Source organism: Nicotiana tabacum, chromosome 15 (assembly GCF_000715075.1).
Source record: "Nicotiana tabacum cultivar K326 chromosome 15, ASM71507v2, whole genome shotgun sequence".
Lineage (NCBI taxonomy): Eukaryota > Viridiplantae > Streptophyta > Magnoliopsida > Solanales > Solanaceae > Nicotiana > Nicotiana tabacum.
The window spans coordinates 120,120,613-120,192,701 of NC_134094.1; the positions used below are offsets into that span (position 1 = coordinate 120,120,613).

A 72,089-nucleotide genomic window follows, 5' to 3' on the forward strand; every position below is an offset into this window, starting at 1 on the left:
GAATCAAAGAAAGTGAAACTTTTCCTAATAGTTCCATAGCCTCCCGAAGATAAATACAGACATCTCCGTATATATCTGTGAGACTCTACTAAACCTTCTTGTGACTCATAATATCTATGAACCTAGTGCTCTGATACCAACTAGTCATAACCTCATTTTTCCCTCCGTAGGATGTCGTGATGTCAGTTAGTCTCTAAGACTAGGTAAGCCTACAAATTTGCGGAATCAATGAATAATGAACTGAACTCCAATCTCAACTCATGATATATAAATATAAAATTGCCATTCAATTATTACAACTCCCAAAACCCGGTGGAAACAAGTCACAAGACTCTAATAGAAATATAAGTTTCTCTATACATCAAGTCTAAGGATAATGAGGGAAATAACATAATAAGGATAGAGAGGGACTCTGAGGTCTGCGGACGCTGGCAGATATACCTTGAAGTCTCCACGTGTGGTCCAGCTCACTGGTATCTAGTATTTTGGGAATAACTTAGATATGCACAAAAAGATGCACAGAGTGTAGTATGAGTACGCCACAACGGTACCCAGTAAGAGCCAAGCCTAACCTCGATAGAGTAGTGACGAGGTCAGGTCAGGGCCCTACTGGTTTAAAAGAAAAGTAAGGCAGAAAATATAATAATATTTTGAAATGACTGAGAAAATAAACAATAAGAAGTTTTAGAAAACATCAGCATAATAAATAGAGGTAGACAGCAGGGGCACTCTCGAGGTACCGCCCCGTAGTCCCAAATGTAAAGATGCAGTACATGGGGATCTCCCGAGGAACCGCCTCGTAGTCCCAAAGTAAATATGTAGTATAGAGGGATCTCCCGAGTAAATGCCTCGTAGTCCCAAAGTAAATATGCAGTACAGGAGAATCTCTCGAGGAACCACCTTGTAGTCCCAAAGTAAATATGCAGCAGGTAATCGAAGGAAAACACAAATTTTCAGCAAGAATCTTACAATTAAAGATTTAATTCAAATCAAGAAAAGCAAGTAATTAAACTAAGCATGTTGCACAAATTGCAAGTAAGAGTTAAGGCACGTAGACATGCGATGCTAGACTAAACATGATCACTACATATGCTAAGGCAACTCAGTTAATGTATTTTAAAAGAAGACAACTCAGTTAATGTATTTTAAAAGAAGACATCTCAGTTAATATATTTTAAAAGATGACACATCAGCAAGAACCAAATTTTCCATAATCAACCCGTGTACGCACTCGTCATCTAGCATACACGACGCTCACATATCACAAATTGTTACAACAGTACCAAATCCTAAGGGGATTTCCCCATAACAAGATTAGACAAGTCACTTACCTCAAATGTCGCTCAATCAATTGGTAAGAATGCATTTCCCTCAATTTTCCGACTCCGAATGGCCCAAATCTAGCCAAAATCAATTTCATAACATGAATACATTTACAAGAAACTAATTTAAATCATAAATCTATGACTTTATCAAGGAATCAAAAAATCGCCCCAAAAAGTCGACCCGGGCCCAAATCTCGAAAACAGGTAAAAGTCACAAAATACGAACACCCATTCAACCACGAGTTTACCCATACCAAAATTACCAAATCCCTAGCCTCAAACTCCCACATTTCACCTTAAACACACATAATCTAGGTGGGCAAGTCAACACGAAAACAAGATTATTGATAAAACATAAGCACAAGGGACTTACCTCAAGGAATCCCTCGAACATTCTCTCAAAAATCGCCAAACCCGAGCTCAAATGTCCAACAAATGATAAAAATCCCGATCCCTTGAATTTATAGAATCAACCCAGAATTTACGCTTTTGCGGACCAAATTCTGCTTCTGCGGTACCTCTTTTGATGTGAAGTCTCCGCATCTGCGGAGTTCACTTAAATCCCCAGGTTTTGCACTTGCACACAAATCTCCGCATCTACGGATGCGCTTCTGCGGCCCCTCGTCCGCTTCTTCAAAAGCCTCCCCAAGCACTCACCCGCTTCTGTTATCGATCCCCACAGAAGAGACTCCGCTTCTGCGGCCCTCACACTGCACATGCTACCACTGTCCAATTCCCCCAGCTCCACACATGCACCCCATTGCTCTCACTTGCGGGTTCGCATCTGCTGTCAACCTTGCGCAGGTGCGATTACACCAGAACCAGCCCAGTACTAGAAAATCTTCTAAGTCCAAAACTTATCCGTTAACCATCTGAAACTCACCCGAGACCCCCGGGATCTCAACCAAATATACTAACTAGTCCTAAAATATCACATGAACTTAGTAATTCCTTTAAATCACATCAAACAACGCTAAAAACACAAATTACACATCGATTCAAGCCTAATAAACTTCAAGGTTTCAAACTTCTACATCTGACGCTGAAACCTATCAAATCAAGTCCAATTGACCTCTAATTTTGCACACAAGTCATAATTTACATTACGGACCTAATCCAACATTCAGAATCTAAAACCGGCCTCGATATCAAAAAGTCCACTCCTGATCAAACTTCTCAAAAATCATCCTTTTTCCAACTTTTGCCAATTAGCGCTAAAATGACATGCGGACCTCAAATTCAACATCCGAACACACTCCTAAGAACAAAATCACCCTACAAAACTATGGGAATCATCAAAACTCCATTCCGGGGTTGTCTTCACACAGTTCGAACTACAGTCAATTCCTATGACTTAAGCCTCCATTTTAGGGACTGTGTCCCATTTCACTCTGAATCCATAACAAATCCTCCCGAAAATTCACAAAACCTAAAAATAAATTAGAGGGAACAGTAATTAGGGGTTTTGGGCTAATTTCCTCAAAATAACCGGCCGGGTCGTTACAGAAATGCAATGCTAATGACTTCAGTCATGTCTTAAGCAGTCGCATCCTTTCACTCGCTTCTGCATTTTGGATTCACTTCGTTTTCTTTGCTTTATTTTGGATTGAGACTTCTTATTTTGGAGACCCTATGTTGGAAAAGAAACTAGGGAGTGGAGACCTTATGTCTAACATAACTTCAACTAGGGAGTGAAAACCCTATGTTGGAAACAAAATTAGGGAGTGAAGACCCTATGTCTAAAAAATAAAAATCAACTAGGGAGTGGAGACCCTATGTTGGAAAAGAGACTAGGGAGTGGAGATCCTATGTCTAAAAAATAAAAATCAACTAGGGAGTGGAGACCCTATGTTGGAAAAGGAGACTAGGGAATGAAGACCCTATGTCTAAAATAAAATCAACTAGGGAGTGGAGACCCTATGTTGGAAAAGGAGACCAGGGAGTGGATACCCTATGTCTGAAATAAAATCAACTAGGGAGTGAAGACCCTATGTTGGAAAATGAGACTAGGGAGTGGAGACCCTATGTCTAAAATAACGTCAACTAGGGAGTGGCAACCCTATGTTGGAAAACTCAGCTAGGGATTGGTGTACCCTATACTACTATGATTTTGAACTCTTTTTTTATTTTATTTATTTTATTAAGAGAATGAGTAAAATGTGGGAAAGAATTTGTAGAAGACTTCCCTTTTGGGTGTTGTTGTTGCTACAAAGCTGTTTTTAGCCCCGACACAGTCTATTTTGGTTGCACCTACTTCTTGCAAGGTTTCTTTTGGATTGAACCTGTTTCCTGTTGTTCAAACAAAGAACAATTGTTAGTTTGAAGTGGTGGTTGGTTTTGTATCCTTGAGTGTTTCAGTCACTTAATCTTGGTCGGCTTCTTTGATGATAATTTCACCTGCAACAGGTTGTTTCTAGAATACCAATTGCACTCCTGGCCTCGAAAAACCCTTGGCTTTTCAAAACTTTGCCATGGAGATTGGTCGCGTGGGACTTAATCTTTTTCAACTTTAGTTTTACTTTAGAGCATTGGGAAACCTTTGGATTTTCAACTTCATTTTGACCTTGTAAGCACTTAGATTTTGATTTCTTTCTCTCTAGAGTTTTCGATCTCGAAACATCGGCCACAATGGCTAATCAGGGTCGACTTAATGCCCCTGCCGAGGCTAGGTGCCTTTTTTGCATATTATCTTGTATTAAACGAGAGCCCAGTAAATCAATCTTGCCCTCCCTTCTTTGCCTTAGTTTTTGGAACAAGGTTAGACCGAAAGAGATTCAAAGAAAAACAAACAATGGAATAGAGAATGAGTTTAAACAAGAGGTATCTCTTTCGGGGAAAGGAAAGAAGGACTTATCCGGATTACATGCAGACTTCAATGAACATGACATGCAGACTTCAATGAACATGACATGCCCTTTGGATTGGATGCCTGATCTGTGTAAACCGTCCGGCTCTCAGAAATTCATCATAACTTTTGCCTCGAAAATAAGAAACCTTGTCCGGGACTGTGTCAGTGCCAATGGTTGTGAGGATCCTCTTTTTCGACTAGTGGTGCCCTTTGCGGGTTTTCACCAACTGACCTCTCTCATTTCTCTTCTCACCATCACCTTATAGTGCTCTTTGCGAATTTTCACTATCAATACTCTCTCATTTTTAATTTCTCTACTTACCATCATCGTACGGTAGCTGTGAGGGTTTTCACCAACAAGACTCTCTCATTTGATTGTATCAGATCCAAGTGATTGTATCCTTCAATTCTTGAACATTCTCGTTGATTGATTGGAAGGACTTGAAAATGATTTAGGTAAAAAGAATTGATTGAATTACAACTTTGGAACCATTCAGGCGAAACCATCACTGAACTATTATAACATCTGCCCCAGTTTTAACTTTTGGGGGAATGTGGATTTTTGTTTTGGTGTGACTCAACCCCTGAGAGAGGCTTCCTACGTATCCTTTCGGAATCAAGTCAAACGTAGTTCAATTAACATGAACTTGTTTGGATTTTTGTTTTGTTTTCTTTTTCATCTTTTTTTTGTCTTCTTTGTTTTATTTTTCTTCTCTTTTTTCTTTCTTGTTTCTTTTTTTTAATAGCATCTTCAGGTTCCAAAGAGGGTAATCAAAGAAAGGTAACCGACTCAAAAGGGTTAGCAAAAAGGTTAATGATGTTTGGATATCGAGAATGAAAGCATTCGTCATCCCAATCAGAGAGCATTAGTGCTACATAGGGGGTCATGTGTGGACCTTTCCAATTTGGAGCCAATTCTCATTTAGCTTCTTCATGATGTGGGATGATACGTCTCAGAATTAGCTGCCCTATTTCAAATTTCCTGGGCCTCACTTTCTTGTTGTAGACACGGGCCATTCTTTGTTGGTACAACTGCGCGTGTCAAATTGCGACCAATTATTTTTCATCAATCAGTGTCAATTATTACAATCGGTTATGGACCCAATCTTTATCCTCAATCCCGACTTCAACAATGATCCGAAGAGAGGGAATCTCAACATCATTCCAATTTTTTATTTATTTTCATACAAGCCTTGTCTTCAAAATATTCTGTTTCTTGATTCATTATTTCGGGGTCTGACAGCGTCTTAGGATCTGGGTGTGAAGTCCGCAAGCATGTCATGTTATTAAAATCTATATTAACTTAACTGAAAAGAGAATAAATAAAGTGGCAAGATTAAGAAAGTAGACATTCCTGGACAATGAAATATTAATTTCATTTGATTTTGATGGGTTTTTAAAAATTTTAAAGATAAAAGGGTTTACATCAGAAAGTAAGACAATAAAAGTAAACATCTGGATTACACCCTGAAATAATCCGGATGTAGAAAGGATAGCAAAACCGGCTACCGAGACTCCCGTATGATAGGAAACTTTCAGGTTTGGCGACCATTTTTTGTTTGTCTTCTGCCGCGACAATGGATACTATGGATTTCAGTGCCGGATCAAATTCCCCATCATCACAGATCATTCCAACGAGTGGCCTAGTGTTGTGAGTAGGCACCGGATTGTTCATCACACTAGCAGCTTTTTCATCCCTGAGAATTATCGACTTGACCTTATTGAGGTCCTCCACTACTCTTTTGAGAGTCCAATAATCTTTAGTATCATGTCCCACTGCTCCCGAGTGGTATTCACAACTAACATCAGCTCGGTGCGTGAGGGACTCGGAGTTTGGCCGGTTCGGGGCCACTCGCTGCAGCAGACCTAGCCTGATTATCTTTTGGAACAAACTCGAGTATGATTCACCAATAGGGGTGAACTGGTTCCTTCCGGGAGGCTATCTTGGGTGAGGATTGTATTGGGGAACATATTGTTGGGGATTATATGGAGCTTGCTAAAAATGGGCATTTCTAGGAGGTGGAGCTCGGTTTAATGTATAATGTTATGGCCGTGTGTAAGGTTGCACGTTCATCACCGCATATGGAGGCGATTCCACGGCATATGCAACATCTTGATGGGAATAATAATGTTGTAGGATCATATGAAGCATATATGATTGGCTGAATGCCATGCGGGCCCCCTTCAAGCTCGAAGCCATCATGACTCCCTCTTATATCCAGTTCTGTTTACCAAACCCCCTGAACCATTTTGAACGGCATGTGATGTGGCCTTAAAGGCAACATGACTCAAAATTCGGCCCGTTTTCAAATATTTTCGACCATCTCCCCAATTTTGATAGCCTCAGGGGACGGTTTACCCAGAGCGGACATCATGTTATGGAAGTAGTCCGCCTCTTGGGCCTATAGAAAGACTGTAACCATTTCAGCTTCGTCTATTGGATGCTTTACCCTAGCGGATTGCACGCGCCATTTGACAGCATATTCATGGAAACTTTCCATAATTATTTTTTTCAAAATGGCAAAGAGTTTCTGTCGGGAGTGATGTCCATATTATACTGGAACCGACAGACAAAATCTCAGGCCAGATCGTCCCACACATGACAATGGGCAATTTCTTGATCCATGTACCATTCAGAAGCAATTTTGGTGAGACTTTCTCCAAAATAGGCCATTAACAGCTCATTTTTCCCACCAACGCCCCTTAATTGGTTACTGTATCTTTTTAGGTGAGCGATCGGGTCTCCGTGCCCATCGAAATATTCAAATTTCAGCATCTTGAAGCTAACTGTCAAGTGCGTATGAGGAAACATGCACAACTCTTTTGGCCGCTTGGGCCTTGTATGTTTTTCAAGCTTTGTTCCAGGCTCTTCATCTTTTGATCCATTTCCTCTTGCTCGAGATTCTTGACAACCTTTTCTTGTTCAACCGAGAAGTCATATTGCAGAGGTTGAGTAAATGGGTATGGGGTCATATATGTTATTTCTGGTTGAAACTGTGGACCCTGAAAGGTGAACGTTGGATGCTCAACATACGACCGTAGTATAGTTGGTTTTGTTGTGGTGCAGACTGATGTTGTAGAGAACATTGATGGCGGTGCCTTTGAAACCTTTTCTTTTTCATTTTTTTTTCGACATAGTTTCGGAGTTTTCAAATACCTAAATTTTTCAGAAACCGGGTAAATTTTCTCTCTTCGCCCTCACTCTTGCATTTTCTTGGTTTGCTTTCCCTATTCTAGAAGCCGGTCAATATGCAAGCCGAAACAAACATATACACAAGTAGCACGTAAAATGCATTATGATGGTCTTTTTATATTGGGTACACATGTCCTAGACGGACCCAACCCCTGTGTCACGACCCAAAATCTAACTAGTTGTAATGGCACCTAACCCAACCCGCTAGGTAAGCCAATTATCAACTATCCAATTCCAATAACAATTATTAAAGAAATTTAAGTAAGAAAAAATCTTAATCTTATACATTCCCCAAGAACCGGTAGTACAAATCATGAGCTTTTAAGAATAGAGTATACAAAGCTGGTATGAAGTAATACATCATATGTTTGAAAAGTACATAACAGAGTTTTATGAATCTAAGGCTACCATAAACAAGAGGCAGCTACAATCGGAAAGCAGGTACATCTTCAGATCCAGCTCCCAACGAACACAACAACATCAGCAGCCAACATCTGCACGCAAGGTGCAGAAGTATAGTATGAGTACAACCGGCCCCATGTACTCAATAAGTAACAAACCTATCCTGAGGTTAAAAGTAGTGACGAGCTTGTACCAAGGTCAGGTCCAACTCCCATAAGCAACAACAATTCATAACAATATAAAGCAAGTAATAAACGAGTAGCCCAGATATAAAACACTCAGCTAAATCATGATTTCTGAAAATAGCCCTGCCTTTCAAGTACACCAGTGAAAACCCCAAATCTTTTACCGAAGTTGCCAAAAATATGAGTAAGTTGAAAACAGAAATTTTCCCAAAATAAAAATCCTTTCCACAATAAATAAGATGTTTCATTTTCTTTCCAGATAGCTAGTGAAAATGCATCATTATGCCCATAGGCCAATATGTATGAGAAGTCATGAATAACGTGATGGCGTACAATATGAGAAAAATACATCTCTATGTATGTATGTCATGTGTGCATGTCAATGCGATGCAAATCAGTGATAAAGACCATATGCATCCTCTCAGAGTATCAATTCACTCAGTCCTCCCAATCATCAGTCCTCACAGTTACGCAGTCCTCCCAATCACTCGGCACTCACACTCAGTAGGTACTTGCGCTCACTAGGGGTGTGTACAAACTCCGAATGGGCTCCTTCAGCCCAAGCGCTATAATCTACACAGACAACTCACGTGCTATAGTATCAATATCTGTATCAGCACGGATAATTCACGTGTTGCACGGACAACCCACATGCTATAGTATCAATATCTGTATCCGTACGGACAACTCACGTGCTATAATAAAGCCTATAAGGCCTGTTGTAGGCGGGCAACCCTGATCCACATAATAATAAAGTATATAAAGCCAATATGGTCTGCTGTGGCATGCAACCCGATCCCATAATTATCCTCACAATCAGACCCTCGGCCTCACTCAGTCATCAATCTTTTCAGTCTTTCGGGCTCACAGTGTCGTGCAACTAGCCCAAAATGATGATACGATGAATCAATAAGTAGCAATAGAGACTGAGAAATGATATAAAATGAATGAACATGACTGAGTATAAAATTTCATTTAAAACAAATAATTCAACAACAATATGACCCTTGTGGGTCTCAATAATACTGGAACATAGCCTAGCATGATTTTTAATATGATTCTCAGCTCAATTTCTTTAACACATAAAACTACACAGAGAATGCCAAGTTTATTTGACTACAAAATTTCACGGAACCAATTACGTCGCAATTTTTATAGTGCACGCCCACACGCCCGTCACCTAGCATGTGTATCACCTCCAAACAATTCGCATAATACGTATATTCAGGGTTGATACTCTCAGCTCCAAGATTAGAAGAGTTACTTACCTCGAACACGATGAATCCAAAGTCGAGAAAGCTAAACAATGCTCCAGAAGTCCCATTCTGCGCATATCAACTTCCGAATGGCTCTAATCTAGCTATAATTAATTTGGTTCAGTCAACACAAATTATAGGAATTAATTCCATATCAAAATAATAAATTTTTCACAAAATCCGAAATTCCATATCTTATGCCGAAACACAACAAATCAACCCAGAATGACTTCAAATTTTGCACATTTCAAATTTTGCACATTTCCAGAATCGAATTTTGACCTCGATATCAAAAAGTCAACTCCCCGGTCAAACTTCCCAAAAATTCGACTTTCGCCATTTCAAGCCTAATTCCACTACGGACTTCTAAAAAATTTTCTGGGCACGTTCCTAAGTCCAAAATCACCATACAGAGCTATTGAAATTATCAGAATTCAAATCTGAGATGGTTTACACATAAGTCAACATCCGGTCGACTTTTCCAACTTAAGTTTAAAATTACGAGACTAAATATCTCATTTCACTTAAAAATCTCTCCGGACCCGAACTAGCTAATTTGATAGGTTATAATACCGCTATAAAGTACAAATAGAGCAGGAATGGGGGAACGGGGTTGTAATACTCAAAACGCCCGGCCGAGTCATTATACCTTGTGTTGAGTCCCCAAAGTCAAATGCACGTGATGCAAACAAGCGTACCTACTAGGGATCCGGCATAAGGCTTTGTTCTTCTAGGTTTAAATCTTAGGGTGTGTTGTTCTAGACCTGGCTTACCCGAGCCGAGGAAGGGGGGCAACGTATCGGGAATACAAAAGCTTCATCGGCTTTGCAACTTGTCTGATTCCTCTCGGGTAAGCCATCATCATCATCTTCTTCGTCAACTTTTCGTCATCATCATCATCTTCTTCTTCGTCATCAACATCTTCATCATTATCCGCCTCCTCACCATACTGATCATCGACATGCCTTGAATAAGACGTATCGCAAACAAGAAGCTTCTGGCGATTGGATGACCCATAACCCCGATTCATGCCATACGGGCTGGGAGGATATATCCCATTATCCTCATTGTCATCCATCTAAGCACAAGAAACCAAGTGACTACTAATACCGCATACTACTATCTACCCTCTTATTAGAGAGAGTCCAATATAAAATTCCAAATTCTAAGCACAATGTTTCCTTTATCAAAACCAACCCATTTTAACTCCAAATTAACATTTCATTCCTAACAACTAGATGATAAATTTCTCCCACATTACATCACAAAAACCTCATTCAAAAAACTAATCTCAAATACAAGCAAAACAAATTATTCAAATCATGAAAATATGCCTACAACAACCCAAAATCAATACAAGAACTTATATTTTCAAGGAATTAGATACACTAAAAAGCAAAACCCTTTAATCCCTTCACCTCAAAAAGGGGAACTTTGTGCTTGAATTGCCTTAAAGTTTGAAACTTAATCTAAACCCTTAAAACCCCAATATCCATTGAAAAAACAAGAACAACTCATTTTCATCGGATTAAGTTTCAATTAAGAAATAGCCTTTAACCCGTTTACCTCAAAAAGGACTTAAAGTTGGGAACTTTGAGCAAAATCAATCACCTTAATAACAACCAAAATCAATCTAAAAAACAAGAATATCTCATTTTCAGATTATTAAGTTCCAATAAAACATACCCTTTAACTCATTTACCTCAAAAAAGAGAATTTTGTGCTTGAATTGCCTTTAAGTTTGAAACTTTGAGCAAAATCAAACATCTAGCACCAACAAAATACAAGAAAATCAAACAAAATCTTAAGAATCTTGGAGAAATCTGAGGTTGTAAAAGGATTCAAAGGTTGTATCAAAATTGAAAAGTACTTATTGAGTAATTTTCAAGATTTCTAGGGTTTATATTTTGGGGCAGTAAATATGAAAAAGTAGAGAAAGTTTATCCCCATATGATCTGAGGACACAAAAATCAGCTGGGAGTGGAACAACCAAAGTAGCTAAAGTATGCCGAGTGTGAACCTTTTTCGAGTTCGGAACCAAAATGTGGTTCTTTTGGACTAAAAGAATCAAAATGTGTGGAAAAAATGACCAGTGGCCATAATATATATTACACTCTTTTAAAGGGCGCTATACCTTAACGGTCGTTTACCCAGTTAAGTATAGCGCCCTTTTAAAAGGCGCTATATATATAAAGCCCTTTTAAAAGGCGCTATATATATATATTATGTGGGCCTACCAATAATTCTTCTGGGCTTAACTGACATAACAATAATTCAACTGGGTATAGCACACATATTTAAGGTGCTATACCTCAAATAATTATACCCCTAAACTGATTTTTGCCTTATTTAAGGAGGTTAAGGATTTTGTAAAAATCCATTCATAAATATTTTCAGGTCTTCTGAACTATTTCTTAGTTAAATTATTTTGCATTTTGTCATAATGTCTGAAGAGAGAAGAATCGGGGTTTCATTATATCGGGTCTCCGTGCCCGTCGTATTTTTCAAATTTCGGCATCTTAAAGCCAGCTAGCAAGTGCACATGAGGAAACATGCACAGGTTAGAGTAGGAGACACTCTTTTGGCCGCTTGGGCCTTTCATGTTTTTCAAGCTTTGTTCCAGGCTCTTCATATTTCGAGCCACTTCCTCTTGCTCGGGATTCTTGACAACCTTTTCTTGCTCAACCGAGAAGTCATATTGCGGAGGTTGAGTAAATGAGTATGGGATCACATATGTTATTTCTGGTTGAAACTGTGGACCCTGAAAGGTGAACGTTGGAGGCTCAACATACGACTGTAGTATAGTTGGTTGTGTTGTGGTGCAGACTGGTGCTGCAGAGAACATTGTTGGCGGTGCCTTTGAAACCTTTTCTTTTTCTTTTTTTTTTTGCCAGAGTTTCGGGGTTTTCAAATACCTCAATTTTTCAGAAACCGGGTAAATTTTCTCTATTCGCCCTCACCCTTGCTTTTTCTTGATTTTCTTTCCCTATTCTAGAAGTCGGTCAACATGCAAGCCGAAACAAAAATATACACAAGTAGCACATAAAATGCATTAGGATGGTCTTTTTATATTGGGTACACATGTCCTAGACGGACCCAACCTCTGTGTTGAGTCCCCAAAGTCAAATGCACGTGATGCAAACAAGCGTACCTACTAGGGATCCGACATGAGGCTTTGTTCATCTAGGTTTAAATTTTGGGATGTGTTGTTCTAGACCTGGCTTATCCGAGCGGACAACCCGAGCCAGGGGAGGGGGGCAACATACCTGGAATACAAAAGCTTCACCGACTTTGCAACTTGTCCGATCCTCATTCTAAAATTAGGGGTATGACTCTAACAAAAAAGAAACCACGCGAAGCACACGCTTCCGAGAAGATTTAGTAGACTTATAGAGAATAAGGGTGTCATAACAGTTTTATATACAGTTCACAGAATATCCAAGCGGTAAATGAGTGGCAATTAGCACATTAGGCCCAAACATGTAATATCAGACAATCACAAGAAAGCCAAGCATAACATTTATTATAAGCTCGAATTCTGAATCCTAAACCAGAAGTTTTGGGTTCTTGTCCCCAGCAGAGTCGCTAGAGCTGTCACACCTTCCTTTTTTTGGAAAGGATAGGGAAGTTTTTTCAATTAAAGTGACACTATTCGAAATAAAATTATTTATTTAATTAGAGTCGCCACTTGGAATAATTATTATGGAGTCCCAAGACACCAGTTTATTTTAAAATCCCAAATCGAGGAAATTGACTCTATTTATGGTCTGCGAGCACAAAAGACTGGGTAAAGAATTTTATTAACCCGGGAGAATGTGTGAGGCACTCCTGAGTTCTGTGATTTTAGTACAGTCGCTTAACAATTAATACTTGGCCTAATTATCTGATTTATTACCTGTTTTAAACTTATTGTGCATTTTACCTTTGATCGCTTTTAATTATGTATTTAAACCACATTTTAGTATTTATGGAGTTATTTATTGAACAAGTTACGATGTTGTACACTTGTCGTTTGGGTACACATTGCAAACCGCGCCACGTGAAACGCACCCGCGATTCACAACATGTTTATTATTATTATTATTATTATTATTATTATTATTATTATTATTATTATTATTATTATTATTATTATTATTATTATTATTATTACTATTACTGAAGTTATAGTCGAGTCGCATAAAATGCACACCCAAATTGAAGAATTATGTATCACGACTATGCCACAGGAACCGTACCCATAGTTGTGATGATTTATTTACGCGTCTAAAGAAAACTACGATATTTATGAATTATTTTCCTAAACTACCTTTGAGATTTGTTGTAAGGTTTTGGCGTATGGAAACGTTTGGGCATGGAATGTGTAATCTAATTACTTAAACCTTTGTTGGATTGATGTACGACTACATCATTATGGGCTTGAACTTATGTGACTCCAAATGTTAAGACTAAGCCAATGCAGGGAAGGGGTCTATATTTGGAATCAATCTGATTTTACCAAGTCATTAAGGCTCTTTAGATGATCACTATAGGTGGTATTTTGAGGGAGCTAAAGCAATGGGCCTTAATAAGGGTTCGAATCGCGATACCATTGGCCCTGCTATGGTAGCTTGTTCACACTCTAATTGATTCATAACAATGAATTACAAACTTAATCGATTCATAAACAAATGACTTACATAATCATGAGAAAATAAAATGAGATCAATTTTAATCATGAGAAATAAAAATGATATTAATTTTTGAATAACTTACAAAATCAATACCCATTGATTTTATCTTTACATGTATAACCCGTTACAATGGTAATCATCTCTGGGCATTACAGTGACATCCACTTTAATCACAATTTTCGATAATGGTAATGGACATGAATGCTTTCTAATGTATATGGAAGTCATTTACAATAATAGCTAAACCAAAACAGGATATGATTAATCTTTAGTTTAAACTTCTTTCCAACAGTGACTTCAAGTCCACTCCTTAACTTTAGAGTTTACTAATCTCACCAACTAGTGGTCAGATCTGCAAACTACAGCCCTATGATCAGTAGCAACAGCTCTTTACATCCTCAAATTAACAAAAATTCACATATTTCATACACAGAACACTATAGTAGAGCTTCTGTTTGAACTACTGCCAAATCTGCATGATTTAAACAAAAACTTCAACCTTATTCAAAACTAAAAGGGTTTAGCAATTGATGCCACATGCTTAAATGACCATAGATATCAAATTGACCCATATAATTGATCTACTTCATTGTTTCCAACCCAGATTGAAGTGAAATGCGCATTTAAACTTCACATAAGATAACAACAAACAAATGCTCATAAATCAAACAAGAATAGCAACATTTCTGGTCATTCGATAAAAATATAATACATAGAAAATTTGGCACTAACCTAGTTGAACAGGAAAACATTAAAAGATAATCCAAAGAAGAGTCGAATCTGATCCAAATTAGAAACTCAACAATAACTTTAGGAGTAGAACCAAGGTTCCAGCAGTCAATCAAACTTGTAAAATCGAAAGAAATGAAGCAAAAAAACAAAAACAAAGAAAAGTTTGGAATTCCTTTTTTTCTTCTATATTTAAACTGAGTTTTCAGGGTGTCTTCTTTTTGAAAAAATCAGTGAGGAAAAGGGAATGTATCAGTAATTTCTGCATGGAATTTAGTGTGTGTGAGTGAGGGAATGTGAGGTCTTGTATAGAAAAAAGAAGAGGGAATAATCTGAGGAGTGTGCAGTCCCTAAAAATAAGGAAAATAGCATCTTTTCTTAACAGATTTGGACAACTGTCCTATTTTAGCATCTTTTTCCTAACAATTGTCCTTTTTTTTCTTTTTATTTTTTAGCATCTCTTTTTCCTTCTAGAAACATCTCAAAGACTCTCCTAAGTTTCCTATTTCAAATTACTCCCTCAAACTTCTAGTATTTACAAACAAGCTAGAAAGATCAGATGGATAGGTAAAACAGAGAAATATGCCGATTATCCTACCAAACAACTCAACAAACAACTTGCTTCAATTGCTTAAATTAATCCAAAATGAATTATCCTAACAAACTCATACAATTAAAATACTTAACATGCAATTGAACTACTAAAAATTATCCTAACGATTCAGGTAATTAAACTATCTAACACATGCAATTAACTAATAACCTAAATAATGAACATTTAAAATAGTAATTACTATTAAGTGCAAGACTAACAATTAATTAAACTAAACGAGAAAGAAAATGATTACCTTGAAGAGTGTGAAAAATTTGGAACTTTGACTGGTCGAGAACAAATTGGCCGGACTCCGGTGCCTTCGACACGAACTAAAATCAACATCAATCGATTGCTCCCATTGAGAACAATCGATTAATGTAAATTTCATATTGAATCGAATCTTGAAATCTTGGAGAATAAAAAAGAAAGAACCTAGGGTTTCTAGGGGTTTTTGAATTTGAAATTCAAAAGATTTGGTGGGGTTTTTGGGGAAAACAATGGTAGATTAGGGTTAAGGGTAAGATGAGGATTGCAGGTGAATATTTGTGGTTGTTTGGAGCTTGCCCGCCGGTCAAAATGGAGTTGTGGGTATTAGGCGGCTCAGGGTTAGAGAGATTTGGGAGAGATGGGAGAATGAGGAGGTCTTTTAGGGTTTGGGGGGAGGGGGGTCAGACAGATATAAAGGGGTTATGTGATGAGTTCTGAGCCGTCGGATGCAAGAAGATCAACGGCTGGGATCTTGGGAGGGCAAAACGGAGTCGTCTGATTAAAGAGGGAGAAACAGACTGGGTCGGGAATGAGCTGGACCGGGTGAGATTTTTTTTTGTGGGGTTTGGGCCTCAACATGAACTGGCCCATATGCATTTTAAAAGACCCAAACAAACCTACTTCTTTCTTACTTTGATTTTAAAACCTAGCCAAGTTAATAAAAATCCTAAATTAAATCCTAATTCAAATCTAATTTGCAAAATTAAACTTACCTATTTTCTAACAATTAACTAATAATGCATGTAAAGTTACTAAATGTATTTTTGTGGTGGTTTTCATGTATTAATTCTATAATTAACAAATAATTAATTCCTAAAAATGCAATTAAAACCTAAAATGATATGGAATGAAGATTTGAAATTTTTTATGATATTTTCTATGATTTTAAGATATTAAATATGCATAAAAATGCAACTAAATGCAAACAAACAATTAAAAAGAAATTTCTAGAAATTCTCTAAAAACTAAAAACAATTAGAAAATTTATTTTTGTGAATTTTGTAGGAGTATTTTCGTAGGAAAAAAATTACGTGCTCACAATCCTTTCATTTTTAATTCACGTATTATGCTAATGTAACAATAGTTTTTGGCATTTAGATGATTGTTGTATTATTATATATAAAATTTCTCTTATTAAGTAAATTGTATTGTTCCTTCACATAAATAAATACTTAAACCATCATATACCATTATTAACGTGCAAAGCACGTTTATGGAGATAGTATTGATGAAATTGATGAATGACGGTTTGATAAATATAGATTTTTGATAAAAATATTTTTATCTTGAGATAAATAATTATCTCCCGCATAACATAAAGCTATTCCTGCTATTGCTTAAAAGTACTACTTTTTTTTTTTTTTGATCAAACACCTCAAATCTCAAAAACAAATATTTCTTCCGGAGACAAAATAGCAATTTTGGCTCCCAGAAGCTTTGGTCAGAGTCAGACACGCTATAAGTTGTCAAAGTAGGCTATTAGAAAAAAAGTTCCCAAAACTGCCAGTGACCCGGCCTGTCATTCGACCCAATACGACCAAGCCCAATCAGCGGCAGCGTTGCCGCCATCACCACCACAACACCACCAAGCAGCGCCCAGTATCCGAGGCTTGAGTCTAAAGCAACAACTAGGCCTGAGTCTAAGCCTAATTTTATATAGAATTTTTGTAATAGTTTTAGGTACTGAATACTACTACTACTACTACAACAACAACAACTAGGCCTGAGTCTAAAACAAGTTGGGGCCGACTGTTGGCAGCATATTTGTTTGCTTTTTGAAGTTGAAGCTATAATGATGAGAGGAACAGCTTGTTCAAGGAGAAGTATATCTACATTTTCTAGTTTATGTCAGAGAATTAAGCAGACAGGTGCGTGTTTCTTCCCGTGAACTATATTATTCATAATCTCATATCATTATTGGGAATGCTCTTTTCAATCAATTTGTTTGTTGGTTCAAGAAGTGTTGTGTATTAGTTATGGGTATACTAGTGATACCCAAAAGTAGATTTTTTTCTTCATAAGGTAAAAATAGATTTTTTTTTTCTAGGAGTTGTTTAGGTAAGTAGAACATATAAAGAATTTTAGTACTTTTTATTTTTATTTTATTTTTGTACAATATTGGCCTGAGATGAGTTTATATGGAGTAAGATATTCGGTGAGTATTACTATAGCCGACCCCAACTTGTTTATGACCGATGCATGGTAGTTGTTATTATTGTTGTATAATGTACAATAGATAGATGTACTGCTAGATCCAATCTATATTATAGTTTTTTCTTGCCCTCAAATAGCGGGAAACTTGAGGCGCTACTATGTGTGCCAAATGCAGATAGTAGGATTTTTCATGAAAGGTAGAACTTTGCAAAAACTTGATTTTTTCCCCATTAGGCACTAAGATGATGATAGTAATAGCCTTTATTTCTTTGATGTTGCAGAAAGTGAAATTGTTAAGATGTTTGAAATGTCAAGGCCTAAGGCCGAAACAGAAGGGTTCCAAGAGAAGCAAGCACCCTTAAGAAGGGGCTCCGTAAGGATATTAGATGAGAGGTTCATCAGGATTCTGAAGATATTTAAGTGGGGTCCTGATGCTGAAAAGGCCCTGGAGGTGCTAAAGCTGAAAGTAGATAATGAATTGGTTCGAGAGGTTCTTAAAATAGACATGGAGATCAGTGTGAAACTTCAGTTTTTCAAGTGGGCTGGTAAAAGGAGGAACTTTGAACATGACTCTACTACCTACCTGGCTTTGATTCGATGTCTTGAAGAAGCTGGGCTAACAGGTGAAATGTGGAAGACGGTGCAAGAAATGGCTCGGAGTACATGTGTCATAACTCCTGCCGATCTCTCTGAGACTCTAAGAATTTTAGGCAGGGCAAAAATGGTAAACAAAGCACTATCAGTATTTTACCAGATTAAAGGCCGCAAGTGCAAGCCAACGGCAACCACTTACAATTCCATTATTTTGATGCTGATGCAAGAAGGTCAACATGAAAAAGTACATGAGCTCTATACCGAAATGTGTAATGAGGGCAATTGTTTCCCTGATACAGTTACATATAGTGCTCTTATATCATCCTATGCAAAACTAGGTCGTGATGATTCTGCTATTAGGTTGTTCGATGAAATGAAGGACAATGGTTTATATCCCACTGCAAAGATATATACTACCTTGTTGGCGGTTTACTTCAAATTGGGTAGGGTGGAAACGGCTTTAGCATTAGTCAATGAGATGAAAGAGAAAGGTTGTGCTCCAACTGTGTATACTTACACTGAATTGATAAGAGGGCTTGGTAAAGCTGGTAGACTTGAGGAGGCATATTCTGTATTTCTGTCCATGCTAAAAGAGGGATGTAAGCCGGATGTTGTGTTGATAAACAATGTGATAAACCTTCTAGGAAGGGGAGGACGTATAGGTGATGCTCTTAAACTGTTTGATGAAATGGAATCATTAAACTGTAAACCGAATGTTGTGACATATAATACTATTATAAAATCCCTGTTTGAATCCAGAGCTCCAGTATCCGAGGTTATCATCTTGGTTTGAAAAAATGAAAGCAAATGGTGTTGCTCCAAGCTCTTTTACTTATTCAATACTTATTGATGGGTATTGCAAGAAAAATAGAGTTGAAAATGCTTTAGCCTTGCTTGAGGAGATGGACGAGAAGTGTTTTCCTCCTTGTCCAGCTGCCTATTGCAGCTTAATCAATAGTCTTGGAAAAGCAAAACGCTATGAAGCTGCAAATGAGTTGTTTCAAGAACTAAAAGAGAGTTGTGGATCTAGTAGTTCTCGGGTATATGCTGTAATGATAAAGCACTTTGGGAAATGTGGGCGTTTGACTGAGGCTGTCGATCTTTTCAACGAGATGCAACAACTGGGATGCTCTCCTGATGTCTATGCGTACAACGCAGTCATGTCCGGGCTGGTGAGAGCAGGTATGCTAGATGACGCTTTTTCCATGCTTCATGCTATGGAGGAAAATGGTTGTGCTCCCGACTTAAACTCATTTAACATAATACTAAATGGTTTGGCCAAGACTAGTGATCCACAACGGGCAATCGAGATGTTTACAAAGATGAAACATTCAACAATTAAACCCGATGCTGTCTCTTACAACACCATTCTTGGTTGTCTTAGTCGTGCTGGCATGTTTGAGGAAGCTGCAAGGCTGATGAAAGAGATGCGTGCCAATGGTTTTGAATATGATCTTATTACATACTCATCAATACTTGAAGCAGTTGGTCATATTAACGGGGATGGTACATATCAAACTTCCTAAAAGAGCATTGGTATGTTAGACTCTCTTTTGGTGCTTTTCTTTATTTACGCTATTTAATACTTGGGTACCTTTTGAATCATCTCGGCCTGGCAATATAGACTTGCTTTGTGTAGGGTTTTACAGTAATAATTGCAGCACTTTTGTTACTCTTCCTGCTGGTGTTGACTTATGTAGATATGTAATTGGCTTTTATGGTAAAGGTTTGAACTGGGGTATGTTCAGTACAATATTAGCATGCATGCAGAATCTTTCACCTGTTTTCTCAAATCGCTGGGCGGAATTAGGTTTGGCAACATCCTGTAAAAAGGACAGGGATGGTGATCTTTTGGCAGGTGGGACCTGATTAGTTCATTTTGTTTCGTGATTCTCTCTGTGTTATATTTCTCTAATTCTCTCTGTGAATATTTGAAACTAGTTATAGATTTCCGTTTAGGCTATGTTTATTCTACCTGTTGGTAGCTTCTTTATTCTGAGAACTTGCTTTAAGAACTGCGGTTTGGATTTAAATTAAGAATTCCTTATTAATCTTCTTCTGGAAGGGAGGGATGGAGAGAAGGCAGGTTTCACTTGTCCTCTGCATTGGGTAGTTTTTCACTAGAGAATTCAATTACTTTGCGCTCCAGGATATTTAACAGCTGCTTTTTCTATCTCCTTAGAGTGTGCCAAAAGGTATTTTTATATACGGGCTTGGTATTCCTCAAGATTCAATAGAATAATCCTCTTTTCTTTTTCTAATAATGGTGGTGTCCGAGCCAGCTTGAGTCTGATCTTTGCTGCTAAAAATTGGAGATTCAGGACTCAGAAATCACTATGGAGTATGGACTATGGAGCGAGTTTACTGAAGCCAAGTACTGTAAGAGAGCACAGAATGGCTAAAGTTTGGGATTATGGACAATCATATTTGGAGAAGATCGATGGAAATCAAACCAAAGGTGCAGGAGTTCATTCTATGGAAACCTACTACTGAAACTACATTGTTTTGATGGGATAATTGGTCTGGTCTTGGGGCTATTGCGAAGTTTCTGTTACCTGGGCCAAAATCTGGTAGAATTGAATTCAATAACCTCATGGAGGATGATAGGTGGCAAGTCTATGAGCTGAAAGAGACTGCCTACACACATTTTGAAACAAGTGGTAGCAACTAAAGTTGGGACAGCTTGATAGCACGGATCAGGCCATCTGGAAACCTGCTACAAAATGGAATTTTCTCATGTAGATCAGCTTAACAAGTCTTGAAAATCCTTTTCTTCACACAAAGATATGGCACAAAAAACTTCCATTCAAAGTGTCATTTTCCATGTTGAGTTGCTGAAACAGAAATTATCTACAGATAATGTTATTAGGAGATTTGGGATAACTGGGACAAGCAGATGCTTCTGCTGCAGAAAACCTCAGGAAGATTTCATATCTTACCTTTTCTTTTCTAGCTAGCAGGCAAGGAGAGTATGGCGACATTTTGGAAATGTTCGGGGAATTAGAGAAGCTGCTGACTTGAGGCAAACTCTGATGTCATGATGGTTAGTTAAGCTCAAGAATGAAGTTCATGCCTTTATATTACAATGCCTTCCATCTATTATATGCTGTGAACTTTAGAAACAAAGATGTGCTGCCAAGTATAGTGGAGTGCATTGTTCCTTGAATGATTTTCCAGATTCATTCCTTAGCTGTTATGCAGTTGAAATGCCATTTCAAAAGCCATGAATGGACATACACATGGACCGAGATTTGCACCAGTGTTGAAGGCTTCAGACCTGGATTGTTGATTACTGAAGTGCAGTGGGAATTAGCGACAAGTGGTAGGCTTAAGTTAAACACTGATGGTAGTTGTAATCAACAACACAATTTCATGTATGCTTGAAAGCTTACAAGATGATTTCAAGTGGTGTCTCACAGGGGTTTATGGTCCTCATAACAACATAGAGAGGGAGAACTTCTGGCATGAACTTGCAGCTATCAGAGGCATTTGGGAGGATCAATGGGTCATTGGGGGAGACTTCAATGTTTGCAGATATGAAAGCGAAAGATACAACTGCGTCAGAAGGTCCAGGGCAATGAAATCTTTCTCGGACATCATTCAAGACCTAGGCATCATAGATCTGCCCCTTCAAGGAGCCAATTACACTTGGTTTAGGGGGGAGGACTCCCTGCAAGCATCCAGAATTGATGGGTTTTTAATTTCACCAGAATGGAATGACAACTTTAAAGCAATCAAGTAGTTGGCCCTTCCAAGAGTTGAATCAGACCATAGGCCTCTCCTATTGGAATGTGGTGATTGGCAAGCAAATCCTTCCTACTTCAAATTTGAAAACATGTGGTTTCAAGTTGAAGGTTTCATAAACAAAATTGAGGAATGGTGGAACAGTTACTCAATTAGGGGCAGTCCAGACTTCATACTGGTGCAAAAACTGAGGAGACTGAAAAAAGATATCACAGATTGGAACAGAACAACCTTGGTCAGTTGGAAGCTCAAAGAACCAAGCTTCTAGAAGAGCTAACTATGCTGGAACAAACAACAGAAAATAGACTCTTGATTCAGACTGAAAAGGAACTATCAATGCATTTAAAGCTCGAGTTGAAAAAGCTGGCAAAGGTGGAAGAGGTATCATGGAGACAAAAATCTAGGTGCTTGTGGCTCAAAGAAGGAGACAGGAACACAAAAATTTTTCAAAAAATGGCCAACTCTCATAGGAGAAACAATTGTATTGACAAGTTATTGATTGGGGCTGAATTAACTGAAGACAGTGATGAAATTAAAGATGAAATCTTAAGATTCTATCAAGACTTGTACACTGAGAATGAGCAATGGAGGCCTTCTGTAACCTTTGAAGGCTTGGACAGCATATCACCAACTGAAAAAGTATGGCTTGAAAGACCCTTTGAGGAGGAAGAAGTGCTGGCAGCAATAAATTCTTGTGCACCGGATAAAAGCCCAGGTCCTGATGGATTCACCATGGTTTTCTACCAAAAAACCTGGTCATTTATCAAATCTGATATTATGGGGGCTCTCTCACACTTCCATCAACACTGCTTCATGGTTAGGTCATGCAATGCCTCTTTCATTGCTCTTATCCCCAAAAAGAAAGGAGCAATAGAACTCAGAGATTTTAGACGTATCAGTCTCATTGGAAGTATCTACAAAATTGTTGCCAAAACTCTAGTTGAGAGACTGAAGACAGTAATTTGGAAGCTGGTTTCTGGAGAGCAAAGTGCATTCCTGAAGAATAGGCAGATCACAGATGCCTCACTTGTAGCCAATGAAATGCTGGATGATAGACTGAAAAGAGGGATTCCTGGAATTCTTTGCAAGCTAGATGTTGAGAAGGCTTTTGACAAAGTTAACTGGTCATACCTATTTTCAATGTTGAAAGCTATGGGGCTTGGGGAAAGATGGGTCAGATGGATAAAATACAACCTCACTACAGTTAAGTATTCAGTTCTAGTGAATAGATCTCCAGTGGGCTTTTTGTCCCCTCAAAGGAATAAGACAAGGTGACCCTCTGTTACCCTTCTTATTCATCCTAGCCATGGAGGGTCTGAGTAAAATGCTAGATAAGGCAAAACAAATGCAGTGGATTGAAGGGTTCATGGTGGGAAACAATACAGATACCTTAGTCACAGTTACTCACTTACTCTACGCAAATGATACCTTAATCTTTTGTGGGGCAGAGAGATCTCAGGTGCAGTTCTTAAACTTGACACTACTTCTATTCGAAGCAATCTCAGGGCTGCACATTAATATTTTGAAGAGCATGATCTACCCAGTGAATGAAGTTCCTAATTTGGAGGAGCTGGCTAACTTAATGGGCTGTAATATAGGCTCCCTTCCTACAACTTACTTAGGCCTCCCTCTAGGAGCAAAGCACAAGGCAACAAAGATCTGGAATGGTGTAATAGAGAGAGTGGAGAAAAAATTGGCAACATGGAAAATGCAGTATCTGTCTATGGGTGGTAGACTGACTCTAATCAGCCGTGTTATAGACAGTATCCCTACCTACATTATGTCCCTCTTCCCTATGCCAAGTAAGGTGCAGAAACAACCGGACAAAATTAGGAGTACATTCCTATGGGAAGGAAACAGTGAAGGCCATAAATTCCATCTAGTGAAGTGGCCAAAAGTGATCATGCCAAAAAACCAAGGAGGTCTGGGAAGCAGAGATTTGATCAAGCACAACAAGAGTCTGCTCATGAAATGGTGGTGGAGGTATGCTCAAGAAACAACAAGCATATGGAAAGAGGTAGTTAATGCCAAATATGGGGTGCAAGACAGGTGGTGCACCAAGCAAAACAGAGCCCCACATGGAGTTGGCCCGTGGAAGCATATCAACAATCTGAAAGATGCATTCTTTCAAGAAGTATCCTACAAGGTTGGGAATGACAACAACATTAAATTCTGGAAGGACAGATGGCTCAACAATCAACCCCTGAAAGATTCTCATCCTGGCCTCTACCAGATTGCTTCTGACCCTAACTCTTCTATAGCCCAAAATAGAGCAGGAAACACATGGGATCTTCACTTCAGAAGAAATATGCAAGATTGGGAACTAAATCAGTTATTTGACCTATACAGAACTCTTGAAGATGCCATAGGGAATCCTCAAGTCTCAGACAGCTTAAGGTGGGGCAACTCTGAAAAAAGTATCTACACTGTGAAGGCAGGATATAGCAATCTAAGTGCATCCAATGATATGATCGAGCTTTGGCCATGGAAGCTAATATGGAAGACAAAACTGCCCACAAAAGTCAAGTGCTTCTCCTGGACAACTCTCTATGAAGCTATTCTGACCCAGGATAACCTTTGTAGAAGGAATTTTCAGTTGGCAAATAGGTGCCACATGTGCAAGCTCAACTCTGAGTCGGTTAACCACCTGTTACTACACTGTACAGTGGCATCAGATCTTTGGAACATGTTCCTTGCACTCTTTGGTATCAGCTGGACAGTTCCACAGAACATAAGGGATGCAGTACTTAGTTGGAGCCTATGGGAAGTTGATAGATCCATCAAGAAGATCTGGCAAATGATCCTAGCATGTATTTTTTGGTGTTTATGGACAGAGAGGAATCGTAGATGTTTTGATTGCATTTCAACTTCCAATGGTCATCTGAAGTCTAAATATCTAATGAGTCTTTTTAGTTGGAGTAACCTTTCCCCTGTAAATGATATTATTCCCCTCTTAGACTTCATTAGTTCTCTCTCAATGGTCTAGTAACCATTGCTTTTTTGCTCTTGGTTAACTCAAGGCTCTGGAATAGTTTTTTTGTCCTAAGGAGTTAACCAAGTTTTCTATTGTAACCTTTTGCATCTTCTTGATGCCTTTAATACAATACATTACTTCATAAAAAAAAAAAACATACCCAGTATATTCCCACAAGTGGGGTCTGGGGAGGGTAGTTTGCACGCAGACTTTACCCCTACCTTGTGCAGGTAGAGAGGTTGTTTATGAGAGACCCTCGGCTCGGGTAAGCACAATAATCAATAGTAAAGAAATGCAATATATAAAAATGAAAAAGTTTTGGAAAGGAAACATAAGCAATAGTGAGAGTAAAACAAAACGAACCAACAACAACCACCCTGTATAATCCCACTAGTGGGGTCTGGGGAGGGTAGTGTGTACGCAGACCTTACCCCTACCCTGGGGTAGAGAGGCTGTTTCCGATAGACCCTCGGCTCCCTCCCTCCAAGAACTCCCCACCTTGCTCTTGGGGTGACTCGAACTTACAACCTCTTGGTTGGAAGTGGAGGATGCTTACCACTAGAGTAACCCACTTTTGTCTAAAACATAACGAACCAGAAGCAATAATCGGTATTGATATGCAAAGAATAAGCCACAATTAGCGTAATGTTAAATCTACCAGCAAGGGAGGGAAGTACGTTGTACTACCTACTAACCTTCTACCCTAATCTTTGACCTCCACAACTTCCTATCAAGGGTCATGTCTCCAGCAAGCTGCAGAAGCGTCATATCATGTTTAATCACCCCTTCCCAATATTTCTTAGGCCTCCCTCTACCCCTCTCCTAAACCCCGCATGTTCAACTTTTCACACCTCCTTACTGGGGCCTCTGGGCATCTCTCTCTCTCTCTCTATTTTTTTTTTTTGAGATGGTAACAGACCCAATATATTAATAAATCATCAGCACAAATTTTGTACTGGAACCAAGATTACATCAAGAAGAGATAGGACAAAAACAAAAATTAAACTTCCTTGTTCTTCTTACAACGAGCCTAAGACTTCTATGATTGAATCCTGGTCATCTATATATTCTGTTTTACACCCAAAACTAAAAAACCGAATGCAATTCATTTTGATTTTATGTACGGGGCTACTTATATCTTCAAAACACCTTGTATTCCTCTCCTTCCAAATTGTCTACCAAATGGTTGCTGGGACAATTTTTCATCTATCTTTGTTAGATGTAGAGCTCCCCTCGTGTTGCAGCTAGACAAAAGTTCATAGGTTCTTCCTGGCATTGTCCATCGGATACCCCTGATGTTAATGAACAATTCCCACAACTGTCTTGTCACTCTACAATGTAGAAACAAACGGCTAATTGTCTTTGCATCTTGGCCACACAAATAACATCTAGAACAAATTGATAACCCTCTTTTCATGAGGTTTTCTTGAGTGAGTACTACTTCTTTAGCCACCAACCAAGTAAAGCATGCCACTTTATATGGTATTTTGACTTTCTAGATATGCTTCCAAGGCCATAGGCTGAGTTGAGATAATGAGATCCTATCCGATTCAGATTTTTATAAGATGATCCTACTGTCAACCTCCCGCTACTATGTTTCTGCCATCCTATTGGGCATCTCCTTATCACATGCCCATACCATCTCAGTCTCACTTCCCGCAGCTTATCTTTCACGGGTCCACCCCCACATTGTCCCGAATAACCTCATTCCTGCTCTTGTCTCTCCTAGTATGCCCACACATCCATCTCAACATCCTCATTTTTGAAAACTGAAGGTGTTGGAGGGAGTGTTAGGGCAAAAATGGGGATTTGAGCATGGCATTTGCTAAATCACTCCAGTTCTGCACTAATAAACAAAGTTAGCCTCTTGGCAGAGACAATATCTTTCTATGGGGGGAAGATTGACACTCATTAATAGTGTATTGAATAGTATTCCTACTTATCTCATGTCTCTGATTCCAATGATTCCAATTCTGAACAAGGCAGTCAAGCAGTTGGATAAAATTTGAAGAACCTTCCTCTGGGAAGGAGGCAGCAAGGGTCACAAACTTCACTTAGTCAAATGGTCAAAAGTTACCATGCCACAACAACTTGATGGACTAGGTATCAGGGACCTCAACATAACAAGTGCATGCTTATGAAGTGGCTATGGAGATATTGTCAAGAAGGGAATACGTTATGGAAACAGGTGGTAACTGCAAATCATGGATCTCAAAGCCACTGGTGCACCAATCTGTCAAGAAAACCATATGGAGTTGGGCCTTGGAAATTTATCAGGAAACTTTGGAATGAATTCTCTATGAATACCTCTTTCAAGTTGGGAAATGGCATCAACATCAGGTTTTGGAAGGATATATGGTTACAAGGGACTGTCCTAATGAATGAATTCTCAGACCTCTACCAGATAGCTAATGATCAAGATTCCTCTATCTCTCGGAATTGGCAAGACAATTGCTGGCAAGTCCAATTCAGAAGGGACTTCCAAGACTGGGAAATTCCACAGTTGTTGACTCTACTCTCCTGGCTAAATTAGAGGGATACTCAGTCAACCACAACATTGCTGACAATATTAAGTGGATGGATGACCTCTACTCAGTGAAAGCAGGGTACTTTCATTTATGCCCAACTAATGAAATCATTGATAGATAGCCTTGGAAGTACATCTGGAAGACAAGTCTTCCCCCAAAGATCATTTACTTCAGATGGATAGCCCTTAATGAATCTTGTTTAACACAGGACAACCTTAACAGAAGAGGTATGCCAATTGTTAACAGATGTTTTATGTGCCGGCAACATTTAGACTCCAACAGACACCTTTTGCTACATTGCTAAGTTGCCTCAGACATATGGTGCATGTTTCTTTCTATCTTTGGTCTCAGTTGGGTCATGCCACAAAGCATCAGAGAAGTCTATGAATGCTGGTCTGGTTGGAAAGTTGATAAAGTCATCAGGAAAGTCTGGCAGATGATCCCTGCTTGTATCTTTTCGTGTGTCTGGACAGAAAGGAATCGCAGATGTTTTGATGGGATATCAATTCCAACACACACACTTAAAGCTAGATGTCTCCTTTGGTTATTTAGTTGGCAGTATTTAGCCCCTGTAGATTGACATATTAACTTTTTGGATTTTGTCAGCTCTTTTGCTTTAGCCTAGTATTTATTTTCTTTTTTGTATCAAAGCTGACTCTTTCCCCCTCTCTTGTACTTCTTGCATCTTCTTGATGCCCTTTTCTATAAAACTCATTACTTCATCAAAAAATTCTGCAGAATATGAAGCTGCTTTTTTCGGTCTTTTCTGGTGCTCAATGCACAGGGAGTTTGCCATGTCATTCTTGAGATGGACTCTCCCCTATTTGTGAACATGCTAACTGGAGTTTCATCACCTTCCTGGGAGCTTGAGGAGGATATTTTGAAGATGAGAAAAATCATACAGCAGCACCAGATCACAGTACAACATTGCTACAGGGAAGGGAATATTGTTGCTGATGCCATGGCTAAATTTGGAGGGGAGTAGCCGCCTATCTTAATAGCTGAGATCTTCCTAACCATAGAGGGCTTGCTACTGGAAGTAAAGGGTGCTCTTGGGGCTCGACAAAACTCAGATGCCCAGCTTTAGAGTCAACACCAGGCAGCTTTGTAATTGTCCAGACTTGGTCGACCAGATCGGGGTAATTTTGATAGCTATCTATAGGCCTTTATTTATGCTTTATATAAGTCGCTTTTGTGGCAAGCTAACACCGACCAAATTTAAAGGAGTCCTCCTCATCTCATCTTTGGCAAGTCACTTAAAATGTAATATGTGAGACACTATGAAAATACATGTGAAATCTCACAACCACTCATTTAAAAGGGCGATTTTGGTACTTTGCATATATTTAGTCTACATGTCAAAAGTTTCTTTAATTTCTTAAACTCCAACTCTGGTCAAACACTTTCACATAAAATGGGATGTAATGAGTGCTATTTGTGTGCCTTTTGGTGAATTAAAATGGGATCTAGGGAGTGTTATTTATGTGCATTTTGGTGAAACATTGATTATTTATCAGGAAAATGGAACATATGGCAGGACTGTTGATAGGAGGATTATTAACTGGATAATGAGCTGAGCCAACTCTTTATCCTACACTAACCAATATAGGATGAAGCTTTGTTTGAAGATGACTTGCTCGGGGATATGTTGTCCTACTATATCCGGTCTGTAAAACAAACATGTAATAGCAGATAAGCTAAGTTTATTGTTAAGAACCTAGCAATTATTTCTTTACCTGAAAGGCATTGTTTTTCTCAATCATTCTCTTTATTTCATATAGGTGTTTGTACTATCATCTTGGGTAAATTTCAGGATGGTCTGAAAATACCTTCTCTAGGTTAAAAAAATAACAAACACCTGTCACATTTGAGAAACTGAGAAATACCTTTGCTTTAATTTAAGGAGTTATTACTAGTTAAACTCTAGTATTACTTGGTTTAGGGTGCGTGATGTCAACAATATTTGTTGAGATACTGCCAACCACCTGTGAGGTATTTTTGATTTGATGGACTTCCCTTTTTCTCTTTTTTTTTCTCAGCTAGTAAATGACTCAAAGAGAGAAATTAAAAGTACACACAAAAAGGAATCAAATTCCAACAATAGCAGAGTCCATGATAAAACTAAATTCCCTTATCCCTTCATGATAAAAAAATAAACTGAGCTTCTTTGGGAAAAGAACAATGGTCTCCCAGAGAAAGATTGCAAACTCAAGAATTGCTAGATGCTTATTGACAGGAATGGAAAAACTCAAGAATTGCTCAAGTTCTGTTTGACATTGAGCAAAGAATAGAATCAGAATCTATTTCTTTCGAAAGATATAAAGATGAATGACGGGTAAAGTAGTAAAGATTTCAAAATGACAATGTTATTCTGTTCCACTTCTACTGTTTAGTCGTGGAGGTGTGTCATTTTCAACCTGAAGGAAGGTCCGTCCATCTAATTTCGTCAAATTAGTTTTAGTTTCCTAGTTCATACTTCTGATACTGAACCTAGACTTCTTGTTGTGGTTCTCTCTAATCTATGCTGGCGAGATAGTGCCTTTGTGTGAAATTGGCAAAATACTGAAAAGGAAATGCCATTGGTTTTGTTGTCAACAACAACAACCTACCCAGTATTATCCCACACTGTGGGGTCTGGGAGGGTAGTATGTACGCAGACCTTACCCCTACCTTGTGAGGATAGAGGCTGTTTCCAATAGACCCTCTGCTCAGGAAAGCATAGGCACCACATTAATGGTTTTGTTGTCAGATCAAGAAAATAATATTATGTACTCTTTGCAGGATATCCCGCTGTCTGGCTGCCCTAGTTGTTGGCTCATCTGGTCTAAAATTCTCTCATCAATTTGCTAACTGCAAAAGCTGTGCATTATGCAGTGCATATCAGTCCCTTGAAGCCATGCAGCACTTAGGCATTGCAATCCTGAAATTCATATATATCTAGGGGACAGCAACCAGTTAAAAGCCAAAGTTATTCCTAGTGTTTAGAACTATTGCTGCAGGAGGAAGAAGCTGAGCTTATCCGTCTTGAGGTTCAACTGTTAATACAGATAATGTCGCGTGGCAGGGCTTAACGTATAATGAGCTGACCAGTTGCCATAAATCTCTTGGACATAGGCTTTGTCAACGAGAGTTATCATATGTTGTGTGGGTATCACCACGGAATGCTTAAATGTAAAAATTTTGGGAACCTCTTAAATTATGTTTACAATGGAAGTCAGTCTTGATAGAAATGCGAGAGAATACTGAAGGCAATATTTTGATCCTGAAAAAGTGAAAATACATGTAATTCAGGTTAGGTATGCTGAATGCTGAGGGGACTTTTGAATGGAACAATTGTATATAAAACCTCTTACTTGGGATATTACAGCAATGTTCTAGCTGTTTTTTTGGTATGTGTATGGTTACGGTGAGATTTCTCTCCAATTACAGCTACTGTTATAGCGTCAAATGCCTTTGGATGAAAATAGCAACACAGTAAAATAAGTATGGATGAGGATCCAAGTTCCACCGATTTTTGAAGGGGCTGAAATAATTCTTGAATTTCATTAACAATAATGTGAGGAAGAAAGTAATGGACAAACGTTACTTTATTTTGCTTAAAACCTAAAGTTACTTGTAGTAGTAGGCACAGTAAGGAATGAGGCTAAGAAGTGAACGGGACTAAAAATGTAATCCCACAGGCGGGGTCTGAGGAGCGTAATGTGTACGCATATCTTATCCTTATCTTGTGAAGGTAGAGAGGTTGTTTCCGATAGACTGAACTGGGCTAAAACAGTAGACAATTCTCGGTCAAGCTATTGCATCATTCATGCTACCTTCTATGAGTTATGCATTTATGGTGCTATAATACCTCAATGAGAATGAACCCAGATCCCTCCCCTCCACCTTCCTTCTAATCTTGAGTGTCTTTCTAGTTGCAAAGCTGCCCGAACACCAAAAAAAATCTTCATAGCCATCATGAATTGCTCCTTTACTTTTTCTTTTGTTTTCCTATGAACATTCCTGGCGAACAGTGGTGGATCTAGACTAAAAGAAGCAGCATATTCAACAGAACCCACTGCGTTTAGCTCCAACTATGTATTTTTTTTTGGGGGGGGGGGGGGGGAGGCAGGGATAAAACTTGACTCTTATATAAAAGACTAGAACCCATTGACTCTAAATCTTGGATTCATCACTGCCCATAAAAGTAACACCCACTGACTTTCCCGTTGTAACACAATACAGTTAAACCTATCTATAACAACCTAATTTGTTTAGATATTTTTTGGCTGCTATAGTGAAATGTCGTTATAGAGGATATATATTATAACATAACATAAAAATCGGTTCCGAAAAAAACTTGACTTTTATGGTGAATGACTGTTATATAAAGAGGTTAAAGAGAGATTAGACTGTATTTGATTACCATATCTTGAGAAAACTCTAATAATCCCCTGATTGAACTCTAGTAAGTGCTAAACCACAAAGCAGCTATATATTCGGTAAGAGTTGTTTAGGTTTACAGACAATTTCCATAGTAATAAAAGAAGATTTTCATAGTACGGAAGTTGTGATCTATATAAAATTATTGTAGCTGCTGAAACTACATCCAAATACATTCTTACACTACATTAAGCTTATTGTCTTGCATATTCTGCAGGACGGCGAGAGAATAACAGGCAAGATATAATACAACAATGGAAAATAGCCAACAAGCGATGAATAGAGATAATCCGGCTAAATCATCCACTAACATTTTCAGCAGAAATGTCATTCTCTTCATCTCTTCCTTGGCGTATTCTTGCAATTTCTGCGTGTGCTCGCTCCACAATCTGCCTCTTTTGCATTTCCAAGTCTCTGTGAAAGTCCATCCTCATTTTCTCCAGTTCCAGCATTTGCTGTCTCTTGCTATTCTCAATCTTCACATATATCTCACTAAATTTATGGATGGAATCTGCTATTAGTTTGAAAGAAGCTCCATTCCCTCTTGATTGTCCATTTCTTGATCTTTTTGGTGGAAGATCCTCAGAATCATCATCGTCACCATCAGCAGATCCCGAGTTATTAGGACTGTCCCTCATCTCATCCAAACCATTGGCACGATTCAAAGAAACTTTGGAGCTCATGAAAACATACTCACCGGAGTCCACTCCACATGAAACACCCGCTAGCTGTGGAGTTGACGTTAGTAACATGTCCATCTTTTTGAAGTACACCCACTTACTGGTGTTACATCCATTCTCCGCAAACTTCATCTTCTCCTTTTTGTATTTCTTTTTTAGAGTATCCAAACGGTTACGACATTGGGTGTCTGTCCTCTCAAGTTTTGACCCCTGTGACACTTTTTCTGCAACTTCTTGCCATTCATCTGATCGAAGACTCTTCCTCCCATGTCGAACAAACCTATCCCCCCACGCTTCCAGCAAAATAAACGTCTCGTGTTCAGACCAATCAGAAAGAGGATTCCTCCCACCAAATGAAGGTTTCGGAGCGGTTGGAGCTGCAGTAGATGGTGGTGGTACTCGAGGTGCAAACTCGTAACTTGATAACAAGCTCTTTAACTTCCTCTTCTTTTGATGCCTTTGTGAATCACCATAATCATCGTCATCATCATCCTCAAACACATCTTTCCCTATCCGCTGAACACCATTTTCGTCGTCATCATCATCTTCTTCTTCTTCGTCATCAACATCTTCATCATTATCCGCCTCCTCAACATACTGATCATCGACATGCCTTGAATAAGACGTGTCGCGGACAGGAAGCTTCTGGCGATTGGATGACCCATAACCCTGATTCATGCCATAAGGGCTGGGAGGATATCTCCCATTATCCTCATTGTCATCCATTCAAGCTCGAAAAACCAAGCGACTACTAATATCGCACACTAATATCCACCCTCTTATTAGAGAGAGTCCAACATAAAATTCCAAATTCTAAGCACAATGTTTCCTTTATCAAAATTAACCCATTTTAACTCCAAATCAACATTTCATTCCTAACAACTAGATGATAAGTTAATCCCACATCACATCACAAAAACCTCATTCGAAAAAATAATCTCAAATACAGGCAAAACAAATTACTCAAAATCATGAAAATATGCCTACAACAACCCAAAATCAATACAAGAACTTCTACTTTCAAGGGATTAAATACAATAAAAAGGAAAACCCTTTAATCCCTTCACCTCAAAAAGGGGAACTTTGTGCTTGAATTGCCTTAAAGCTGGAAACTTAATCAAAACCCTTAAAATCCCAATATCCATTGAAAAAACAAGAACAACTCATTTTCAGCGGATTAAGTTTCAATTAAGAAATAGCCTTTAACTCATTTACTTCAAAAAGGCCTTAGAGTTGGGAACTTTGAGCAAAATCAATCACCTTAATAACAACCAAAATCAATCTAAAAAAAACAAGAACATCTCATTTTCAGCTTATTAAGTTCCAATAAAACATACCCTTTAACTCACTTACCTCAAAAAAGGGAATTTTGTGCTAGAATTGCCTTAGTTTGAAACTTTGAGCAAAATCAAACACCTAGCACCAACAAGATACAAGAAAATCAGACAAAATTTTAAGAATCTTGGAGAAATCTGAGGCTGTAAAAGGATTCAAAGGTTGTATCAAAATTGAAAAGTACTTATTGAGTAATTTTCAAGATTTCTAGGGTTCATATTTTGTGGCAGTAAATATGAAAAAGTAGAGAAAGTTTATCCCCATCTGATCTGAGGACACAAATATCAGCTGGGAGTGGAACAACCAAAGTAGCTAAAGTGCGCCGAGCGTGAACTTTTTTCCCGGCTGCATCTCACCTGCCTTTGGTTGGGGTCCAAAGTGGGGTGTTTAACTGTTATGGCAGAGGTAAGACAACACGTGCTCTTGGCATTATTATGGTTGGGTTTTTTTTATTTTACAAAATTTGTTTTTAGTTTTTCAATTAACTGGTAAAAGATGTAAAAAAAAGAGAGGACAAAATAAAAGAAGAAACTTCTAATAATCCAACCACAGTGGGAGTCGAATCCACGACCTTTTGATCCGAAGTCAAACGCGCTAATCCACTGCGCTATGCAGTCCTGAATGACCAAATTGTTCTCAAATACTTATATTTCCTATACTGTAAAACTCTATTTTTCACTTGATTATATCAGAAGGAAAACAATCTCATTAAAAACTCATCTAAACAACACAAAACTGAATAAGATTAATTTGAATATGTAAACGATCTTTGATACTAATAAGATAAACGATACATTTGCTTCACATAGTAAACCTTGAGTTAGTGGTGGAGCGCCGGAGTACTTTCAAGGGGATGTAAAAAATATATTACTATAACATTACTCTTAGAATTTGAACATGTGACCTACAAGAGCGGACAAACAAGTTATGTGGCCTAAAGTCAAACTTTACGAAAGATCTTAATTTTTTTTTAAAGTTTATTTATTTATTATCTATTTTTCTAGCGTTCCTTAGATACAAAATTATTAATAATTTTCTTATAATCGATAACTCCTAATAAGTCTTTCTTAATTGACAATATAGCTAATCCATTTAACCTTTTTAGCGACATTGTTCATCTTAGGTAAGATTTTATCAATTTTAATTTTGAAATTTTTTTTTCGCTGAAGCGACGGTAACAAAAGTTATTAACATTATTCCATAAGTAATATAGGCATTGAAAAAGAATCAAATCTTTTTATTTGACCGGGTGTATCAATTAAACTGTTATCTTCTAATTGTACTATTTTTCTTAATATTTTTAATTTCGAAAATAAATTTAAACCATCAATATCAAATTGATTATTATGCTTTAAGGAACATTCAAGATTAAGGCAATATTTTTTAAAATTTTCATCATCTAGTGATCTTAGTTTTTACCGATAAATAGAAAACCAAAAATATTTTCATATGCTTCGAATTATTCAAATCTATTTTTAAGTGAAAAATAGCCTTGTCTTCTATGTACAAAGTAATCAACTCCAAAGGACTTTTCGAAAGATTTTGAGATTTTGTTATTAACATTGTCATCAAATTATTATTTCCTATATATCTTACGTTTCTTACGAAAATCGGATTCGATATTCATTTCAAGTGCAAATTTCGTGGCAGAAATCATAGCAGTTGTAAATCCTTCTTCTCTATACTCGTTATAGAAAGAATTGAAAATCAAACTTTTTCACTTCTACAAACCTTTTTTTAAACTTATAGCCTACTAGGTGTAACAAAAAATGGGGACCCCACAAATGTGAAGCCTAAAGCAATTGCTTTACTTGCTTTATAGACGGGCCACCCTGGTGACCTAAAGATTAAAGCAATTTTTAACCCTTTTACTAAACATTTTATTATATATTTATATAACTTTGGAAAATCTTTTTTGCTAGTGTATATTAAAACTGCAAATTGTATTTTGGAGTAAGTCGCCATATGTTACGCTCTAGGTAAGTCCTTCAGATAGAGTTCAGAACCAAAGTGTGATCTTTTTGGACTCAAACGATGAAAATAGGTAAAAAAAATAATAATAACTGACTATCATTTATATATAGTGCAGTAAATAATAGTCTGTTAAGGTATAGCGCATGTAATATATGCGCTATACTCATATTTACGGTTACGATAATTGACTGCGCATCAATTATATGCGCTATCCATCCTTCACTTCTCTCCTTATTTTTCTTGTCTCTTGCATTATACAGAAGTAATATTTGTTTCACTAATAAACAATCGTAAAATCTTAAAGCAAAATTTATCTTTTTGTTCAAATAACAAGAAGAGGATCACTGAAATTGGGGTGTCAGATGAGGGGTGGGGTAATGAGGAAGTAGTAGCTTCAGATACTTTTACTATTACACATCATTTAATGCTTATCTCTTCCCAACATCAGATCGATCCCACCCAATCACCAGACGCTGCACCCGGTATTTTTCTATCGACGATTACGTCCAAAGAATTGGCGGAATTCAAGGCCAAGTTCAATCTTCCAAATCACGTCGAATTTATCCCGACAGAAGGAGAGTGGTGCAGGTTCATAACCTTGGATACTGTGCTCTATACGCCTACCTTTTCTTTATCGGTTATGCTTTTCCCTTCTTCCGTTGGTGGAAGAATTTTATCATCACTACGACATCTGCCCTTCTCAGCTTGTTCCATACGTCTACAAGATTATTAGAATGCTGACCAAATTTATCGAGCTGGTCGGGGTCGAACTGACGCTGCAGAATTTGGTGCGTCTATTTGCCCCTAGCTTCTATAGGGGAACGATGCTGAACCTTCTCCACCGTGGAGGAAAATTCTTGATGGTGAAGACGGACGATAAGGCTAGTCATCAACTCTGGCTCAATTTCTTCTATGTCAGGACTGAGGACGTTGTTGTTAACGTCGATGTCTTTCCTGAGGCTTGGAACTACACACGTAAGTGCCCAGTTTTTATTTGCATTCTTTTACTTTCTCGGAATTAGTTGAAGGATTTTCCTTTCCTTGCAGCCAACAACCAGCCTCCCATTAGTCACGCTCATTTCCGATTGGAAATCCTCCCCCATGTCGTAGGAATCCGCGACTAGACGAGCTTCTTCAAGAAGTTCAAACCGGCTCTTCCTTCGACAAGTAACTTCTTCTTTTTGGCCGTGGCCGTTTCACTTTCCGTTGTATGTCGATTCATTCTATTAACTTCAATGGTTGTCTCTTTTTCAGACAAATGGTCTTCTCAGAGGAGCCAGGCACCGATGCCCTCTTTTTGGAGGAAGACTGTTGCACCTTCGGCTTCTTCCCCTGTTGCGACTACTGCACCTTCCGTACCAGCCCCTACCTTGACTATCGCATTACAAGAGCATGCCTCCATTCCGTCCGATGCTTCTGCTCCTCAACACTTTTCACTGGTTGATGAGGATGCCGATATCTCCCTTGAATATGATGGTCTAATGCCCCTTAAGAGGAGAACCATATACGCGGGAGAAGAAAGTCCAATAGCCGTCGACTTAGAGGAGGGCGACTTCACTCTTCGAGAGACGACTGTAGTACATGTTGGAGAGAGCACTGGGATAGACTCCGAGTGCCTGCACTTGGAGGAGATGAATATAAATGCACCGGTGCGTCTTGCGGGGGAGACAATCGAATGAGGGATGCCTGACGATGGCCTCGCACTTTCGAGTTACGAGAAGCCTTCGTCCTCTAGGGTTGCAGTAGATGTCCTCTCGTCTGCTGGTGATAGAGGGAAGACCGTTGCTATAACTTTACCCTTTTTGTTGACATAACGCAAAACAAGTGTCATTTGTTCTTTATGAAAGACATCCTTAGACCCATCAACCAATATCCCAAGCCATTTGTGTCCTTTTTAGTTTGAGTCAAGTATTTGTTATTATTATTTTAATTAAACAAATAGAGTTAAGTTAAAGGCTAAACAAGGGAAAGTGCATAAAACTTTGTGCCAAAAAATATGGGAAAAAGTAAAGTATGCTAATGGGATCCGATCTTGCATTGTGGGTTACGGGAAAAATAATTTGGGATCCACACCTTACCATTGAACCAGCAAAACATTTTATAACTGGGTTCTCATATAAATATTGTTATACATTTAATAGATTTCTTAATATAAATAGAGGGTCTAGGCAAAAGCTACTGAGTTCCCGAGAACCGTACCTATCACTGTAGATCCGCCCCTGATGGCGACTAAAGTTAATACAAAATATAAATAGTTATGCAGGGAAAAAATATATTTTGGGTAGATCGCCAATAAATAATTACATTAATGGTAACCTATTCGACCTTTATTGTGACTATAGTTGCTAGAAAATATCATCACTTATGCGACTAGAGTCGGCATAAAGTTAAGACAAATGTGGCCTAGAGAGTTGCTTTTAAAAGGATAAAATATTTTTGTGGCGACTATAGTAGGTCGCCATTAGAAAGCCAACTTTTGGTGGCGACATTATTTAACTTTAGTGGCAACTTGGGCAGCCACAAAAACAATATATCCTATATAAAGTAACTCTCTTAGTCATAATAGCCTTAACTTTATAGAGACTTTAATTGCCACCAATACTATTCTTTTTGAGATAAATTACCATTTTTTTATTTTAGTTCAAGTCATATCTTATTTTCATAGCTGATTGTAGCCTTGAGCCAAATGTTGATTTTGCGATTTCTTCTTTAGCAGAGTTTGTCAAGTACTATCAATTCGTGCAGTAGCATAAGCTTTCAACTCTATGTAGCAGCTATTTGGGATTATAAATTAAGACGCCAGCTTTGTACATTGCCTCTATTTTGAAGTTGAAGATGAAATAGCATGGAAATGATTGCATTAGTAGTTATTAATTTCTACTAAATGGTATTTAGCAGTATCTTTTGCTATATACAGTAACTTTAGTTTTAATGTTATTAGTTTTAATGTTAGAAGCTGTTCTGGTTAATCAGAAAACTAATTGAGAGAAAGAGATGCTGACAATCAATGATTTGTTGATAGCTAAAGAATGGTAGTATAAGATTGCTGGAATATTCAAGAAAATCCATGTAGAATGAGTTAGAAAATTAAACAACTGGATACCATTAAAGAAACTGTCTACAATTAAAAATAAATAAAAAAAACAAAAAAACGAAGGAGCATAATTCCGCCAAAAACAAGCAAGCGGTGTAGTGAGATGAATGAGATCCTTTCACCCTTAATTAGATGTTTCGAAATCAAGCACCAAAAATGGAAAAATTTCAAGTAGGAATGCAAATCTGAATTAGCCGAGACAGTGGATATTTCAGATGCCAAATTATTAAATATAAGGAAAACTTAGCCAAACACCTTAGCAGTTTAAACTTGGTGATGATAATTGGAAAAGTTTTCCAATGGTAAGAGGCTTTCCACATAAGTGTAAATACCTTCTATTCGACCCTGTTTGGGATCTCAAATTCTCTCCAACTTTTTCTCGTGACATCGTAACATAAATAGGAGAATTCATTCGTTTTCTCAATCTTAGCAGCAAACAAAATCCCCCCTTCACAATGCGCACGTACGAAAAAAAAAATCTCTCTTCAGCTAATTCTCTCCCATCCTTCTTGCATCTTTTCTAAAATCCACAAATTTATGTCACGATCAAAATTCTGCCGATAATTTATGAATGTTAATTTGCCTTCCACTTCTATCAGGTTATAAAAATGTAGGCTGTAATCTAAAGGTAATATCGACGACTGTATAATCCTGAAATTTTCAGATAAAAATTCACACAACTTTTAGTCTTTTTCCATGATTCATCTATGCCTAAAGTGAAAATCCAATTTCTTGTGGACACAAATCTAGTAGTAACTGTCATCAAAAGCTTATACATGTTTTCTTCTGGGTCAAAACCTAATGAAACGAAGTATATAGGGAAAAGGTCATCTAAATCAACAGTCTGATCTTTCAGCTTAGGAAGAAATCTTACTTCTCTTGTGCTGGGATTGCAAATAGCAACTGAGACGAGTTATAGAGCGACATTGATGGATATCATGAAAAACTGAATTTGATACAATAAGAAAATTACAAGATTTTGAAACACATTAAAGACTTTAATGGAAGATTCGAAAATATTTCAAAGATTATTTCATGAGGAATTGACCATGTTTTTGTGGCATTGTCCATCTTCTTCACGGTGTAAAAGGCGGCACAAGTTGTGTCCATGCCTTTTTAGTGTTTGGGAAACCTTATTCTACCATATAATTAGGAAAATATATAACTAGAAAAACTTTTGCTTCTCCTTATATAAAACAAACTGGAGAAAAAGGAAACAATCTGTCTTCTTAGTATCAAAAACGTTCCTTAATATTTATATATTTTTTCTTTTTAAACATTTGTCTTGTTAATTTTTCCTTTTCCTTCTTTAAGTCCTATTAATTAAAAATATGGAATAAGGTCTCACATGGAAAAAAATGTCAAGTGGGTCTAAAGCCAAAATTTAATGGAGGCCTTAAACTTAAAAAAAATGTTAATTTATTTGAAGTCTATTTTTTTTTTTTTTAGCTTTGTGAGATGCAAGCTTATTTTTTGTTATAATCGATTTTTTCTAATTTTTCTTTTTCAGTTGATAATATAGGTAATTCGTTTAATATTTCTTGAGACATTATTGCTCTTAAGTAAGTCTAAACTATTTAACACTTTTAATCCAAAAAATAAATCCAAATCGTCAATATTAGAGTGACCATTATGTTTATATTGAAGAACATATGCTTTGAATGGGTTAAATCTATTCTGAAGTGAACTTAGCTTGGTCTACTATATATAAGAAGCAATCAACTCTTAAAAAAATTCCTCAAGAGACTTTGAGATTATCAACATTCTCATCAATTTTTTTCTTTCTATAAATTATACCATTATTATAAAATCCGATTTCTATGTTTCAGTGGTGAAAATTTTATTTTATTTTTTTGTTGAGCAATGTAATGAGTAATAAGAACCTTCAAATTAATTAATGTTGTTCAACTGACATAAAAAACAAAGGCATGAAAAATGAGAAAGGAACTTAATTTACTTGTGATGGTATCTGCACTCCCCATCCTACACTATTAATGATAAAATTAAGGTCTAAAGGTTCTATACATGTAGAATTCTTTATATTTATGCCTTTCTTAAATTCATCTTTTCAATATTTAGAGAATACAAAACTATAAGACTATAATTTATTTTTGCTAAAAATGAGGCCTCAAAATTTGGGGGCCTAAAGCAGTGGCTTTACTGACTTTTTAGAGCCGGCCTTGTCTGAAAATAAATGATGACATGGCCTGATTTTTATTTGATGTGAATACTGAAGTATTATCTTCATCTTGCTATTGAGAAACACATGGGTCCGAAATGTTTAAAAACGCTATAGTCTTGAATATGTTCTAGTATTTAGCAAGATGAAAACCTGATATATGTCTGTCTGTCAAAAAGTAAAAAATTGATAATTGACCAGTTATTATTACTTCATTTTTTGAAAGCTATATTTGAATAGCTACAATGTTTAACAAAATAGACGTACAAATCTAGGTTAATACACTTTATAAATCGCAATACTCAAATGCGATTTATAAGTCACACTCAGTGAATATGATTTATAAGTCGCAATTACATATTGCGATGCATAGATCATGTTAATAGTTTAGTTTACCCTTTCATTGTGCAGCAAACATGTTGAACAGCTTCAACATGAAAATACCTTAGTACCAAACACATTAGATACAAAAGCTGTTTGTTAAGATAAAAGAAAAGAAAAAAAGAATATTCGAGCTATTTTTGATAGACTAAAAGATTGTGGGACAAAAAAGTCAAGATATCACATTATTTTTGTTCTCTTAACTGATTTGCCTCAAGGCGATTATAAGATACTTTCTTTTAATTTTAACCAACATCATACTGTAGCTTACATTTTTGTTTTAACGACACATGATTAATTTGCTCTAAATCTGAGTTCTTTTTTTGGGCTAGTGCTTTTCAAGGATCTTAGTCTATTAATTCTAGTTCTTCTACACTGAGTTCATATGACCCCTTTTGCACTTGCAAAATACTAAGGCTAAAGTTTCTACTAACAAATTTGTTTGATATATTTCATTTGGGTAGCTGTCAGATATTGTTAAGCTATAGCTCTAAACAGTAGTTTTGGATTTTTTGTATCTATTTGTTGAAAAACTGCCGATCCAATACAACTATAACCACAACAACAGCGCCTCAATCCAAAATTAGTTGGGGTCGGCTGATAAATACGCGATATTCCTTCCCTCCATGGGTTAATAAAAAAGAAGAGGGCTGATTAATTTTCTTCTGAATGATTAATATCAATGCTTATTAGATAATGAGTTCATACTAAGAATCTTAAGGTTGAAACCATAGAGCTTAAATTTTGGATTCGACTATGTGACCAAGGTCACCATTCCTCTACGCTAAGAATAAAAAAAGGCAATCCGGTGCACTAAGTTCCCTTTATGCGTGAGATTCCTGTATAAGAATGCAAAAAGGGCAGCCCGATGCACAAAATATCTCGCAATCATGCAGGGTCCTGGGAAGAGCCGCATTCCAAGGGATGTAATTTAGGCGGTCTACCTTGACGTAAGTATCAATGGTTGATTCCACGACTCAAACGTGTGCCTTGTAGGTCACACGGAGATAATGATTAAATATATTCGAGCAGTGCAATGTCAAGTTAACAAGTTTGCACGACTCAGCGCGAATTAGATTAAGGTTGACGTTTGTTTACCTAACAAAGTTTGAAAGCTTCAATGCACCTAAATCTTTCATTGGCTGAAAAAAAAAATGGATTCCACAAAAGTGAATTAAAAGAATTATTTAATTAAAAATAAAATGCTGCTTGTTTAAACTTTAGTACTTTAGCTACGCCAATAAAAATGAATTTCTTGTCAAGCTCATTGCAGATCTGGTTAGGGAAAATAGATTAGAAAAATGCGTGAATTTTGAACATAAAAAATGTTGAATTTAAAATAAAATGATACTTGTTTAATTGTAGAGTCCTCGCTGACCAAAATGGTGTCCCAGTAATGCATGTATTAAAAAAGAAAATTAAATTACTTAATTTTTTAATGTTGTGCCACGTTAACACTGAGAATTGTAATTTATTTATGGCCCAGCATAGTTTAGGTGTTCAAGCTGCAAAACAAGTTAAGTTTAAGGGTGTGTTTGAAGAAAACTATGTTCAACGAAAAATAATTTATTAGACAATGTTTTTCTAAAAAAAAAAATCATTTTCGGCCAAAAGGATGGTATAGGGGCAGTGGGTGAGGAGTGAGTGAGCGGAGGCGGATCTAAGATTTGAAATTCATGGACTCCTAACATTTGAGCAAAAGTGACACTTTTAGCAAGTAAAGAAAGTTTTTTATGTTAGTTGAGTCAGTTTTTAAAAGAAAAAGAGAAACAAAAAGTGTCTATGGGTACTATCCGGTGAAAAAAACAAAAGTGACATTAAGAAGTGTACAATGAGATTCAAACCCTCGCAAGTATTCAGAAACTTAGCTTAAGCTGGTTCCCCCGTTTGCCATTGGACCAACATCTAATTTTGCTTATGGGTTCCAAACTAAAAATACTTATATATTTAATAGATTTCTCTTTGCAAATATAAGATTCGGGTAAAATTTAATGAGTTCTCGAGAACCCATACCCGATACTGTAGATTCCACCCATGTAAGTGAGAGGGTTGATGACTCTGATACGGATTTGGACGAGTTGAGGATGATTGATGAGGGGCTTACCCAACTTGAGGTGAGGTTGGAAGGGGGCTCCAAGACTATTACGATCCCAACAGATCGTAATATGCTTGTAAATACTGAGGAGGTAGTCCCTGCCCTTGGTCCTCTTTGTTCTGAGATTGAGGGTACGACCCTCGAGACATTAAATGATGGTACTCTGTCGAATAACATTGTTGGTCTCGCTCTAGGGGTAAATACGACTATCGTCTGTTTCTTTCGTTATGCCTTGGTTTCTTTGCAAGTTCTAACATCTTTTCTTCATTTTGTAGACGGTTATTCTAGAGATAGAGAGTGCTCGGCGAGAGAGGAGACTATACAACATGCCTTAGAAAATACCAGGAGCTCCAGTGTCGGTTTCGCGAAGGCGATGATGTGCAGGTCATAAGGGAGGACTTGAAGAAGAGGGACGAAGAGCTCATGTAGGCCGTGGAGAAATGTAGCATCCTTGAAAGGTCATTGAGGAGCAAAGAGGAGTAGCTCGAGCTTATTAGGGGCGTAGAGGCCCAATGCAGCGATCTCCAATCCCAAGTGGTTCGATTGCGAGGCGAACTTGAAGAGTGCCAGTTCAAGGCAGAAGCTCTCAGTGGCGAGGTCGCCTAGAAGCAGGAGGAGCTTGATAAGGCAAAGTCTGCTCGGTCGGAGGCTCGGAGGAGGGGTGGAATTCCTTGAGTTGGCGAACCGAACCCTTCGTTCTGAGCGAGAAAATGACCTGTCAACGGCGAGGGCTAAGGAGGAATGGCTTGATGAGAGGATTAGGAAGTTGAAAAAAACCCTCCGATCTTTATGATCGAGTTGCTGCTCTGGAGGTCGAGAAGGCCCAACTTCTTGCACGGCCTTCTTCTACCATTGCTTCTGGATTTCCCAACATCCCATGTGAGCAGTATGAAGAATGGATTCATGCTGAGGCCCGACTGGATGTGCTTTGTGAGTCGCATGCGACAAACTCCGTTTCTAGGGCGGCCTTTGAGGACGCTAGGGTCATGGCTCGCGAGGCTCGGATTGCTTGTGGCTACGACCCTGCTACACCTCGCCCTGACAAAGAAGATGAGAACGGGGAGGATGCTATGAATCATCTTGAGGAGGAGGCCTGGTACAATTCTATTTACCCTTAGGGCGAGGATGGAGAGGACGCTGGAGGTTGGTACAGTGATGGTGTCGACGATCAGGGAGGCGACGTTGCTGAGGGTCGAACCAGTGAGGACGCTCTGGGTCATGATGGCGATGGCTAGTAGTTTTTTTTTAAAATCATTTTGTGTACTTTTGATGGTGTCTTCAAGAGCCTTTGTAAAAAACTTTTGTCTATGAATATCAAAGTTAATTTTTGCTTTCATTTGTGCCTTTCGTATTTGCCATGAATTGTTTCTGTACTTGTATGTTTTGCTCCTTCATATTTTTGTTGTCTTTCTCTAACTGATCGTAGTCTTTGGGCTGAATAGCCATAGGATGAATCATCCCTTTGTCTATATAGATAGAGTATGTCTCCTTAGTTGAGGATAGATAGGTTTAGTTTGAACTTGGTCGGACTTAGCCTCTCGTTCGGTTGGATTTAACCTTCTATCGAGACGTGGCCGAGGGCCGATAGGTGTTGTTCGAGCTTGGTCGAACTTAACCTTTTGTTGAATCGCGGCCGAGGACGATAGGTGTTATTCGAGCTTGGTCGAATCTACAACTTTTGATGAGTCATGGTCGAGGGCCAATAGGTGTTGTTCGAACTTAATCGAAGTTAACCTTTCATTAAATTGCGGCCGAGGGCCGGTAGGTGTGTTCGAACTTGGTCGAATTTAACCTTTATTTAAATCATGGCCGAGAGCCGATAGGTGTTGTTCGAACTTGGTCGAATTTAACTTTTGTTAAATCGTGGTCGAGGGCAGGTAGGAATTGTTCAAACTTGGTCAAACTTAACCTCTTATTAAATCGTGACTGAGGGCCGATAGGTGTTGTTCGAACTTGGTTGAACTTAACCTTTTGTTAAGGCGGTTTTGATAAACGCAAGTTTCTATTACTTTTACGTTGTTGCTCTGATTACATAATTGGAGAAAGTTACAAACTTTGGGCTTTGGCTGCCATCCAGGTCCAAGTCCCGGTCTATCTAGTTCCTTCATTGTCCGACTTGGAGCGTATTGAGGAGTTGAGCAATGAAAGAGAACCCAGTCCTTTCTTCGCATACTTCAAATCGAAGTGTCCTTTTCGTCGCCTCATTAAGAACCTCCTAGAGAAAACCCTAATGGGATAAAACTCAAGTGAGGGAAAAAGAGTACGACTTGGGGGCGTTTCTTCCTTTTAGAAGTTGACGTATTTGATGTGGCTGATGTTCCAATTATTTGGTAATTGTTTTCCTTCCATTGTCTCTAGTTGGAATGAACCCTTGTTTGCTTTGGCTATAATTTTGTATGGGCCGTCCCAGTTTGTTCCCAGTTTGCCTTCCCGTGGATCTCTGTTCCCTTGGCGCATACAAGCTTTTTCTTCATGATGCTTAATATGGAATTGTTGGAAGATTCTGCCTGCTTGTTACCCGTTGGGTGATACGGGTAATAATCAATCCGATAATAACCAGAAATAATAATTTATCTCCAAATTCGATAAGAAAGTGCAATACTCATCATAAGTCAATAATAACGAAAGAATACCCATGACACTAAAAGAATGACTATGGAGCGACTCTAAGAGTTCAAAGAAAAGAGGCAGAATACATCGACAACCCCTTAAAGATGTCCTCACTTTTCACTTTGACACTCCATCTTAAGTTCGTTCCATTTGAACACTCCAACCACAACTCGAATGTGTCATTTAGACACAAAATTTGTAGGCAGCCAAACACAAAAGGTACGTGAAATTCACATGCCAAATTGACGAATAAGACAAGGATACGTGGATTTAACTCAAACAAATATAAAAATAGAAAATAATTAAATATAAAAATAAAAGCCCCACCCACCCGTCGTCATCTTCCCCAATGACCATTCCTTGCCGGCAAAATCAATTTTCAGCCATTTGTTTCCAACTCTTCTCCAGAAAATTGGTCATTTCTTTCTTTCTTTCTTTCTTTCTTTCTTTTTTTGTTTGTTTGTTTTCTTCTTTTTCTTCACATTGGAGCTTTGGCCAAATTATTTTTTGCATGATCTAAATCTGATTTTCTCCTTCTTTAGATTCACGAAAATTCGCTGGGAAAAACAAAGCTTCGCTCTTTTTGAGATGTAAATCTGGTTTTTTTTCAGATTCAAGTCACAAAGTTTAATTTTGTTAATGTTGAGAAAAATGAAACTTCGCCGAAAAAAATAAAGTTTCGCCGAAAATGTTATTATTCAAAATTTTCTTCTTCGTAATGTTAATTTTTTACTATTAAAAGATCCAAATAATGTTCAAGAGAAGATGGAGGTAACAAAGTTTTTCTTTCTTGTTCTTGCTACTTTTGGACAACTTGCAAGATTTTTGTTATTTTTGGGCTGAGGAGATAGCGATGAGTGCAACTTACATGATGTTTTTGTGCTTCTGTGTGCGAGTTATTTGGTGGTGTTGGGGCTGCTCGACTTAAAAGGGTTGTTGTACATGGTTGTTTTAGGTGTTACAGTGAAGCTTGGTAAAGCTCACATGGTGTTAATTGACAGGATATGGTGGAATGAGAAGATGGAGAGGTGAGAGAAATAAAGTTACTTTATTTTTTTATTTTTTCTCTATTGACATTTATTCTTTGGGACCCATAACAATAGCATCTCACACTCTCTAAAGAGGTGGGCAACACACACTATGCCACATCACCAAATTATGTTTAAATGACATATTTGACTTGTGGTTGGAGTGTTCAAATGGAATGAACTTAAGATGAAGTATCTAAGTGAAAAGTGAGGACAACTTTAAGGGGATGTCGATGTATTATGCCAAGAAAAGACCATAATAATAAATAAAATATCCGCTCGCGCGAACAAGTGCAAGGCTCACCAAGAACTATTAACATGTGCATTCTAATTAACGAAATCCTCGCATGCATCAACTGTTGTCTCTGTAAAATAAATAGCGGAGAGTGAGTCGCTAGCTCAGTGAGTAATAACACTTAACCACAATCATTTTTATTGTAGACAAGTCAGAAAACATACTAGTATATTAAACAAAAAATATCATAAGAATGCCCTTTCAGAAATAATAAACAATAATCAGTCTCGTCATGTATTTTCATGTAATATAATTCAATTGATAATTCGATAATATGCTCGGTAAACATTGTGTAATATCAATATTCATGTTTGGGAGGTTTCAATGAATGGATCATGCAATCGGTATAACTGTGGACTTCTTCGCAAGAAGTCAAATATAACGGTAGTCCCTACTCGAGGGAAATCAGTAACAGTATGCTAGTTCTACCTTCCCACTAGCGAGCGTTGTAACGGTAATCGATAATTACAAGGTGCACCAGGTCTAACGAACCCACTGTTAGCTACGGAATCCTTCAAAGTCTACTCCCATTTATACTTGTCTATGTAATCCGTATATACTTGTCTCTATAATCTGTATATACTCGTAAGAGAATATTTTAAAATAATATAGAATATTTCGGTTCTTATCAAATCATGTAATTTCATTTCGATAACAGTAAATTCAAGTTGCGGTAAAACATATCTAGTAACAACGGAAATATTTAAAATAATGGTAATCATCTCAAATAACTATTTCGGTATCATATCGAGTAAAAGACTTATCCCACATGCAACTCAAAATAATCGGTAACATATTCATATTAAAAATCATGTGTAAATCATGCAAGTTACAAAAACACAAATTGCAGTAAGATTACTACTCACATTACTCGTGCGAAATACCAAACTTGTCACCTTGAACGATCTGTACGACTTTCTTCAATCAATCTATAACCACATCAATACCGATCTCATGTTAATTCTCTTATTTAGGCTAATCCATAACTAATTTAGAATATGTAAATCCGCAGAGGTTCATGTTTGACCATCAATTTACCGAATTATATTTACCCATACCATGAGTAGTTCAACTAGTCCATAATCTAAAACGTTTTGGCCTATTCATATAATGTCCCGCTTAATTCATGAAAAGTCTTATGGATTTCTCTCAGCTCCCTAACCTTCTCTTTTTAACTCAGAATCAAATTCTAATATTATACTTAGTCTAGTGAGGAATCATGTATATAAAATTACCATTCGAGAGGAGAAAAAATATATGCAATTACATGGAGCTTATCGCTGAGACTCAAGGATATAAATTTACTTTTCCAGTAGGGTATGAGTTTTGCGGCGCAAAGACTGCACCAACGTCCCTTTCAAATTCTTATGTCTTGTTGACTATAAGATTTCCACAAAATCTCTACTTTGCTTTCTTTGCCTTTTACCCGTATGAGCCTTCTCCAAATTTTCTTAAGCTTTTGTTTCAATGCGTTCCTTTTCCCCCAAAATCCCTTTAGCCTTTTTTTTCTTTTTCTCCTAATGCCCTCACGTTGGTGATGGTTTAAACCCATTTACATACTCTTTTTTTTGTTTTGTTTAGTTCTTTTTGCTAGATTTGTTTGATTTTCCTTTCTTTTTGTGCATCTTTTTTTTTTTGACATAATTAATTTCTAAATGACTAATATATCCTTGTTTAAAATCATGGGATATTACATTTCTCGAAGAATTCGGCGGTTTTCTTTCCCGTAAACTAGGGTCCGTTGTCGCAGCTGATCTCTCTGGGTAGGTCGAATCGGCAGATGATGTTTTTCCATATGAAGGTGATTACATCTTGTTCGCGTATTTGGGCGAACACTCCTGCTTCTACCCATTTAGAGAAATAGTCAGTTAAAACTAAAAGAAATCGTCATTACCTCGCCCTATTGGGAAGGGGGCCACGATGTCCATTCCCCACTTGATGAACGACCATGGATAGGTGACTGAGTGGAGATGTCCGTCTGCTTGGTGAATTATTGGGGCGTATTTCTAACATTGTTCGCATTTCTTCCAAATTCTGAGGCGTCTTTTTCATGGTTGGCCAGTAGTATCCTGCCCATATGAGACACCTGACGAGCACTCGATCGCCGAAATGAGCGCCACAATGACCTTCATGGACTTCTTCAAGGATGCACTGGGTTTGGTTTGGGACCAAACATTTCGCCAGAGGGCCGCCGTATGTCCTCTTGTATAAAACGCTATGGAGGAGGATGTATCTAGCTGCCTGCATTCTTAGTTTTTTGGCTTCCTTTTTGTCATTTATGTCACGACCCCAATTTCCCTCCGTAGGATATCGTGACGGCACCTAGTCTCTAAGAATAGGTAAGCCTAATAATTATGCAGAATAACTGAATATAAAGCTGAAACTCAAACCTCATCATCTGAAATAAATACAAACTGCGATTCAAAATAGTTACAACTCCAAAAATTCGGTAGAAATAAGTCACAAGCTCTAAAGAGAAATGCTAAATATCTCTTTATATCATAGTCTAAAGAGATTAAGGAAGACAATATAATAAGGAGAAAGGGGGACTCCGAGATCTGCGGACGCTGACAGATATACCTTGAAGTCTCCGCACACGGGCTAGCTCACTAATATCTGGTCTGGTGAGGAGAACTTGGATATGCACAAAAAGATGTGTAGGAGAGTAGTAAGAGTACACCATAACAGTACCCAGTAAGTGCCAAGCCTAATCTCTATAGGGTAGTGGCGAGGTCAGGTCATGGCCCTACTGGAAATAATAGGAAAAAAAATAAGGCAGAAGATATAATGATGTAATGGAATGACAGAGATGTGTAACAATAGAAATTCACAGAAGATAACAACCCGAAATCAAAGAGGACAATTACAACACGTAAGGAAGCACAATCTTACTAGTTAAGAACAACAACAGCAACAACAACAATGCAGCAAATAGAGGTAAATAAGAGAGGCACTTCTGAGGTACCACCTCGTAGTCCCAAAAGTAAATATCTCACAACAATACAGCAGAAACCTCGTGCCTCGTGCCATAATAGAAACCTCGTACCACAATAACACTCCGCACGACAAAAACCTTGTGCCACAATAACACTCCGCACGACAGAAACCTCTGTGCCACAATAACACTCCGCACGACAGAAATCTTATGCCACAACCAAACAGTCATCTCAACCAAAAATCACGAAAACAACACATAACAATTGAAATAATGAAATTACAGCAAGGAATCCTACAATTAAAAAATGAATACGAAATCAAGAAAACGAGTAATTCAACTAAGCATGTTTCGCAAATTGCAAGTAAGAGATAAGACACGTAGACATATGATATTAGGCTAAACACGATGACTACACGTGCTAGAGTAAGTCAATTAAGGAAATAAAAAGGAACTATTTGGCAAAAACTGGATTTTCAACATTTAGCCTGAGTACGCACTCGTCACCTTGCGTACACGACCTTCACGTATTGTAAATACCATAACAGTACCAAATCTTAAGGGGAATTCCCCCCTCCCCCCCAAGGTTAGACAAGTAACTTACCTCAAACCTCGCTCAATCAATCAATAAGAAGGCCTTTCCCTTGATTTTCGAATTCCGATTGACTCGAATCTAGACAAAACAATTTTGTACTATAAATATAACTATAAGAAAATAATTTAAATAATAAAATTACGACTTTAGCAAAGAATTGAAAAATTGCTCCAAAAGGTCAATCGGGCCCATGTCTCGGAACCCGACCAAAATTATAAAATCCGAACACCCATTCGATATCTAGTCCAACCATACAATAATTACTCAAATCCGACCTCGAATCACCTTTATAATCCCCAATTTTTAGCCTAAGAAGTTTCCTCAATATTTTCCTAAATTTTCAACTAAAACACTAATTAAATAATGCAAACAACAATAGATTTGTGGGAATTAATCATAAACGAGTGAATAATCCTTACCAAAATGATTCCTCTGAAAATACCTCAAAATTTCGCCTCAATCCGAGCTCTTTAGGTCCCAAAATGAATTATGAAATCAAACCCTCAAAAATCCCCTTTTTCTGCCTAGTGAATCCGCATTTGCGGACCTTACTGCCGCACCTGCGGCTCCGCACCTGCGGAATTTCCATCTCATGTGCGGTTCCAACCCAAGCCCAGAAGACTCGCACCTGCGGACACCTTCGCGCTTCTGCCCAAGCGCTTCTGCGGACACTGTCCGCTTCTGCGATCCAAGGCCTCCCTGGCCACATCCGCTTCTGCGATGCATTTCCCGTATCAGCATGCCCGCTTTTGCGGCACATGGACCGCACATGCAGTCCCAGATGGTCATGACAAAACTCGCTTCTGCGGCTCGAGGTCCACTCTTGCGGCGTCGCACCTGCGACCCAAAATGCGCAGTTGCGATTGCACCAGAAACATCAGTGCTTCATCAATGCACCAAGTCCAATATTTTATTCGGATTCGATCCGAACCACACCTGGGGCCCCCAGGGCCCTCGGGACCCCGTACGAACATACCAACAAGTCTTAAAATATCAAACAATGCTAATACCAAGAATTATGCATCGATTCAAGCCTAATGGATTTTAGAACTTCTAACTTCTACATTCGATACCGAAACCTATCAAATCACGTCCGATTGACCTCGAATTTTGCACACAAATCATAAATAACATTACGAACCTACTCCAACTTCCAAAATCAGAATCTGACCCCGATATAAAAAAGTTCACTCCCGGTCCAACCATCCAAAATCTTCCAACTCTCGCCAATTAATGCTGAAATGACCTACGGACCTCCAAATCAATATCCGGATACGCTCCTAAGACCAAAATCACTATATGGAGATTTTGGAACAGTCTATTCCGGAGTCGCCTTCACACAAGTCCAACTACGGTCAACTGTTATGACTTTAACTTTCATTTTTAGGGACTATGTGTCCCATTCCACTCTAAAAGTTTTCCGAATCTGACACCAAGCACCCCGACAAGTCAAGTAACCACAAAATGAGATAAAGGGAGAAATAAATAGAGGATCGGGGCTAGCACTCTCAAAATGACCGGTCGGGTCGTTACATCCTCCCCCTCTTAAAACAAACATTCGTCCTCGAACGAGTATAGAGACATACCTGAAGTGGTAAAAATATGAGGATAACGGCTACGCATATCATGCTTGGTCTCCCACGTCGCCTCCTCGACTGTATGACCCCTCCATTGAACCTTCATCAAGTGATGTTCTTCGACCTCAACTTTCGAACCTGCCTGTCCAAAATGGCCATCGGCTCCTCAACATAAGATAGATCCTTGTCCAACTGGACTGAGCTGAAGTCTAACACATGAGACAGATCGCTGTGATACTTTCAGAGCATGGAAACATGGAACACTGGATGAACTGTAGAGAGACTAGGTGGTAGTGCAAGTCTGTAAGACACCTCTCCAACCCTATCAAGAATCTCAAAAGGCCCGATATACCTAGGGCTTAACTTGCCCATACTCCCGAACCTCAAAACACTCTTCATGGGCGAAACTCAGAGCAAGACCCGCTCCATAACCATGAATGCAACGTCACAAACCTTCTAATCCGCATAACTCTTCTATCTAGACTGGGCTGTACGAAGTCAATCATGAATCAATTTAACCTTTTCCAAAGCATCCTGAACCAAGTATGTACCTAATAGTCTAGCCTCACCCGGCTCAAACCAACCCACCGGGGACCGGCACCGCCTACCATATGGGACCATCTGAATGCTCGACTGATAACTGTTGTTGTAGTCAAACTCCGCAAGTGGCAAGAACTGATCCCAAGAACCCCTAAAAACCATCACACACGCATGAAGAATATCCTCCAATATCTTTATAGTGCACTCGGACTGTCCGTCCATCTGAGGGTGAAATGATGTACTCAACTCTACCCGAGTACCCAACTCATATTATACGACTCTCCAAAACCGCAATGTAAATTGTGTACACCGATTAGAGATGATAGATACCGGCATGCCATGAAGCCTGACAATCTCGTGAATATAAACCTGAGCCAACTGCTCTGAAAATTAAGTGGTAACCACAGGAATGAAATGAGCTGACTTGGTCAATCTATCCACAATCACCCAAACTGTATCGAACTTCATCTGAGTCCATGGGAGCCCAACAAAGAAATCCATAGTGATCCGCTTCCATTTTCACTCAGGAATCTCTAGCCTCTGAAGCAATCCACCTGACCGTTGATGGTGATACTTCACCTGCTGACAATTTAGGCTCCGAGCTATATACTCCATTATGTCCTTCTTCATCCGCATTCACCAATAGTGTTATCTCAAGTCCTAATACATCTTCGCGGTACCCAGATGAATGGAGTACCGCGAACTGTGAGCCTTCTAGAGAATTAACTCACGCAAACCATCTACATTGGGCACACATAGCCTGCCCTACATCCGTAATACACCATCATCCCCAATAGTGACCTCATTGGCATCACCGTGCTGAACTGTATCCTTGAGGACAAGCAGATGGGGGTCATCATATTGACGCTCTCTGATACGATCATAAAGAGAAGATTGAGAAATCACACAAGCCAAAACTCGCCTCGACTCGAAAACATCCAATCTAACAAACTGGTTGGCTAAGGCCTGAACATCCAAGGCTAAAGGCCTCTCTGCTACTAGTAGATATGCCAAATTTCCCAAACTCTCCGACTTGCGACTCAAGGCATCGACCACCACATTGTCCTTCCGGGGATGATAGAGTATGGTGATGTCATAATCCTTAAACAGCTCCAACCATCTCCACTGTCGCAAGTTAAGATCCTTCTGGTTAAACAGATGTTTTAGACTCCGGTGATCGGAGTAGACCTCATAAAAGACACCATACAAATAGTGCTGCCAGATCTTCAAGGCATGAACAATAGCTGCTAACTCGAGGTCGTGGACAAGATAGTTCTTCTCATTCACCTTCAGCTGTCTAGACGCGTAGGCAATCACCCTATCGTCCTGTATCAACACCATGCCAAAACCAATGCGCGACGTATCACAATATACCGTACATGACCCCAAACCAGTAGGCAATACCAATAGTGGGGTTGTCGTCTAAGTAGTCTTAAGCTTTTGAAAGCTCTCTTCACACTTCTCGGTCCACCTAAACAGAGCACCCTTCTGGGTCAATCTAGTCATAGGTGCTGCAATAGACGAGAAACCCTCTACAAATCGACGGTAATACTCCGCCAAGCCAAGAAAGCTCCGGATCTCCGTAGATGAGGACAGTCTGGGCCAACTCTGCACTGCCTTAATCTTCTTCGGATCTATCTTGATCCCCTCACTCGAAACTACATGACCCAAAAATGCCACTGAATCTAGCCATAATTCACACTTTGAAAACTTTGCATATAACTTCTTTTCTCTCAAGGTCTGAAGCAGAGTCTTCAGGTGCTGCTCATGATCCTCCCGACTCCGGGAGTACACCAGAATGTTGTCAATAAACACAATGACGAAAGAGTCAAGATAAGGCTGAAATACACAGTTCATCACGTGCATGAACGCTGTTGGGGCGTTGGTCAGTCCAAACGACATCACAAGGAACCCGTAATGACCATACCGAGTCCTGAAAGCAGTCTTCGGGATATCTGGCTCCTGAATCTTCAACTGATGATAGCCTGAATGCAAGTCAATCTTAGAGAACACACTAGCACCCTGAAGCTGATCAAATAGGTCATCAATACGGGGCAATGGATACATGTTCTTCAATGTAACCTTGTTCAACTGGCGATAATCAATACACATCCGTATATAGCTGTCCTTCTTCTTTATAAATAAGACTGGATCACCCCAAGGCGACACACTGGGCCTGATTTAGAATTAGATATGAAAAATTAATTGTTTTTGTAAGTTAACTCTGTGTATATTGAGAGGAAAAGGTCTAACAATCGTATTTTTTCCCATAGACTCTTCCTCTTTTACAGTAGAAAAGTCATCCAAGAGGTAAGGTTTTATGTCTCCCTTGGTTGCACTTTTTGTTTATATAATAGACAAGGTAGGGGTCTAGCCAAACCCCCCAACACCACAGGAGATGAAATCATGGTGATTGACTTTTAATTAAAAAATATCTAAATTAATATTACAAGAAGCACATGAGCATAAAGTTATTCGAAAAACTGATCATTGTTACATTATAAGAAGAAAATGTAGCAACATAATTATTACAAGAATAACAAGAAGCAACATTAATATATATTATAAGAAGCAGCACTGATACAAACAACTTACATTTATCCTGAACCCAGCATTTCTTATACAAAAGCTGATATATATGTAAAAAATTACAAAAGTTTTAGCAGATGTAAAAGGAAAAAGGACCAAAATCGTACCTATACTATTCGAAATTGCTTAATTTGACCTTCATTACATTTTTGGTTAATTCATACTTTTGTCATTAGCAATCGTCTTGTATTCGCCGTTATTATTAATGGAGTTTCAACACAAAATGGGTGCACTCCACGTGTTCAAAATATGGTTTAAATTTACCCTTCAATTTTTATTATGATTTAAAATTATCATCAGATTATTAGAGGTCATGGAAAATAATTAACAAGACATTTTTCAGGCGAGATGGGGGAGGGGAGTGAGAGGGGCGGATAATATTAGACTAAAAGTCTTACAAATGGCAAAGTTGTGTTTTTTCCAATATTAAATTATAAACTCATAAATTTTAACAACTTTAAATATTAGACGTATTAAGTTTAACATGGAAATCCATCAATTACCTAAGTTCACGGGAGAGAGAAAAGTTAGAGAACTAAGATAATAACAAAGGTCTTCAAGTGAGAGTAATGAATCCATAGGGTAACTTTCATGACATAAAGTTTTGTCATGGAATAGCTCGAGTAGAACTATGTTTAACATAGGAACAAGCTTATGCTAGTTAATGACCTTAAAAAGGGAATATCGTTGATCAACTCGCACTTTAGAATCCTTTCTCAACTCTGTTTTTCATCAATTAATATTATTACGAACTGGAATTGATAAATACATGTTTATATTAAACTGTATCAACTTAGCAAGACTAATTGTTTTAATGAGGCGAGAATACATATATTTATTAGCCATTGGTAAGTGATGAAAGTAAATGTGCAAATATATGCATGTATCTATTTTGGTATAAACACCGAATGCAAGAAAATTTTATTTTTACCACAGGTATTTCATGTAAATTTCCCCCTTTCTTTTCTCACTTGTATTTTTCTTTTTAGGAAAGGTATTTTAAGAAAATCGTATCCTCCATACCTAATATATATAGTGTTTGAACATGAAATTCACTTGTATTTTTTTTGTGTGGAGATTTTGTGAATAAAAAGGATGATATTAGTTGAATTATTCCTCAAACACGGTTTTCCAATATTTCATAAAAATTTGCGAATACAATGGCCAAACCAATATGCAAGTACTAAACTCCAGTATTTACAAACACTGAGATATTACTATTTTTTTACCAAAACGCCCCACAAGCTATGTTTACTAGGGGTGAACGTTCGATACTTCGGTACGGTATTAAGAATTACGGTTCGGTATTTCGAGATTCGGTAATCAATTATACATACCAAATACCGTACCAAAATAGTTTAGTACGGTTTGGTATTTCTTGTTTGGTTCAATACGGTTTCGGAATCCAACCAAACTAGACTAAAATGAATTTTGCATTAGTATAAAACGTTAATAAACTAAATTGCTAAAAACGTTTTCATATTTCAACAGTCAACAGGCTCAACACCAAGTCACCAACACTTCACTGGAAACTTTTTCAACATTGCCTGTAAGAAGGCTTCAACAAAAGTTAAAAATAACAAAAGTCGTGAGGCCGAGAAATGCATCAAGAAGCTGCGTAATGAGTTGGAGACAAAACATGCTGATGATTTGTATACGCCTACAATTTTAAATGGTGCTCTTTAGCAGTGGCGGATCCAGGATTTTGTACAAGTAGGTTTAATCTTAGAAGTACATAACTTTAGTCGTAAAATAGTAATTGTCAAGTGGGTTCAAATAAAATATTTATATAAAATTTATACAGTTTTAATCCTAATTTATATATATACATAATATTAGCGTCCGCCACTGTTCTCCAGGAAACCCTTAGACTTATGAATACTTGTTTGAACAAGCTGAAGAATGAGCATGGACAACAACAACAACATGAATTAGTTGTTCTAATCGTGTCCCTAACTAAGAAGGTTTCAACACTTCAATCAGCAATATCTGTCAAACAATATATTCAATCAACAATATTTGAGACTTTGAGTCCATGTACCTAAGAAGATGCTTCCCAATAGAGGTGAGCTTGGACTTAAATATTTTAGTATTTCGGTATATCGAAATATCAAAACTTAAATACCGAGTATCATATTGAAATACCGAAATATCGAAATATCTATACCGAAAAATACCGAAATATTGAAAAAACCAATACCGATATACCAAATTATGCGATTCAGTTCGGTATTTGATTTTTCGAATTTCATGCCCACCCCTAATCCTGACAGTATAACCAAGCTAATAAGGAAATCGAGTGTCGACAAAAGGACAAAATATCCCAAAAGAAAAGCAAAAAATGCCATAATATTGTTTTTCTTAATTTGATTTATACTAACACAAAAAGAAAGAAAAAAAAAAAACAGGCAAAAGCGAAAGTTCACTATTATTCCCTCTCCTGATAAAGGAAAGCTCAATTAGTTCACTAAGCCATACTAATCTTTTCTTCCCATCACTAAATAATTAATAATTATTGAAGAGAAACTAACTCTCTTTCGGCAACGCTGCTTAATGTACATTTTCAATTTTCAATTGTGAAGTGCGGTGATGATTTCAGGTAGAACTAGAGCCGTCGATATGGGTTTGGCCCGTTGGGCCAGCCTAGTCCAGCCCGTGATTTAGTAGGGCTGAGCTAGAATTTTTAGAGTCCATTTAAAAATGAGACTTTTAAACCTGACCCGAGTAAGCCCGTGGCCTGTGAGGCTTGACTGAGGGTGGGTTGGGCCGGCCCATGGACCTAATAAAAATAAGTATTTAAAATATAAAAAATATATGACACAAAAAATAAGAAGAAGAGTATCCCAAGCTTAAAGTTTATTAAGCTCATCATATTAAAAGATCAAAGTTTTAAAACGTTAATTAGTTTTAAAAAATTAATTATTCTTAATATTTAACAAACTAATATTGCATACGAATTGTAGATATAGATGAAAGTAAAGATATTAAAATAACTTTCTCAGAAGCGGATTCAAATGTGTTTGATGAATATGATATGTTGGATATCCCATAAGCGTCATGGACATTCTCTTGAATAATTTATTTTGAGTTTTGACTTTTAGTGAATGAAATAAAGTCTTGTCTTTTACTTTTTTAATATTTATTATGATATATTGGAACAGTATAAAAAGTTATTATGTTTTGTGAAATTTTTTCAATAAGATTTTTTTAACTTTTAAATATTTATCTTTTTTAGGTTAGAACTTAAATAAAAAATAAAAACTATATTTTTAAAAAATGATGGGCCGGACCGTAGGGACCCACAGCTCATATAAGACTGGAGTGAGCTGACCATTATAAGGCCCATCAAAATGGTGGGCTAGCCCAACCCGTCAGTTACTAAAGTCCACGTGAACTGGGCTGGGCTAGCCCGACCCAGCCCATATTGACAGCTCTAGGTAGCACTATGCGTTCGTTTTTAATTTTTAGCCAATTCCTCTAAAAAGAAAATTTCAAACTGTAGATTCAACTCAGAGTAATGGCATTACCAATTTTCATACTCAACTGAAGTCATATGAGTATTGTATTACCAACTTTGATGTGTAATCTACAAGTTTCTAACACTACAAAGAAAAAAGAAAGAAAGAGATTTATAGAGAATTTACGTAATTTCTAGGTTGATTAAGAATCAATTGTTCCGTCTGAAGGATATTGACCCTTCCCTCGAGTAAGTTCGAATAAAAAAGAAGGGCTAGACTGCATTTCGGGAATTTGAACACCATTCTTTTCAACTAAAAATACAACCTTGTCAATCAGTTAAATCTATATGCTTCAACTGTTTATGCCCGAACAATTCTATGATACCAGTTGCACATATAAGAGCATCCACTTTTTTCGTTTCTGATATCAATTTCTTCTTCGTTCATTGCGTTGCGTTGTAAAATGGGCAGCACTAATTTCCATTGCCAGAGTGACCAAAAAAACTAACCTCTATCTCCTCCATGCATTCTGATCCCTAAATTTCCTCATCAAATTTTTACGCAAGAAATAAGTGCGCTAGCTATTAGGCCATTAAAACTAGCTTGTATTTCCTCCATTTTTTGTGGCTAGCTAGGAGGCATTAAACTAGGCAGAAAACCACCAGCCAAATTGCATTGTCTATGGGTATTATTTAACCTCACTATTTTCACTTTGCCCTAAATTCCATCTTTTTCTAGTAAGTACTACTTGGGTATCTATCATTTTTTGTTTGGTTAAAGGACTAGGGCTTTGAGTATTAAGGGGCATAGGCACCTTGCTTGAAGCGGTGTCACGTGACATCGCTTCGTCAGAAAAATTTTTTTCGTAATCTGTACGTATAAATAATAAATAAAACTAAAATATTAAATATATATATATATATATATATATATATATATATGAAATGACCGCACTTGCCATTACAGTAATTTATTCATTTGTTTACTTCTTCAAATTTTGACACTACTTACCAAAATTCTTGCATACGCCCACCGAGCACTAGCCACAGCCCACAAGTTATATATACTGTACGTGGAGATGGTGGAAATTAATTGAGAAGGATTCATTTCCAAGCAAAGTTGACTTAATAAGTTGGTGACTACAATATACTAGGAAGATGAGTTTCATGATTCATTATGTAATAAGAGTAATTATTAGTACCTTAAAGCTACAGAGGAGAGTCTATGGCACTAACAATAGTTGAATGGTATATTCGGAGAATAAACTTGTCCACTGACTGCCAACAAACTCTGCTCTCTCCTTTTCGTCTCCTGGTGGTGAGTAGTGCTAAAAGTGGGGTTGTTATATATTTCAGGTCTTGGTCATTTCAACTGATTTTCCAAATCTATTCATGTAGCTATCTACGAGTTTAGGGTCCAAAATACTCTCTTTTTGTTAATGGGTCCAAGTTTTCTTTGATTTTTTTACCAAGAACAAGAACTATATAAAAAGAGTTTGTTTTTGTTTTTATAAATTGCTCAGGATCATGACTTATGTCCTTATCGTTCTAAGTCCACTAAAATGAAAAATAGGAGAAAACATACTGTATAGTCGCTCTTAAAATAATAATCGAAAAATATATATTTTTTCTATATATATATATATACACATTATGTATGTTATATATAAAAATTATATAAATTTTATATTATTTTTTGACTATCGATGTAAATAGTTTCTAACGCGGACTAAAAGTGAAAAAAAAATCAAAAAAAAATTCAGCCCTCAATATGCAACCCACCCCACCCCACCTAGGGAAACGTTCCCTAAAGGATAAGTATATATTCTACAATAAATGTTTTATGGTTCTCAACCTTAGAAACACACAGCAGCATGTGGACCATCGGGATGCTTCAATATAGTTTAGTGAAGGACTAGGAATGGTATTAAATTGGAAATCTGGAATTAGCTCTCTTTCTATTTACAGAATTTTATTAATCTATACGAACTTATAGTCCTGCTATTATGTCAATGGCTATTGAATTCTCAATTAAAAAGGGCTCCCCATAAGAATGGAGAGAAAAGACACGGAAACATTAACTTCAAGCATTAATGTGATGGCTATATATATACTAAGTGCATATTATCTTCTTCTTTTTTTTTTTTTAAGGTTTTAGCACACTTGTGAGTAAAAATATTTAAAAATCTTAACTATAAGAGTATTTCGTCTAGATTATCATCTAGTTATCTCTTCTTAAACGTCTTACTTAATTGATATTCCACTAATCTGAACCGTATTGGGTAGATAAGACAACTGTAATAAATGTTCTCTTATTCTTTTTTTCTTTCTGAAATTCAAATAATTTGAGATATAATTCGTCAAAAGAATTAAAAGGACTCTTCGAAAATTTGATTGAGAAGTGGCTAGCCGAGGCATACTTAAATTTGGTCCATTGAAGGTGGATTCTTGAAACAGTGCTTATGATTTACAACTGTTTTTCCAATTCTTCTAGATTTTTCTTTGGAGGATCTCATATATATATATATATATATATATATATATATATATATATATATATATCCACGTCCGTTCGCCGCATATAAAAAGAGCTACAAGTCATTGTCCCCATTATTTATGAAGCTTCATTCTGTAAATTTGACAAGTGTAAAGTACACCATATTACCTTTTGATTAGGAAAAATATCAGCAGAAAGATTTATTCTTTTGCAACGAAATAGAGCGTCTCCTTTAGTTTCAAAGGGCGAATCATATGCATCTGCCTTATATTACGCTAGTGAAAACTTTTGACCTCCGTTTATTCTCCACTTCAATATCAAAAGATACGTACGTCTCATTAAAATGTTAGCATGTATATATAGAAATAGAACCTAGCTAGGTTACAAATAACTAATATACATTGACAATTACCAGTCCAATTTAATCGGTTATAATTTATTATTTTCTTTTTCAGGTTACCACGTATGTAAGACTTTTTTTTAAAGAGTTACCTATTCGTTGTTATAAGTCAACTTAGCTGAAAATGAAAAGAATATATACATTATTAGTGCATAAAACTTATATATATATAAAGATAGAAAGAATTACAAAACTTTTCACTTTTTGGGTTAGTGAACCGAATTAAGAACTACTTAATTAGGAAAAATAAAAGACATGAATTTGTAGAAAAGGTATTGAGTGGTATATGCATGTGTTTACATGCTATATAAAGATAGAAAGAATTACAAAACTTTTCACGAGTTGCAATTGGCAGATGTAAATAAGAAGCTGTGAGGGACGCTGCGCCTCAAATTAAGATTCCAAAATTTGAAGTGCACCATCTGAAGAAAATATTATAAATTAAAAGGAAGTTTACTTTACTTTCTCCAGCCGTCTTACTGTGAGGGAATTTTTGGAGCTGTAATTTCACCTTAAGACAGAGAAAATGTTTTATAACATCAAAAGAGAAAGAATTATATATGTTATAGCTCTTCAAATTGATAAAGAAAGGTAAAGGGCGTATTGAAGTGAGGCTCTTGGAATTATTTAACTTAGCACGAGCTTACGTAATCAGGGTTAAAAAACAGTCAGTAATAGGTTCAATTTTTATGTAGAATTCAATATTTCGTCTAAATTTTGTCTGCTCCGCCTCTTATTATTCTTGTTGGAGAGATGCTGTCTAGTATATAGATATTGACACCCAAACTATTCAGCAACTTGTGATCAGGTTTAATAATGTAAAATGGATAATAAGAATTTAATTAAAATGGGGGGGTTTTCCAACTTGAAGTCACAAAGGGAGGAGAAAAATAATTAAACAAAGCACAAAAAAGTAAAACGTAAGTTTTCATTGAGAGTTAAGATTTCCAAATTTGAATAGCTGATAAGTGGATAAGTGGACATTGCTTAATGCTAAGAGCAGTCTATAATTGGCTTCTTTTGGCGAGCTACCAAAGTTTCGAATAAAATACTACTTAAGAGTTTTCCAGGAGAAGCAAGAAAATCCCAGCAACTTAATTAATTGTTTTGGAGCTAGAATGTCTTTTGCATTTGCGGTTTGATTTATATACGGAAGACATTCAAGGGTTCATATATAGTACTGACACTTTCTTTTACGTGACATTAGCAAAGAATATTTAATTAAAAAGGAAGCAATCAAATTGGGAAAAAGGAGTACGTTTCACTGAAAATCTATTAATTTTACTGGCGATGATTAGCATCATTTGGACGGTTGCATTTGGATGCTCGTTTTGCTCACTAAGAGTCGGCTATCCATTCTTTATTCAAGGTGAAAATCAAATCCTATTCCTCTCTGTAAAATTCCATTTTTTTAAATAATGACTGACAATTCTCATTTTTTTTCATTAACGCGATTTCCTGAGATTCCTCACAATGAATGTGGTGTTCTATTTCAAGTTTCTTTCTTTTTAAATGGAAATTAAGCACGACAAATCTATAAAGCATCTATTTTAAACATTCAAATAATCGCATGTGTTATCGATCTGGTCAATTAGACTCGAGAGTAAAAAAGAACAAAAAAGATATAAAGATTTCAACTACAATGCCAATTTCATAATCTAAATAATAAATTCTTCTTTATATACACGGTCATGCGCTTATCGTTTCATTTTATTATGTCTTTGAGCGCACAAAATTAATCAAGACATTTTTATCGAATCTTATAATAATTAATAAAAGAACTTTACAAGTGACATTATTAAAAAAATTACTTTCTCTAACAGCTTAATCTTTTTAGATGAGAAGATCACATATTTCACTCTATCGCGTGATATTATTTAGTAATCCAAGATTCCTCCCTTCTTCCCCTTGTTTTTTGGTGGCTGTTTGTTTGGACTCCAATCGACATAGAATTTGCTCGCGCTGTCGCTTCGCATTAGTTACCGCCTTCTCCAGCACTTCGAAAATTACCAAACAAGTACCACTTTAGAACCCCAATGCACTGAGCTTTTGAAGTGTTGTCTTCTCAATGTGTGAACAAAATTTCGATCATATTTTAAATTTGACACGTAAGTTTCAACATTACTATTGACTACTTCATACCCATCTAGCTAGATCAATATTTCAAACAATTAATTATCTAACAAACGAATATGTTCTGGTGCACACTTTATTAAATAAAATATACTCACTCATTTTTGCTCAACCAATATAACATATGAATTGTGAGGAAAGATATATCATCAACAAAGCGCGCAGCGCAAACACCACGCAAGAAATAACTATATATTTGATCTTTTTTCCATTGCTTTATAAGTTATCTTAGAGGAAACAATACGCATATTATTACTTCTGAGATGCAGAAAATGATCATACGGGCAAGAAAAGATGCCAAAACCCGACTAAAATATTGGACCATTGGCCATACCCTAAACACCAAATACCCACAAAAGTAAGCCGTTTGATTGAGAGACAAGTTATGCAATAATGCACAATGCAGAAATTGCAATATAACGATTAATAACAATATAAAAATTATGCATGAATTAAAATATGTATTGTTTATTATTTTTCTTTTTAAAAAGTTATCTAATACATGAGGGTTATTTTGGTCTTTTTAATTGCTTTTATATATGTATTACTAAGTATGTATTCTTATTCTATCGTCTATTCCTCATTATAAATTAATACTCCTTCCGCTTCAATTTATGTGAACTTATTTGACTGGGCACGGAGTTTAAGAAAAGAGAGAAGTCTTTTGAACTTGTGGCTAAAAATGAGGCACATATATTTTGTGTGGCTATAAATCATTGCATAAAGGTAAATTGTTTCCGAATAAGGAAAGAGGTCATTCTTTTTGGCACGGACTAAAAAGGAAATAAGTTCACATAAATTGAAACGGAGTACATAAATTTCTGCATCATTTATGCATGTATTACTTTGCGGCATTAAAAATAACAACAAAACAATGTATTATAAAACTGAATCATATGCCCGTATAAAAAAGATTCCAAATACTGCATTGTTAATGTTCAGTTTTATGCACGTATATTATAATACCTTCTACATGCAACCAAATGAGCCTATAGTAATACTAAATATTCCATCTCGATAGTAACATCAATTCCGATATTGGTCCTACAGTGTAGACTATTTTTACTCTATCACTATAGTGTAACTTTGTTACCGCAAGTACACGCACACCTCTATGTAACAACATCCCTATATAACAACAATTCACTATAAAAGTCAAGTTTTTCCCAGAATCAGTTTTTTAAGTTACATTTTACTTCTCTATAATGACTTTTTACCTATAACAGCAACAACTATATTTATAGCATAACGCTCTTTGTAAAATTGCCCCTCTATAACAGCCATATAGAATCTTTAAGATTACTAATAATAATTATAAAAACATGCACAAAATCTTTTCCATTAAATAAAGTTTCTATCTTGCATAAGATATAAGATTTGAAGATTTGCATATGATATCTTTTTCATTGGACAAATTCCAAAAATAATTAGATAGAAAATTTAACTGTTAAGTTCTTAGATTGTCTTCAAGGAAAAACTATTGGATGCCTTTTTGCTGAAAATTTGGACACGAATCTTCGCCAATTCAAGCGTTATATCGCTAGTAACAGAGTAAAATCTACGAAACAAGCTACAATTATAAAGTTCTTCCATCAATCTTGAATTTTTTTATTTTTTAGGTAGTTTTAAAATGTTTGCCTTAGAGTTTAAATTTTTATAATTTTATTTATGATTTTATTAATAATGTATTAGCTTTCTTCAATATTTAACTAGTGAACTATGCATATTTTTTGAGATTTTAAATTTGAATAATTTTCTTATTTTTTACTCCGTAACACTAAAAAAAGAAAAATAATTGATTTTTGGATAATTTTTATCTATAACAGCCAAAAAATATTTAAATGTCAAATATGGTTATAGATGTATAACAATCATTTATTATAAAAAGTAAAAAATATCAGAACAAACGAGACTGCTATAGAGAGGGTTGCTTGTATCTTATTATTAATTAGTGAATTTGTCCGCAAGACGTAATTATTTTGTAAAATATTTCATGGATTTATGAGATAATTTTTGTTAAATTGGATCGAGGTAGATAAAGAAAAACTATGAGAATTATTAGTCTCATCAATAAAAAATGCCAATGACTATTGATATCATACTAACAATAATGTAGGCAAGTAAACACCGACCTAAAGTCTGTTGCCTACATTCTTATTTGTTTTAATAAAAATATTGATAAAAATCAATTGCTCGTCCTACCTTATTATAATTCATACTTCTAAAATATTTCCAAATGTATTTGGAAGAGATTTGGCGACACACTCTCTATAAGTCTTAATACACATTTTCCTGGATAGAAGTGAAAAAATAATAATAACGATTGAATACTTACAGAATTGATAAAGTTAAAACCTCTCGTCCTAATCCTCACAAGCCTCCACCTATTCATCGTACACACCTGATTTTTGTTCTCTCATTTAATAGTCATGTTCTAATTAGCTATTTTTCTATTGATACAAAAAAGTTAGATTTCAGTTTTATTTTTCTATTAATAGTTAATTTTAGTTTCTTCTCGTTCTAGGAGAAGATAAATTATAAAGAAAAATATTTTCTACTAATTTTAGAACTCCGTTAAATGCTTTTAGAAACATTAGAATCCTTATATAATATTTCTTCCTATTATAGTACATATATTTGGTTACATCTTTCAAATAGCACTTTCGTTTTCTATATTTCTATAAGCATTTAAGTACATGATGTTTGGTGTGCATTTAGTGTTTATTCTTTATTTTCCTTCGGCTAATTTTTCGTAAAATCTGAAGAAGTTGCTTTCCATTTTAACACTCTTCATATATAGACATTTTGCTCCTATCATTTTTTGCCAATAATTACCTCCTTTATTTTCATTTTAAAACCCAGTAAGCAAAAAAATTTGTGATTCAGAATTCATAAATTAAAAATACTGACGCCATCTCTGAATACAGTCACAACAAAAATTTTGTTGGATAAGTATACAAGCAGTAGATTTACCAAAATTGCACTATCAATTATGACCATGAATAAGGTATAAGAGGTCAAAAATGCATGATAATAATGTACTTTAGACCTCACATTTTATCGAGAAGACTATTTTGTTGCTAGGGGACCTTCACCATAATCGTCCACTGTACCTTTCAGGATATATTGGTGAAGTAAAACTCCGACAAGTGCAAATAGATCCGGGGTCAGCTATAAATGTTATACCCCTAAAAACGGTAAGGAATGTACCAACACTAACCAAAAAGAATGAGAAACTTTTCTCCACAGGGCACTACAAAATCGACCAGAATCCATAGCAAGGAATTCTTCAAAAAAATTCTCCTAAACTACAGCTTACTCAAAAATTTATTTTATAGAGACAGAAATTTCAACTACTACTTGAAAATCAAAGGAAATAAGAGGAGGGAAAAGAAATCAGAAAAAGGAGGAAATAGTTGAAGAAACTTATTTTGTTGTTAGATCCTTTTATATAGTTTAGGTGTAAAGAGAATTAATAAAAATATAAAATTAATTGACCATCGTCTCTTTCTCATAGTATAAAATTAAAATTGTAGACGAAAACTTTATTTTGATCAATCAAAGCTTCAGCCAAAATATAATGATGCATCAATTATCATTCCTCATGATATACTTAGATGTCCTTCAAATTGCAATTGCTGCAAAAAATGCAAATTAAAAAAATGACTAAACAACATCCTTATAAACAAAATAATCCAAACGCAGCAATTACACATAGCATTAATCAACCTGCATATATATATATATATATATATATATATATATATATATATATATATATATATATATATATATATATATATATATATATATATATATATATATATATAAAACAAGATAAAATGTGACAACTAAGCACAATGATATTCTAGTTTTCTGTAATTAAAGCAGGAAAGGCTTCAAAATTCAAAATTACTATGTTTTCAAACTAAGATCAACTAAAAGTGGAAGAAACAAAATAACATAGATGAATAGTAACAATTAATTGTACAATTTTCAACCTTTATTTTCAACAAAAAAGGTCTCAAGGATACAAGAAAGACACAAAATTTATCTACAATCGAGGAAGTAGGAAAGAAGAAAGAAAAACAGTAGAAAATTAAGAAGGAAGAGAGGGGGATCTTAGGAGAAAAAATAAATAGTAGTAGTGAGGAAAGAAATAAATAGGCTTATTATGTTAATAACGGTTGCAGCCGGGGTGTTCATGATTCGGTTTGGGTTGATCTTTCCCTAAAAAGAAATCAAATCAAATAAGTCGAGTTTTCAAATATTTGAACGAAACCAAACCAATTAAGTCGGTTTTTATCGATTCGATTTTTGTCGGTTTTTCGGTTTTTTTGGTTATTCATCCGAATTTTTCTTAAATATTAGACATACACTACCAAACGCATATTCCGGCGACTACATTTTCAACGTAACACTATCAAATCAATTGCTCTTTGAGAAATCTATCATTTACCAAGATATATTGATGATAATAGAATCAAATAGTGATGAATAATTAAAGTACTCAATTAAAAATAGATTATTTTTAACATAAAATAAATTCTTGTACTTAGCAAAAGAAAACTACCAATCAGACTAGAATATATAGGCAAAGAATTAGATTATTAAAATAGCAAAGAACTAGATTAATAATATAAATGACTAATATGTACCATAAAATTTTAAAAACTTTATATAAAAATATACATATATATAGGTGTAATAATAATTTTAAATAGCTACTTTTATAGTCGGTTTACTTCGGTTTTTTCGGTTATTTTTTGATTAAAATCAAAACCAAACCAAATTTGATCGGTTTTTAAAATTCAAAATCAAAACCAAACCAAACCTAAAAATTATCGGTTTATTTGGTCAATTTGGTTTGGTTTTCGGCTTGGTTCGGTTTTTCGGATTTTTATGAACACCCCTAGTTGCAACCGAAGAGGTGGGAGAAATAAAAGTGAAAAGAGGTGATTTTTGGTTTCTTAATTAATTAACGGTTGATATACCTAAAGAAGAAACTTTTGTTTTTTTAAATACTCCCTCCGTCTCATGTTAACCGTCGTTATTACTAAAAATAGTTGTCTCAAATTATTTGTCATTTTAAAAATTCAAGATAAAATTGATTATTTTTTTCCTTTTTTACCCTTGGTAATAATTATTCTTGAAAATGGAAATAAATATTCAATCAATAGAGATTATATCTTATGACATAAATAAGGGTAGAATAGTCCAATCTCTTTCCTAATTAATATTTTTTAAGGGGCGTGTAAAAGAGAAATAAGACACATAATATGAGATGGAGGGAGTAGTACATAAATAGGGAAAAAGAAAGAAAAACCAAAAAAAAAATAGATAAATAAGATCCTTGGCCATAGAGAAGTGCCAACTTTTTTTTTTCTTATATTAGAAAACAAAGTTTAAAAAAATCTTGGCCTTCCAATGTTGTCACAGCACCACCTCTGTTATTTTTCTATTTCCTTTTTCCTTTTTCTGGGGTTTTCTGGAGGACAGTGCATGATAGTTAAAGTAGTCCTATAAAAGGATGGGTAGTGTCCGCATTTACCAACAAACAACTGCCCCTAGCTCTTAACTCAACTCCTCTTTCTCTCAATTCTTCTTCCTCTTCCAAATTCTTGAAATAACCACAATTCCCACCGCTTCTAACTCAGTTTATTTTTGTTATAAACTTAGTGTTTTTGTAGAATATGGGACTAAGTTCAAACAGAGTAGAAGATTTATCTGGCCATGCATGCAATGAAACAATTATCACAATCTCTACTACTAGTACAGAATTACACATATCAAATAATCAACCATTTGAAGTACACAGAGTTTGCTTACCACCACACAAAACTACCCTTCAAAAACTCAGGCAAAGGCTATTGGAAATATTTTTCCCAGATGATCCACTTCACAAATTCAAGAACCAAACATGGTTAATGAAGTTGGTTTTGGGTCTTCAATTTTTCTTCCCAGTTTTTGAGTGGGGTCCTCAGTATAATCTTAAACTACTAAGGGCAGATGTAATTTCTGGACTCACAATTGCTAGCCTTGCTATCCCACAGGGAATTAGCTATGCAAAGCTTGCTAATTTGCCACCTATTGTTGGGCTATGTAAGTAAATGATCACACTTGTTATTTTCTTCTTTAAAATCTAATTTGCTTTTGATCCCTTAATTTAGAATATGAATTTGTTTTTTAAGTGATAGAATTGTTCGTTTTTATCGGTTACTAACAATCTTTTTCTGTTGTATTGGCTTAACCGGTGAAAACAGCCTCTTGCAAAGATTTAGGCTAAGGTTGCGTACAAATATACCTTTGTGTTCCGGCTCTTCCCGGACCCGCGCATAGCGGAAGCTTAGTGCACGGCTGCCTTTTTCCTATTGGAATGAAATGGTGCAGAATAGAGCTGAATTGATATAAAATGCATATAGCCAACTCCAAGTAGTTTCGGGTTGAAGCATAATTATTGATTGATAAGGGGTTTCTCATTGTTAAAACCAGTTGTTAATCAGTCAATATTTGGTAATTTATTTTAAGTTTAAAGATCCGTTAAGTTAATGGAAATTTATCAAGGGTCTACTGGTCTATTAATTGAAGGTAGAGGCGCATGCAAGCTTATAAAATCCTTACGTTATCATGAGAAATAAAAATTGTGGAAAACGGTCAAAAATATCTAATATAAAATAAAAAATAAAAAAATACACACATATATATATATATGTAATTTTAGTTTGACAAATCATTTCGTGTTTGTAAAGTATACAGTCTATGTTGAAGAGTAAATGTGTGCTTAATCGACTACGGTGATTTACTAATTTTCTTGTGCTTTGCAATATCTTTTTGTAAATAAAAATCAAACTACATCCAATCTAGATATCTACTAATCTAAGAGTTGAAATATTAATGGATATGATGATGCAGATTCAAGCTTTGTGCCACCATTGATCTATTCAGTATTGGGGAGTTCGAAACACTTAGCAGTTGGTCCGGTCTCGATAGCTTCACTTGTTATGGGCACAATGCTGAGTGAAGCAGTTTCTTATACTGAAGAACCTGTTCTTTACCTTCAGTTGGCTTTTACAGCTACCCTTTTTGCCGGACTGTTTCAGTCTTCACTCGGTTTTTTCAGGTATATTCTATTAAAACTTTAAGTTCTATGCACCGACATGTCACTTAAAAAGTAATTACAACTGATTCTATAGAATAAACGTTATTGTTAATCTAGTAACATCCTATAACAAGTTAAATTGCACTGAAATATATTTTTAGGGTGTCAGTGTATATAACTTAAATTCTTTGACGTAATGGTTCTCATTCACTCGAAAATTCGTGCAGCGTTTTAATTTGACTTTCTAATATTTAAAGAGAAAGTAAAAGAGGAGGAATAATCTTAGCTTAACATTCCCCATTCCACCATCAACGTTACCGTTAATTTAGTAATGGACTACAGTAGCTAAGTGGAAACAAACTTTTGGAAAGATATCCAAAAGAATCATTTAGAAACATTGGGCACTTCCACTAAAAACAGCAAGAAAACAGAGAAAAATGCATGGAAAGGGACAGAGGATGTTATGCACCATATAAAACTGGACTCTGGCTTTTTATGCACAGTATGAAACTAACAAATACAGCTGGAGAAAAAGAATAAAAATTCAAGGTTACATAATGTAATTACAGAAATTTGCTTTTCAAAATCTTCCTTGAGCCGAGGATCTATCAGAAAGAAGATCTATTGTTGTTGTTGTTGCTGCTTTTCAAAATCTCCGCATTCCTATATTAAACTATTTGTTCTAAGTATAATCTTATGCCTGTAGC

General features: G+C 36.6%; 3 protein-coding genes and 1 non-coding gene across 4 annotated transcripts in view; 2 read left to right on the plus strand and 2 right to left on the minus strand.

The window, feature by feature from the left end:
- The first annotated feature begins 16,866 nt into the window (after window positions 1-16,866).
- Window positions 16,867-28,956, plus strand: LOC107804173 (pentatricopeptide repeat-containing protein At3g16010). The gene is given in 4 exon segments (XM_016628020.2): window positions 16,867-17,341; window positions 17,909-18,999; window positions 19,001-19,757; window positions 28,206-28,956. Coding segments are annotated over 3 exon segments (1,914 nt in total). The 5' UTR covers window positions 16,867-17,265; the 3' UTR covers window positions 19,748-19,757; window positions 28,206-28,956.
- A 3,232-nt stretch (window positions 28,957-32,188) lies between these two features.
- On the minus strand, window positions 32,189-33,295 carry LOC107804172 (trihelix transcription factor ENAP1-like). Its single transcript, XM_016628019.1, has one exon. It carries the CDS (start codon window positions 33,293-33,295, stop codon window positions 32,189-32,191), a length of 1,107 nt encoding a protein of 368 aa, XP_016483505.1.
- A 1,152-nt stretch (window positions 33,296-34,447) lies between these two features.
- Window positions 34,448-34,521, minus strand: TRNAR-UCG (transfer RNA arginine (anticodon UCG)). The gene has a single exon. It is a non-coding gene; the product is annotated as a tRNA-Arg (tRNA).
- A 35,180-nt stretch (window positions 34,522-69,701) lies between these two features.
- LOC107788060 (putative sulfate transporter 3.4) overlaps window positions 69,702-72,089 on the plus strand; it is a 5,475-nt gene continuing 3,087 nt past the window's right edge. The window contains exons 1-2 of the mRNA XM_016609710.2: window positions 69,702-70,385; window positions 71,196-71,403. Coding sequence (XP_016465196.1) covers window positions 69,977-70,385; window positions 71,196-71,403 — 617 coding nt within the window. The 5' untranslated portion in view covers window positions 69,702-69,976. The remainder of the gene's footprint in view (window positions 70,386-71,195; window positions 71,404-72,089) is intronic.

Excerpts from the sequence above, each read along its gene's own strand:
- LOC107804172 (XM_016628019.1), bottom strand. The coding sequence starts at position 33,295 with ATGGATGACAATGAGGATAATGGGAGATATCCTCCCAGCCCTTATGGC.